The sequence below is a fragment of the Labrus mixtus genome, chromosome 14 (genome assembly GCF_963584025.1).
Source record: "Labrus mixtus chromosome 14, fLabMix1.1, whole genome shotgun sequence".
Lineage (NCBI taxonomy): Eukaryota > Metazoa > Chordata > Actinopteri > Labriformes > Labridae > Labrus > Labrus mixtus.
Genome location: NC_083625.1, coordinates 6,752,385 through 6,824,473, shown reverse-complemented (window position 1 = coordinate 6,824,473; position 72,089 = coordinate 6,752,385). Strand labels below are relative to the sequence as shown.

The window sequence follows — 72,089 nt, the reverse complement described above, 5'->3', positions numbered from 1 at the left end:
ACTAAGTCTGGGTGAAAATTGTTTCCGTTTGCATCCACACATTCAGCCCAGAGAGTGCAGTGCATGTATAAAAAGGTTACTGACTTATTATAAAAGTAGGAAGAGTGTGCTACCAAAACATTTCCACAGGAGTCAAGGAGCAACTTTAGTATTCATTTGGATTTGTGTGTCATAGATGTTGGTCCAATGTTCACTTTTATTTTTTGCCCTGAGCCTAATCTCTGGTTTAAAAGCTGCCAGGTGGTCTACAGTGACAGCTAGCTAGATGCTAACTTTAACAGTCGGCCATTTTGTTCTGCACATGTCAAGTTGTTTTTTTTTTTATCTTAAAACTACTTTCCTTACAGTCAGAAACACAGAAGCCAGCAGCAGGATGACAGAATACACCAGGCCCTTGTTATTTATCGAGACCTGCGGGTAGACAAAAAGAGAGCGGTGACTTAAAGTCTATGAAATTTAGACTTCGATAGCTTTCTCACACACATGCAAACATCAGCAAACCATTAAAAATCACACACAAAAGGGAGATTACGGAAGATAAAGTGTTAGCATACTGTGGATCCGTGGTCCACCACAAGGGTACGCAAAGCCCAGGGGAACCCTAAACCCAGCAGGATGTCAAAGATATTGCTGCCTATGGAGTTAGAAACTGCCATGTCCCCCATGCCTGAAAAGAGAGGGTAAAAAGTGAAGGAGGAATGCTGAATGCGCCTAAGCAAAGACAGAGAAGACAAAAGCCTTGAGTATAAGATTCAGAATAAAGCGCTGTACCTTGTCGAGCTACAATCAGACTTGCCATGCAGTCTGGCACGCTGGTCCCTGCAGCCAGGAAGGTTATGCCCATGATGTAGTCAGGGATGCCAAGTGTATAGCTGATAATGGTGACCTGAAACATTACACAGAAACGCAATGCATCAGGGTTAAAAAAAAAAAAAAGTCAGCTGTAGAGAGCCTTTTTAAAAAATCATTCACAACGTTCAGGAAGGGAGCATTTTAAGATTCCTTACCATCCACACCATGAGGTAGGAGAAGATGGCGATCCACAGGGTGGAGGCCGCGAAGGTGACCATGAACCAGCGGTGCCAGCGGGGCAGAATACAGTTAGGCACAGTGCAGTAGAGCAGGAGACCCAGAGGCCATGTGATCACCCACCTCACACGCGCACAGCAGCTTCCTGTGTGGAGTACAGATTTGATCAGGGCATCAACTCTTGTTGTATGCAGACGATGCATTTTTATAAATGACAGATCCCCAAAAAGTAATAACAAGAACGGTAACAGTAGGGAGGAGGAGTATCACAGGTTAATTCTACTCGCTGGTTCTTCCTCACCTGGTATACGCACTGGACTGAAAATACCATCTTCATCATCATCCTCTTTCTCTGCCTGGCTTTCCCCAACCCCAGGTTTGTCTCCTGACTCTGCGTCTCCCATCCCGTGTCCTCTGCCTCCGTTCTCCAGGCTGCAGGAGCCCGTCCTCTTCAGGCTGTTGCTCGTCGACCCGGCGCTGGCCTCGCCGTCCTGCTGGCTCTTTGACCTCTGGATCAACCTCTGTCTCTGTGGAAAGGAGGAAAGAGAGAGAGAGAAGTATTTCCAATATGGTGACGACAATGAGACATGTTAAGTCTGCGGTGTGTGATCTGTCATTTACCTCACTGATGAGCACGCGTCCTGCCATGGAGAGTCTGGTGCGGGGGGAGAAGTGAGGGGTGATCATGATGCGCAGGCCGGCCTCAGAAAACGACAACTTGTGGGGGTTGAGAATGAGAAGCTCGTCTACCATGACGACCGGAGGAGGATCCTGACCATTAGCTTGGCCTTTGAAAGGTGGAACACATGGACCATTAGATTTCTTTAACATAAGGCACAATTTAAAAAAAGAGGCACATGATCAGATATAAAACAGCATAGAAGAAAAGTTTACTCTACGTTCCTCTAACCTTTGTTGATGAGCACCATGGAGGTGTTGCAGGCGGAGGCATCCTCTCCCATCTTGTCGTCTCGGTGACCCTCTGACCCGTGGCAGCACGGCCTGGAGCTCCTGAGCTGACACATCACAAACGACCTTATCCGGGAGTTGAACCTGTGCGCAAACAGATCCATTTATTCTCACATCTGTACACAGTCAGACTTCTTCTGTACACTGTGCAGACATTGAAGAACTTACTTCATGATGATAATATAGATTCCATACATGGTCATGAGAAGTAAGGCCTCCCACCTGCATAGAAAGAAACATATTGTGTTAGTCAAGTTGAAAAGTTGGTGGTTGGACCAGAAGTGAACCACGATTAAAAAATAAAAACTACAAATTAGAAGAAAATATATCAAATGAAAATAAAACTTGGGGATCATATCATATGTAATGGGAACTGTTTTTATGGCAGGATAAGCGGTAAGAAAACAGAAAAGTCAGGACATTCAATTATCCTTTAAATGTTGTATTATCTGGAGAGAGCAGCAGCAGATGTGTTTCAGCGCAAAGCCTTCATCAGTGTACAGTAGGATAATAAGTAACAAATTGTTCTTCACGTGAAATCCATCAAAACAGAGTTCATAGTGAACTTCTTATCACTTAGTTATAAACATCTTTATTCAAAGCCGCTGTGATTATGAAACAGTTTTTTTTGTTTAATCAAAGTAAATTAAGGTCTGTTATTTCACATGACACACTTCTGTAGTCGTGTTTGAATCATAACTTTGTTTAAAGGTGAGTGGGTTATATTTGAAGGTGTCATAGACTCAGACTAATTTAAATTCTAATTCAAAACATTTGAATGAAAGAGCAGTTTGATATGCGCACCATGCATTTATACTGAACAAACCACACCCACACTGTCTTGATGGAGCCATTTTTAAATGTTATAGATCGAATCAGAATATTATTATTATGAACTTTAACTTAACTTTCTGATGTATTCATGAACATGAAAGGTTAAAGAGAAAAACTCCACATGTGAGACTAAGTTTAGCTTGATGCTGCGTCCCTTTATGAAAACTTTCCTCTACAGACCTCCTAATGAAACTCAAACTCAGCACTAAGATAACAAAAAAAAAGGCAAACAGAAACACCACTGTGTACTCCTGAAACACTCCAAGTTCATCAGCAGCTGTTCCTCTGAGCCCACACTGACCTCTACTGCACATGTGAAGACTGGATCCTCACATGTTCTGAGCGTGCAGTCATTGGAGGAGAAACAAACTCTTTGTATTCAAAGGAAGGAGTGAAATACGCCTGACATTGCTTGGCACACGATGATTCAATTAATAGACTCCCATATATCACCCAGGGATCCTCCTGCTAAAGCTGACATTAAGAACATGAATAAATCCACGCTTTCATTAAACGCACCGACACATACAACAATGGAGAGTCTTTTTTTTTTTACATTCAGGAGAGACAGCTGAGAAGCTACAGTAAGAGGGTGTTGAGAGCACTAAATGAGCCTGTTGCTACACTAAACACAAAAATAAACACACATGTCCACATCAACAGAGGCCCTAAGCCCCCCTGCATTCATTACATTTGCTGTGTTTAACTGTGATAACGAGTCATTTTCTCTAGTTTCTCAAGATCAGGACTTATTTATCTTGTATTCTCAGGATTGCAAAAGCACAAAACAAAAACAGGAATTGGCTGAATTTAACTCTTTAGTGTGGGCAATGGCAGCATGGTGGTCTGGCCTATCACATTATCCCACCTATGACAAGCCTTTTAATTTGTAGATCACCAGAAATCTACCACACCATCACAGAATAATATGATAAATGAGTCCAGAGATCATGAGAGAAACAAGTGGGGATCTCAAGGAGAAAGAAATAAATATACTTTTGGAGTAAACAAAACGTTTGGATGCATGTCTACTTAGGGCTTTTGTACAAATCAGTCCAAATGCCTCAAAGCACTGAATAATACATGTGGCTGCTACTAATGACCGGGACCTCCTCCAAACAAATGAAACACATCTAAATGTACCATGTTCCCTGTCACCTTGACTGACTGAAATTAGAATGAGGAATCAATCTCTTGATCGCGATGAGAGTAATGTTGAACTTGATGACTGCTACATGTTTAGGGTCGTAAAAGCAGGAATCTGCAGATGTGTGTCAGTATGAACACTAAATCAAATCTGCAGGGTTTCGATCTAAGATGAGCAAGGAGAAGTCGAAATGAAATGTTGTTTATGGGAATAATTAACCTATTAACTTAAATGTTGTACAGAAGCCCTAAGCAGACATGCATCCATACATTTTATTTACTCCTTTTTTTCCTGTGATAACGAGTCATTCTTGTTGTGTTGATTTCAGTGTGTTTTTCTCATCATTTCCCATTAGAATGGATTCCTTTTCTCACTATCTCGAGATAACAAAGCTTGTTTTCTGGAGATCTAGGCCAGAGATTATAGGCCAGGCCCAACATGCTGACGTTGCCTACACTTTGAGGTAAATTCAGCAGGATATGAAATAAAAAAAGTTGAGATCTACGGAAAACAACCAGAAATGTAAATAACAGAAAACAATAAAGCTTACATTATTGACTCAATTTTATTTTTTGCTTTTTTTAAACGTCTTTGTACTCACCAGACAACTATGGCATCATAGATAACCTAGAAAGAAACAAAGCAGATTCTTTAACAATGTAGGAGCCTTTAAAATCTTAATTGGGCTGATTATTTGGGTGAAAAGCATGCCATCTCACCATGATGAGAGCCAACACAGAGAGGATGTAGTAGGAGGAGTCTCTGAAAAGGGACCACCATGTCAGAACCACCGTCTGCAGAGAAAAGTTACAGGTGTCAGGGTTCAATTATCGAACAGAAACGGCTGCATGGGCGTGTTTCTTTAAGTTTCTCCTACCTGTCCAGCAAAGATCCCACTCAGGCCGATGATGACCAGGATGTTAAAGACAGCTGAGCCCACGATGGTACCAACTCCGACGTCCCCTTTAGTGATGAAGACACCTGAGGGAGAGGTGTAGAGGAAGTCAAGTTTGTGCGTTTAGAATCTGGCTTTGTTTTTGTTGTTTAAATGGGACTCAGTCTGTGGAGTGGGAGTCATTTCCTGTCTGTGTCTGTGGGCTCCTTTTTTATTTACTTTTCACATGCAAACTCAGAGAGAAACTCACATCAACTAGACCTGGATTTGGAGGCTCTAATCTCCAAGAAAATGCCTCAAATTCAGGAAATCCCTTCAAAGATTTAAAGTTACACTCTGCTGACATCTCCTGGTTGATTGTGGTACTGCAGACACTGAGAGAACTAGTTCAAATTCCAAATAAAGGTCGGAAAAAAAGTGAATCATTTGTTTTGGGCATGCTTCGCCAAAACTTCCACAACTGTCGCTTGGCCCTGATTGGCTCAGGCACTAACCAATGAGAGAGGTGAAAAGCTCTGGAGCAGAGCTTCCTGCAGCCATAAATGTCGCCCCGGCCACATCTTCACTGAGCTGCAGGTTCTGAAAAGGAAATCACAAAACCACCAGATTAAATTGATACTAAACCAATGATCTCTTCCACTGCTCTGAGTTCTGGTTGCTGCTGTTCCCTCACCTCAGATATTTTCTCGAGGGAGGGGACAAAGTAGTCGTCACAAACGATGGCCAGAGCGTAGAACATGTAGATGGCCTGGAGAGAACAAAGAAGAAGAAGAAGAAACACACATAAGAAAAACAGAAACACCCTGAATACATCAAATAAATGTTCCTTTAAACATATTTGGCTTCAGCTAAAAATAGTCATATCTCAGTGTGGTGAGTCGATGAAGTGTTTTCAGGTGATTGAGTGTGAAATACCCACGCATAGTACATGCAGTAACACTGCTCCCTTCTTTCTCTGCTCCTTGGTGAAAATGTCCTCTGGAAACTCGTGGATGGCTGCAGAGAAGATCGACAGAATGAAAAGCATGTCCCCAACCAAAACATACATTTTATATTATTTTCTATCAAACAGAGTAAAATTCTGCCAGCTGCAAGATCACATTTGCAAATGAGGCGTAAAAAAACAACAGCAAGAATTCAGGGAATAAGTTACATAAACTACATTTGTTCATCTTGATTATGAGTTCTGATGTTCAGTCTTGTTATTAGCATCTATTTACATCCATTCACTTCAAATTGATCATAAAGATACACAGAAAAAACACAATGGTTCAAACTTAGTGTAACCATGAGTGACTTTATTGGTGTCAGTAAACCCACAACATCATCATGGAGACACACTGGTTGTGTTGCAGTGAAGACTGAGACAGGAAGTGAAACTTGCAGCTGCTTCCTTCCTCGAGTTCAGAGATTTAAAAAAAAAACCAGATAATGCCGGCTCGGCCTCTCTGTATTCCCCTGCCGTTAGAACACAGAGCGTGGAGGAGACTGGGGTACATTGCCAATTTACAACTCTGAGCCCAGCCAATTCAAACTACAGGGGAGGGCGGAGCTATTAATAGCTCTTGTGCTGTGTGAGACAACAGTGGGTTGACATGCAGACAATGAGTACAGTCGTCGGCGTGCACGCTGCACCACGGCTGACTGCTATCTGAACACCAGGGTGCATGAATCAAGAGACGGTCTCATGTGAGCGGGGACGGGTGATAAAATCCTTGACTCTGAGGTGTTAGAGAGGAAGAAGAGACGGTCTCATGTGAGCGGGGACGGGAGGTAAAATCCTTGACTCTGAGGTGTTAGAGAGGAAGAAGAGAAGGTCACATGCGCCTGAGGAGGAGAAGAGCATTATTTGGCTATGTTCAGCTAGAAAATGTAAATGTTTGTCTCGTGTTTGTTTACACATTTGTGTCCATGCCAGAGAGCAGCACATGGTTTCGGATTGCCTTTCTGGATGTCTCGATGTGCTGCTTATTGTGCAACACTTTCAAGGCCTACATGTGAGTTTGTGAGACTTCTTTTCTCCTTTCAAACTCAGGAAAAGTCTTTTGTTTTGCTTATTTGATTCATATTCAATTTTCATCTGTTAGAGTAAATAATAAACAATTTACACATCAACTACACATCCCAAAAGATTCAGATGATTCATCAAGACGGAAAGAAAAAAAAAAACATGCATATTTCCACTCAAATACAACATGTTTACGATTTAAAAAATTCCACATCCACCATAAACAACTCATTTAGCATTCCTCTGTAATGAGTCAACTCGTTCTTTTTGGCCCACCAACTAAAACTTTACCATCAAAGACATCGTGTAGTTTCAACTGTAATTTCCTCGAGGCATTTCTATCCATCTGTTCACATTGCAATGACGGGAAAAAAGGATACACGACACAAAAAAGTATTTTTTTTTCAAACAGGGAAAAAAAAGGGAGTAAGAAAACAAAAAGATGTTCTTATTATTTTAATAGAAATGTAGTAAATTAAATATATGTAGGCATTAAAACTTTCTGTCCTCTTATCCCACAATAGATGCACCCTGAATGTGAAGATGGATGCTTTGAGGAGTTGCTCTGGTGAAGGCTGTTGCTATGGCGACCCTCTCCCTGGGGGCTTGCCTTTTTTTTTTTTTTCCATGGGTGGCAGAAGAAATCTGAAGGCAGGGGCGATTACATGAACAGTGAGAAAGGGGGGAGGTGAATATGTGTTTCCCATGGTTCATGAAAGATTAAAAAAAAAAAACAGACAGCAGCTCTGGACCTCAATGTCTAAAAATATTTATTTTTCCTTGCAAACCCTCAGGAGAGGTCTGAGAGAGTGAGGGGGGTTGGGGGGGGGGGTGACACAGAGACACACAGAGACAGAGGACGGGTTATCTGAAGGCTGCTGGACAGTAGGGATGACCAATTAATCTCAACTTGACTGTTATCTGAATTTATCACCATATATAAGAAACATGTTTTATGTTAACTCAAGCATGTCAACATGTGTACATTTACTTATGAGATGAAGGCCTTGACATAAAGGCTAAACTTGCATGCGATCTTGAGGAAGCCAGTTTGATCTAAGATAACTAATCAGCTTCCCTCAGATTAATAAACCAGTTTATTGGTAATTCAAAGTTTTGGGATTCATTTTGGATTCAGGAGAAACATGTTCCAAACACAGGTATTGTGTGAATCATTAAGATACATCAGAAATAAAAAAGTACAGCTTTTATACACCATTTAATTCTCCTTATAAACACTTCAGATCTTTATTTACAATATTGAACACTTTTATCACACATATATGTTCAGGCCTACTGGACAGATCTGTGATTTGCCAAACACCCTTATGTTGTCATTTCCTAACACAAGACCAGAAACTGAAACGCCCTCGTCAAAGATGATATAACATCTGCGACCACCTGAGTCCTCGTGGATTAGAGCCAGACGTGCCATCACCTTAGCAGAATGAGTAGTTCTGTGATCAGAGGTCGAGCAGAGAGGTCAGGACAGACGTGTGGTGACCCTGACAATAAAAGTGTCTGTATACTTAAAACCACCCTGTTCTGTCTTTTTACTGATAATATTAAAATAAACTCCTCCACAATAAAGCTGACGCTGACACTCACATGTGTGGAGTCTCTGATATATCTGGTGTCATAGATTATAAACTAAACTTTCACATTAAGGGGAGGACATGAGTCATCATTGCTTAAGGAGGCTGTGTGTTTAAATTCAAAACATAAATTATAAAGTTTAAGCACATGTCCTTTGGATTTCTGTATGTCAGTGTTTCCAAATAAAAATGATACATATAAAATGATTCACTCATCTTGTATTATTCTTTTACACGAGAAGTACTCCACAACATCACAAAGATCCATGTAATATATTTTGATTTTCTCATTAAATCCGGAGCACTTCTTTGATTAAAGAAGCTAAAGAAGCTTATCACTTATCGTGGTCATTATCTTCAGATATTGAAATCTTCCTTTATCCATCTAAACAACTTTTGAACTGGACATGATGTTGAAGATGTGAGGATGTGACGACTGATAGAGCGGTGGTGATTGAATCGATACCTTACAGTCCCAAATGTTTGATTCTGAGTGCCCATGTTTGTTTAGAGAGCGAATACGATAAATCTACAAATTAAAACGTCTAAAAATCTCCAACGTGTTCAGAACACTGGATCGCTGACCTCTATACAGACGATATGAACGAGAGAAGAGAGACTCCTTTCTCAGACTGACTAAACTGAGTCTGCTGAAAAAATACTAAACAGTTCTATCACTTTAAATATATAAAAAAAAAGATTGGACAGAGGGACAGTCCCCGGCTTGAAAAAATAAGCAGTTACAACGTGGAAAACTTGCTCATCATGTTTATGCTGAGCCGTTTGTTTAAATGTTGATTTTAGTTCAAATGATAAATAAATGGTCTGTCAGTCACACGGCTGTATCAGAAATCAGGACGCATTTGTTTTCCTTGTTTTCCTCGTGCATCATGAATTTACTTATCTTTTTTAATATCTTACACTTATTAATGGTTCTCCTTTGTTACATACTAATTGACTGATAATAAATAATAGATGTATAATCAGTGTAGAGGAAAATAATTGTGTGTGTGTGTGTGTGGTGGGGGGACTTACTCAAGAGATGGAAAAAAAAAAAAAAAAAGGACAACACTTGAACTCCACACTACTACAAAAGCCAGGAGGTTGATGTTAAAATAAGACACTGTTTGCCAAGAGGCCGGGTGTAACTCTTCCCTAATGCCTCTGCCTGTAGCCTCAACACACAGACTGTCCGCTGTATAAAACTTTATTAGCCTTTAGTTGAGTCCACGCCAACCTTTAAGGCAATGATAAAACACTTTTCCCTATTCAAACTGGAGCGAGGCTTTAAACAGTAACTGGTTTATGTTGGTCTTATTTTGATCATGTAGTAAAGAATGATAGCAGAAAGTAGTAAATGCAGTTTTTATTTTAAATCTGGAGCTGCACAGTTTAGATGTCAGATGTCAGATCTTTCATAAGTAAGTTTATTTGATCAGAGTCCAGATCAATAAATCCTGCTCAGCAGAAACTCTTTCAGAGAGCGTTAGAAGTGAAGTCTGCACTTAGGTACATGTTCTGATACGAGGGGCTGAGCTCTCGGAGAGTCGATCTGCTGGGGGGGTTCAGTGTGGCTGAATGAAGGGGCTAGTGGGCGGTGCAGAAAAATAGTATCGATCTGACAGTCAGTGGGGTTTCCTGGAGTCAAGCTGAGGTATCGACTGGAACGCTGAGGAAAGTCAAACTAACTAAACCATCATTGGGAGGGTCGAGCAAACACACACAAAAAACACACACACACACACACACACACACACGCATACATACACACTAATGCACACAGACCTCTGCAACAAGCGTGCATTTTTCATGAGGAATCAAAAAATAAATATTTCATCCAGGTGTGTAATGTAAATTCAATTATGCATTTGTTCTTTGATTTGCTTTCCTTTGACGCAGTTTGAATGCACGTGTGATGAAACAGCAGCAGGGCCTCAAACCGCTCGCCTATCAATAACAACACTACACATCGTGTCTTCACACACAACACAAGAAAAAAAACGCTGGACGTGTCGCTTCATCTGTCTTAAGAGTGTCCGTCGTCATGTCCATGAGCCCAGTGAGGGAGGAGGATTATAAATACAGACTCTTAACCTCTGACTTTTACCCCTTTTATGTGGAGTGAGCAATAGCCAACTTTACTCTGCTTCAAATTTTCCAAAACATGACTTGATGTTTTCTTTGCGCGACATCGACAATCTTGACCGGCCTGACAGAAGTCCCAAGACCGCACGAAGAAAGTTTCTGTCACAGAACCTGCCAGCTCCTCTTTCTTGATGCTTTCCCATAAATACCACAAAAATGGTTGCTGTGGAAAAATACTATTCTCAGCTGACCGTCCCGCCTGCCAAAATAAACAACATAACAAGCCCGGACGGCGACACACAGTATGAGCCTTTTACCTCATTTACATCACTTTGATTCATTTGCCCACCGCCATCACCACCCCGCCCCCCTCTTTTCTCTCCCCTCGGTCTATTTTTAGGCCTTCGTTTGCACTTTTAATGCTTGAAAGACAGAATTGACTGGGTTTCAAAATTTAGCATTCAGTTGCCTAGCAACAGCAGTCCCCGGAGGCAGGTCACACCGTCTCCATCTTGTTATGCAGTGTAGGGATGAAAAGAGGCAAAAGAGAGCCTGGGGCTGGATGTTACTGTGCAATCCTCAAGATAATATCCCACGGGGTCCGGGCCCGGCTCTTTAATCACACTACCGATTATGTAATCACTCTCAGGCAGCCTGCTGAGGGAGAGGGCGTCTCACCAGGTCAAGACTCACTGCTGGGTCTTACACTACCTGTCCAGTCTTTTTTTTCCCCCTACTACTCGTCTGGGGCCAATTACCGCAGTGAAGTATCCTGCCTGAGGTACGCTGGCGCCTTTGTCAGCTATAATGAGGGAGATCTGTTCGCAGAGGAACTCAATAAAAGGTTAAGTGTGTTATCAGGTAGGAAAACACAAACAGCTGTGTAGAGCACATGTAGCACTGCCAGAGAGAGAGAGAGAGAGAGAGACACAGAGTCTCATCCCAATTTTGTTAGGAAAACATTTCTAATGTAATATCACAGGAGAGGATGTGTTGACAGCTGGGTTGTTGTAACATATTCATTTATTGAAGGGCCAGATTTGTTGTTCCTGAAGTAGAACAAATGATTTATTTCTAATTGTACTGAGCTTTGAAGTTATTTTGAACTCGTGAAAGTTGCTTAAAGCCTGGTTCACACTGTGCGATTTATCCCCGATTGTAGAAAAGTCGGGGTGGCACGTCAGCTCCCACTGTACGACTGAATCGTTTACGACTGTGCGCTCGGTTGCGTCCTGCCGCTGGTCTCCATGGCTACATTCCGCCCCTTGTCTCTATGTGATTATATTGTAGTCACACACAACTTCTGCCGGACCCTTTTCATGACGTAATCGTCAAGATTTTAAATTCTAAATGTCAAACATGTTTGAAATAAATCGCGGCGTCCCCCGACGATCGCCGGGCTGATCGGGGACGTTAAGATTGGATCCTTGAGTCGGGAGAGACCCTGCGATTGTCGGGAAGGAAGAATCGGAGCTCAAATCGGCCCGATTATCCTGCAGTGTGAGCCAGGCTTAAGCCTATCAAAGAAGCAAACCCTGGTGGGCTGAGAAATGAAGCCAAAGCAAGCCGGTGACCACTTGAGTCGGACTCCGACAGCGAGTCAATTGCCATTAGACATCATTGTAAACAGGACAACTTAACAGCAGGTTTCAACATGTTTTCAGCCTGTTGTAAATGTTTTCTTTCGGTAATTTTGCAGTGAATTATTTCCGTACAGGGCGTTACATGATTTGTAATGATTTGGGGGCGGCAGTAGATCAGTCTGTAGGGACTTGGGTTGGGAACCAGAGGGTCACCGGCTCGAGTCCCAGCGCGGACCAAATATGGAAGTTGGTCTGGTAGCTGGAGAGGTGCCAGATCACCTCCTGAGCACTGCCGAGGTGCCCTTGAGCAAGGCACCGAACCCCCTCCCCACCACCAGCTCAGGAGCGCCCACTGTGGGCAGCTCCGTCACTCTGACATCTCTCCATTAGTGCGTGTCCACAGGATCCTGTTTGTGTGCATGTGTGTATATACTTCAGCCTGTGTGTGTGTTGCATGACTACAAAGTGTGAAAACTGAGATCAATAAAGGTTAATCTTCTTCTTCTTCTTCTTCTTCTTCTAAAGGTCTACCATTTAAAAGATATCTACGATTGAAAGTTCTCTCTAATAAAAGGTCTAATTTTAGAGACAAGTTGGACCTGCTAGCTGTCTGCTAGGTGTCATTGAACCTAGCCTTTATGATGTGTTTGACGTGTTGGGTGAACAATGGAGTTTTTTTTTAATGCAAATATGGGAGAATTATTGTAGCTTTCTATTCAGTTTATAAATTAACAGACCATCCAAGACGTTTGTACTTTAACCTCTTCTGTGCGTGAAATTAGTAGTGATGAAAGATACAACAGAAAACTCAAAGTACTTGGTCTATTTCGATTCTCTGATTTATTTCAATCAGTCAATGAAAGTCTGGAATGTTCTTAGCTTACCAAAGACTGGCTGTTTTGAGTTACTTTTTTTTCCTGAAGTGAGCCAGGGCAAAATAAATATCATTGTAAAAAAACAAAAATTCCAAATCGGTCAGTCCCTAATTTTTTCATGTACATGCTAAATCTGTATCCTGCTTCATTCAAACAGTCAGTTAAATCATTTGCTGCAGATCTTTGCTGTCCAAATAAAAAGAAGACTTTTCCGGCAGCATGCTGTTAATCACTTCACGTCTGACACCTCCTCCTACTAAGGCATTACAAGATGACATTAGATACATAATAAGTCTGCTTTCTCACGGTTTTGCCATCAGTATTAATTTCAGTCTGTTTCATAATGTCTAAAAAAAAAGAAGCTCCTCACAGAAGCTTTCCCTGCTGTGGCTAATGGAATATGTTTAAAAAGGCTTTCTTTTGTTTGCCAGTGTCATCTATTTCCACACGCACACATCCTTGAAAGATTTGAATAATTCATGATGTGTGTATATTATTAGTAGGCAGTACACCTCAGGTGGTATTTAGGAGTGTGGTTCTAATAGGCTATTTGCATGATTTATTATTCGCATAAGTGTATTTTCATACAATTCTGTGACATTACGCTTTAAGTTTTGTACTCAGACCTCAACAATAGCCATGTAGTTAGCATACTACACAGCCAATCACAGACAGCGTGACATTAACGCAGCACAAGAGTAAATGCAAATGACGTGAAGATGAAGCTCTTTACTCTGTCAGCTAGTCAAAGGATTCTTCATTGAGCAGCCTTGTTATTTCATACTGTGCTCTGTGTTATTCTCCCCACACAACAATAAAGAGATTTTTCCTCCCTGGTCTGAATTTTTTATAATAAAACTGTCAGCAGTGATGAATGCGGCTCATGTCAGCCATGCAGCTAATCAGGCCGAGAACCAGAGGAGCAGAGCGATGATTACGGCTTCTAGATTGTGCTCCATGTATTCGGTAACAATCACAAAGAGGAGTTTGAATCTTTTCAAACTAATCAAGGAGCGACCAGGAATCAGGACTCAAATTGATCGAATCAACTCTAAATCTCAGTGCAGCAGTGCACCTCTCATACATCCAGAAGATTGACACTGACTACTACACAACTTACACACTCTCCGTCCACATGACCTTTCAGTTCACCTGCAGGGGAGAGGCTGAAAACTGTACACAGTGCCACAGTGAAATAAAAAATAGATATTCTTCATCCAGGAAATGTCAGCTATTATAAAACACATTGATACTGAATCGTATTATATACAGTGATAAAGATGATATCCCTAACATTTAACTTTAAGGGTTATTTTGGACCACTGATTCTCAACTGTTCTGACCCACTTTTGAGCTGTGGAGCCGTTTGCAGTGGGTCGTGAATGTGTGCCTGGAGAAAAAAGTATTTTACGCACTTTTTATCATGTCTTTTTTTTTTTAAGTTTCTTGCTTCCGTCATGTGTTTTGTCTTGTCTTTAAACTTGTCTTTAAATAAATCTGAGTAGTTATATCAGATATCAGAGATTGGGATGCAATTTCTCATGGCGGAGTTGTTGGTGGATCCTGAGATTAGACGAGTTGAGAACCTCTGCTTTAGTGTGGGAGAATCTACCTGTTTGATTCAAGGACTGTAAAAAAAAAAAAAGACGGATGATATGAAAACTCCCCATAAATGAAGCTAAAGCATGTGGAGCTCCCACTTCTCACTGGCTGCAGTATTTGTCATTAGCTCCGCCTCCTCCACGTGAACAGATTGTACATGGCATGGGTTCCGACTCAATTCAATAAACATATACATTTACGTTTATACATTTTTTTTCAATCATGGTTGCTGTCTTCAAGAAGTTTAGTTTTAATTAGATGTTTGAGGTGTAAAATGCAAAGATTGACAGCTCTGTCGACCAATCTGTCTCCTGTGGTGAAAGAAAATATAACGAACACTAACACAAGTTATTGAACCTTCAATAACCGAGAACGTCTGCGAAAAAAACCAACAAAAGTATCTGCTCTCCTGTTCTGCCGACATGAGGAAGTCGTATTTTTTGTTTAGAGGGAGGGGCAGGACGCCAGTCGATCCCTACTGCGCAGACTCTGTCTCCATAATGACATCGTCAGCATGTCAGCGCCATATGCTGTCGGCTTCACTTTTGTTTAAAGAAAGGAGGTGGTGACACATTGTCCATCTTTATATATCGTCAATGGTTTGGTCAAAAAAAAAAAGAACAAGAAAAAGGCATCCATCCAGGTAAAGACGATTGACTCACCTGCTCTGGGCTGATCCAGGCTCTGGTTTTCTGACGTCTCCTGCATCAGCCTGCGAGTCCATCGCAGCGTCCCATCGTTCACGCCTGGCTGAAACCCAGAAGACTTCGCCTCTGTACCAAAACAACATCAGAGTCAGTTTAATGCAGAACCAGTCCAGTTAGATACACTCATGGCATCTCAACAATATCTACAGAGTTGAAAGTAAATGTCAGAATTGCTGACATTTAGCTGAAGTGAATCCCCAAATACTTAAATTATTCAAACATCAAAATGTCAAACATGACCTAGAACCAGTTTCTAAACAGCCAGACTTTGCTCCTCTCCTTTGTCTAATAAAAGTAAACTGGACTTCTTCTGGTTGTACATTGTCAGACGAAAACACAACATTTGAAGACATGGCATTGGTATGTTTACCAGCTTTCACTGAAGAATAAATTAGTGTTAAGAAAATATACCAAAATATATTAAAGGCTTTATATGCGATTTTTTGATCCAGCAGATGTCGCCCTTGAGCACCAGCATGAAACCAAAACAACTCGTGGTGCATTGTTGTGTTAGCATGCTAATGCTAGCGATCTTTATTATGCTCGTATCTTCACACTGCATGTCAATTTACCTGAAATGAGCGTGATCTAGAAACACAGTTAAGCAGTGAGTACAGTATGTTATTCTTCTTTTCTCTAGTCCCTCAATTAAACAACTTTTATTCGCGAGGGGAGGAGTCAGCCGTCGTCCCGGCGATTTAAACAAACTGAAGATGACTCGGAAAACTCTGAAAACATCACAGACAGTGGGACTCGGGTGTTACACCCATTGTAGACAGTCATGACTCACAGAGTCATTTTCAGAGGATATACTTGATTTATATTATATTTAAGTGTGAAAAATCGCATATTAAGCCTTAAAGTACTGAACTATTCATCACTGCCAAGGTTGTGTTTAAAAAAGCTGTGATGGTTCAACCAATAGTGTTGAATCCTTTATAAATAACACAAAGTAAAAGGATGAACTGGTGATTTTAATGTCCTTTATGATCGTTGCTTCATAAAGAACTCAAATCATGGCTGTACTTTGGTGTCAAATGACTTTTTGTTGATCAGAGAATCTATTTCAGCCTGGACGAGTCTGCAAAGGAAAATAAACAGTCTCAGAAAACAAAAAAAAAGAGACCTACTTACTAAGATACCCCACATCTCAATGTGATAGTCTGGGTTTCATATTACAAACTATTCACTTGTCCTAAGAAAATCTTCCTCCCATTGTTGCCACATTTTTCACATGCAGTAATTGTCTCCAGAGTTATTCTTGACCCAGCAGACTGAGGCTTCATGTTTCTGGCACGGGGAGATAGCAGCTTGTTCTGTAATGCTTGTCCATGCTGCCGTCAGCTGTCCTGAGCCATCAGCACACACATCTTTATGGTGTTTATTTCGGCTCGGGATTTCATTCCTTGATAGCTAATCTCTCCGCGGGTATCAGTTTTTACAGCTTTACTACAGAAGCAGCCGAGGAAAAGTCCCCACAGATAGATCTGTCTCATCATCTCTGTGACAGAAGAAAGAAAAATACAGATAAACTCCCAAACCACCCACAGAGATTGTTGCACTAAGTGCGGGGAAGATAGTGAGGCGGTTATTACGCTTTGTACTTCACACCGTCCTTTTATTTGAGAGGCAGCTTGGTGTCTGATGCATTTGGTGATTGTCAGGCGCTGTAGTGTCCCTTTGTACATTACAGCTCAATGAGCTCATTTCACAAGGGCAGCAGTTCGTGGCTGAGAGGAGACGTGAAGGCTTTCATGTCGAGGCATCAAGAGGAGCTCCACTCATTGGAAATTCAAAGAGGATTCAGAAGAGACAGTTCTTTCACACCTTCGACTGGGAGATGGCTCCTGAATGCAAACAAAATCAGGTCGCATTTGAAAAGGGAAGCAAAAACTATGTTCTGCTTAAATTGTATTATTTTAAGATTCATAGTTCACGAACACAATTTTTTTTTCCACCTCTTTAAAAATTTAAAGACTGAATGGTAAATCTGTATAAACTGACTAACCATAAGCTTTGGCTTCATATATAAGAACATGATTGTAGTTAAGAGTTCCTACACCAAGACCAGAGAGTGTCAAGACCCAGACGAAACCAAGGCTTTAAGGTTCTGAGCTCTATACCGCATTTGATATGAAAGATTCACGTCTAGGTTACAAACATTTAAAATTGTAGACGAGCCACGTTACATTGCATGAGCAATTTAGTGATTTCTGAAAAGTCTTGCTGCTGACCAGTCTCAAAATAAAATCCTGAGTCCTCTGCATCTGGATCAGGTAAAAGCAAATAGAGACAAGACCAAGACTATTAAAAAAAAAAAAAAAAAAAAAAAAGGGCTCATTGGTGTCTGACGAGGAAGTATGAGGCTCAACGATGGCGATTGCCATATTTGAAATGCTGACTCTAACTGACTTCAAGCTGAGTGAAAAGCAGCCAAAGAGGTGGAGTTGAGGCAGGCCGAATGAATGCCTTAGTTGCTAAAACACATCCATCTATTTCATCATCCAGCAAGAATATTCCAAACAACAGGAACAAAGATGACAGTTTGAGATCAGTAACAAGATTTAGATAAAGTGACGTCTAGTCTCCTGGCAAACCTACAACACTCCCTCCTGTCAGTCAAATCAGCCACGCCCCTTATTATGCCTAATTATGATTACCTATGAGCCTCGTTATAATAAAAACAGACCTTTTTCTTTTAATTATCCCCTGTAGTTTTAGCCAATTATGAAATGTGCCATGGAGAAAAAAACTGTTTTTTGTACCGGTCTGGCGGGCGTTGGGAGTCCTAAGCCCCCTGCAGTAACAGATGTGATGTCACTCAGGCTTCATCATTAAGTCTATGAATCAGACTTTATTCCTGCTTTTAAAAATGAGTATTTTAAAATGGGCTCTAATGGGGATTCTTCAGCTTTTGGAGTTAGCCTCTAGTGAACACTTGAGGAACTGCTGTTTCATGCACTTGTTCATTGGCTTCATTTCGTAACACCAGAAGTCACAGCTTGGACAAAACATAAAAAGACTGCTTCAATAACAAAGAGGTGATCAAGTCTTTATTCAATCGATGACTTCATATCTTCCAGTGTGTCTGGTTCAGGGGCAGCTTACACTCAACAGTGTTTCCAAAAGACAGTGTTCAGCTGAGAGCCTGAACAAAAGTCACCGTCAGTGAGCCTGGTTGTCTCTTTTTCTTCAATGTCAGACTTCATGACAGTGTATAAGGCAAGATGGTTTAGCTCTACTAGAATGTGTTTTATTAAACAGAAAGATCACAACCACACAGATTCTCCATGCACTGAGTACGACTTTCTTCACCCGCACCTTTGACGAGAAGTTACGTATAACTTTGGTGATTCATTGTCTTTAAACTAACTTTATTGTTCCACTGATTGTTCCACCAGATAAGAGCGTCTGCTACAGGCCCTGAATGTAAATATAGAGGAAATAGGTTACAGAAGGATCAGTGACGACAGCTGACGAAACATGAGATGTAGTGTTTGTATGAAAATATTTTAATCCTGCTGCCACATTCCTCAACATAAACAAACTGGCCCATTGCATAAAGGAGTGTGCATACCAGTATGTCGTTATTCATCTCTCCACACATCAGAATTATATAATTATATAACATAAACTTTGGAAGCCCTCCATGCTGACGATTTGTGCGTCAGATTCTTGGGATGTTTAGTCATCATTTTTTAAGCCAGAAGGAAAACAAAATCCCATTAAAAAATGGGCAACACATGGTGTGAAAAATCACTAAACGTCCTCACTTCTCCCACCATCACAGACCCAATCTGTATTTCTAAAGGCCGGGAGGAAAAGAATTGTCAAAAGTCCAAACCCTCAAACTATCATCTGTTCCATTCAGCAAAGTCAAACCACAGTTGCCTCCGTCACAGCAGAAACAAGACATTTGATCCCGTCAATCAAATATCGACTGGACAGACCGGCTTCCTGCGCTCTTACCCCAAACAGATTCACCGCCACACAGCGAGACTGCAGTCAGTGGTAGTAAATATCGTTGAATGAAATCCTCTTTCTTTGGTGTTTATTAAGGCGAGCACAGCTGCACCTGAAACCTGAGTCTTTTATTTCGTATGTCAGAAACCTTCTGAGCTAAATTTCAATTCACATAACTAATGTGATCTTAAATGGTGTCGAGGAATCTAAAAGCTCAGATCAGGATACTGTAAATCAGACATCAGAGTTTCCCCCCCCCCGATACAAATGAAATACAATTCAATATTGACTGAAGTTTGATTATGGTTGTTCTGATGATTTAAGTAATAAAAGGAGGACACACAATTCATCTTCATCACTCGCTCCTGACCCTTCCTTAAGCCTTATTCAGACTGCCATTTCAAGGTGGGATATTTACGTCACTGTGACGTTTCCTCTTCAGTCTGGATGTCGCAGAGGAGAAGAAGTGATCCCCCCTGTGTACCGTCTTCAGAGGTAGTAACAAAAGGTGTTACAGAGGAAAGACGGTATCATCGGAGCCACAGGGGAAGCACTGTGTGTTTGTGCACGGCGGGCTGTGTGTGTATGTGGAGCTCCCTTCATTTCCTCTTTTTGGAATACCTTCTATAGCTCAAATAAATTAACAAAACATCGATCAAACACTGAAACGTTTACTTTAAAAACACTATTTATGCAACTAACATGTGACTTGGGGCGGCAGTAGCTCAGTCTGTAGAGACTTGGGTTGGGAATTGGAGGGTCGCCGGTTCAGGTCCCGGCACGGACCAAGTCTGGAAATTGGTCTGGTAGCTGGAGAGGTGCCAGATCACCTCCTGAGCACTGCCGAGGTGCCCTTGAGCAAGGCACCGAACCCCAAAACTGCTCTGGAGCGCTTGCTTTGGGCAGCCCCCCCTCACTCAGAGACCTCTCCATAGGATCCTGTGTGTGTATTTCAGCCTATGTTTGTGTAGCATGTTCATTAGACAGGGTGTAAAAAAAACAGATTAATAAATTATTGTTTTTTCATTTGTGCAATATTGCTTCCAGCTCATTCATGTCTTTGGTTGGTTCCCCACTCGAATGCGTCAAAGAAAGCTAGCCTGTTCAATTTCCACAAAAAAGTGACTTCAAAGCTTCTATAAGCATTTTTATTCAAATAAAAAGACCAGACTACTTGTTTGGGAAAAGGTTAATTTGGTGACAACTTTGTCACTCACATGCTAGTTTTCCTTCAGGTTATCCAGCCTACAACTTCAGAGTCACGCACTCAACACTCTCACAGCCTTGTTTCTTGTCATAACAGGTGATAGCTGCAGTGGAACAAAGGTCTGATAACCTGACTGTATGCAGCCTTACCAAAGGGAAAAAAAAGAGAGGGAAACTAAGTAAACGACTAGCTAGCTAATGTAGCAGTGCATTAGAAGCTAACTAAGGGAAGGTAATGTGTACCTGTAGGTCGATTTAGTGAATAGAGACAAACATTTCCCTTAAATAAAATCAAACTGAGTTAAGAGAGGGGGAATAACAGTTGTGCTAACATTGCTCTGCGCTTGTTGAATATGTAAATAGGCCTACCCAACACAAATGCTATATATTTGAAAAACATAACGCCATCTCATTTCCTCTGTCTCAGACCCCCCAAAAGGTGTTATAGCTGGTCCAGCATCTGCTACACGATTTTTGAAAAGGCCATTTATCCAAAATTGGATACAAAACACACAAACTTCCCAATCTTTTATCAGTAAACTTCAGGGAAATCAGCGAGCTGTTTAGACATACACTACAGGGATTTTCTCGTCTGTCAGCTTTTATCAACACTGCTGTTTTCACGTGCTTGAAAAAATACAAAGAGCAGCTATCTCTGATGAATTCTTGGCTTTGACGTCCCCAATCAGAAAAAGGAAACATCGGTCAGGTTTCGACAACATTAATATGCTTAATTCATTAACTGTGCTATCAGTTTCGCTGTCATGTTGGTCGTCTGAGTTTCTCATACTTCTTATTGTCTACAGTTATATTTGTTGCCTCTGCGTAGTTTTCTTCTTAGAAATTGTTGTTTTTATAACTTTTGCTAATTTTCCAATACCCAATCCAATGATTTTTTGTTTTGTTTTTACAAACACAACTATTTGGATCGCCGACTGAGCGTTGGATCCACACATCCATAAAAGGTTCTCCAAGCAGTGGTTTCAGAATGGTACGGTATGTTTTATTTACCAAGTGTTTTGACAGTAACCTGCCGGTTACAAACAGCAGACCACATGCTTTGCCTTGTGCTTTTATGTGATTCAGTCCGAGCTGGCCTTTCAAATATCCTCTTTTGGTCGATTGCACACTCATATTTTAAAGGTGAAGTATAAATATTAATGAAAGGGCTCGTTCTCCAGGACACTCTGCAATGAGTACGAGGATAAAACCCTCAATCAAACCCACTCCAGAAAGAACAATGTTCACATATCATTAAAACACACATGCATGGAGTGCAGAGAAAGACATAATTGGCGCTGAGGCCGCTGATGAGTGTGTGACAATGTGTGACCAATCTTACAAAGCTGATGACAGAATAAAGAGCTGGAGGGAGGGATTGGATGTCAGGTGAACTACTGCTGCTGATATAAGAGGCATTTAACGTCATACAAAATAATAACCTTATTCTGGTCTTTGATGGATACTGGTGCAGGTGAATTTGAAAGAAAGAAGAGGCGAGTTTGTGCACATGAAGTGCAATTATGTAATGAATTCTTTGAAGTTCACACCACATGACCTTTTATGGATGCATTGTATTCAAAGTGTCAATTTAAAAAAAAAAAGTGTAATCTACTCTGAGGGCTGATTCAATTCAAGGGAAAACCTAGCGCCAGGCTGTCAATTCAACACGTCCCAAAAATGAATCTTTATCCTTCCCATTGAAGAGTATTTCTGGTGAAATACCCGTCGAATTCCTGTTAAATCTGGACTAACCTGTAACTGAACTTATTCCCAGCCAGTGATTGGATTTATACTTGCCAAGGTTTGAATGTGTCTGCTTTATGTAATCAACAACCTGTCACCTCCCTGCAGTGTGAGCACGAGGACAGAAGCTGGGAAATGGTGAGCAGAACAATGAACTGGATTAAAATATTTAGAATCAGAGCGTCAGCTGTCATACAGGCAAACAGAACTATGTGGTAAAGATTTTGCCTGATACATTATTTAAACATTATTTTTACTCGACATGTGCATTCTTTCCCACCTGATGTTAAATGTCATTTCAGGCAAACACATTTGTATGGATAAAGTCAAAACCTTTCTGTTGTAATATTTGAACCCTTCTTCACGATATCTATATTTAGATCAAGTGATCAGAGGGGAGGTATGTCAGATCTTTGCTCAAAATGAAGAAAAAAATAACATTACACGCCCAATAAACATGGTTATGCAACATTTACTAACACCATATGTTGCTTTTTTTTTTCAATGAGTTTTATATACAATTTTTAGAAAATGTCAATACCAGTTAAATCTATCAAAAACGTTTTATTCTAACTCAGGAAATCAAACGTAGCATCTCAATTTTAAGAATTGCTCTAGATTTCTGTTTTTCATGTTTCTTCTGTGTGTATGTGGGATACCTTCATTAACCTACATTGCAGCAGTGATTTATAAGCTGTTGTGTATTGTAGGCTACTACTAAGTTTTCACAAATATATTTGGAATTCAGTTGCCAACACCTATTTCATATTGCCCATAGGTATATAACTGTTGTGCATGCACGCTTGCACACGGACGCGCTATATTAAGGTCTCACCTGGTGCTTGGATGACCTGAGTGAGCCAAATGACAGCGAGCAGCCCGACTCCACAGCAGCAGAACCGCTGGAAGGGCCGCCGGTTCCTCGCTGCTGCTCTCATTCCTCAGCCGGCCGCATTTCCATCTGTTGCTCTCTTCTTGACACTTGTTTCACACTTCTCTCTCTCTCTCTCTCTCTCTCTCTGCTAGCAGCTCCGAACAGACCAAACAAGCGACTTCACTTCCAAGTTGTGTCAAAAAAAGAAAAGAAATCCCCGCAAAGACCAGCCCGGTTTTCCCCCCACACTCCGGAATCAGCGCAGACGCTGAGCTGCTTCACTCCGACAACCCTCGGGGTCGCACATAGCAAGAGTACGCGTAAATAAAGCTCTCTGCGTTGTGCACAGCCTGAAAGGTCGACAGCAGATCCCACAGTGAGCTACAGCAACAGGAGGCGACATGCTCTGTGCTCCGTGTGTGCCTCCACTCTCTCTTTAGCTCTCTCTGCTCACTCTCTTGCGCTCTCTAGTTTGGCCACCAGGCGGCGACAAACTCAACAGTCCGGGTTAGAGAAAATAGCAAGGTGTGACAGCTCCTGCTTCTTTGACTTGTGAACCCTGGCTTAGATGTTTAACAAGCAAAGTGCAGAGGATGAAATTTCCGTGGTGCCAATTTCTCATCCCGGAGATTCTGCTAATTAAGTGAGAACTTAAGCACCCTCAAGCTCTCAAACTACACACTGTGGTAACACAGACCAATCTCTTAAAAGTTTCCAGGCTCAAAGATAACACAGATGACATAACTATGACGTCATCATGGTCATGTTTCACAAAGCTCCTCCAAACTGTTTTTGCATTGAAAGAGCAGCTAATTCTATAACAAGTGAACTCAATGAGTAATCACAAATCTTTCTTTCAACATTTCGTTGAAGCCTTGCATTTAGTGTTTTAACCTCTCTCTTTTTTTGAGAAATAAAATGCAACTTTGTCCTAGTTGTGCTTTTTTTCTCAAAATGGATTAAATATAGGTACTTTCCAACAACATACATGTCCGGGCTAATACAGTCTGAAGTAAATTATCTTTTTGATGTTGGAGGTCTTTCGTCTAAATGTTCTCGCTTGATGTACCGGGATGAAAGACCCAAACCATCCTCCCCGATGTCTTCACTGTAGGGTCTTGTGGTCTGATTCATACAGTTTCCATTCCAGTTCTTGATTAAAAAATACAGCTGAGAAGACACTCAGTACAGGATCCTGACCATACTGTACAAAAAAAAAAAAAACGGAGGACCATGACAGCTCCCAAAAAGTGAAGCCAAAACATATTACTTGTCCTACTGACTGGCCGCAGTATAGGTCATAAGCTCCGCCTCCTCCAATGTTAACAGATGGGACATGGGTCAAAACATAAAATCTACTGTAAATACATCTCAAATACATTTTTCTCAAACATTTTGTTTCTGTCATGAATGTTACTCCTTGTCATGCTGATGTATGTCAGAGTATTCACATTTTCCAAAGTTTAGTTTTAACAAGCGAGTTGTGTGATAAGGGTTAGGGATACGAACACTAAAACAAGAGTCAATCAACTTTTCATAACAGTAAATAGTCCTGCTGTGGATTGTTCTGTCCTAAAGGATCTGCTGCACTGTATCTGGCTCCAAAGGCAACCCAGTCTCGTGTCAAAATGTGTAATACCTACATTGGTCCACAGTGCAAAACGTAGTAGCTTCACAATGAGGGCTCTAAAATTGTGACATGTCTATGGTTCCTTTTGCCTATTCTTTTGTATAGGCATACCTCAGGTCACGGGACTGCCCAGTTTTCCCCTGGCGAAAAAAAAACATGGCGGACATCCCTTCTATTTCTGGGGGAAAATGCAATATTTTAAGATAGTTTGAGGCTTAAAGGTCCCATATTATGATTTTTCTGGTTTTATATGCTCTTTAGTGTGTTTTCCAAGTGTCCTGTGCATGTTTAGGCACATCTATGTGCAAAAATTCAAAGTCCGGGAAACGCGGCTTCTCCTACGTCCTCCTGTTAGCTGTAGCATTAGCAGCATGTAACGCTCGGTTCTAGCCCCCCTCCATAAAAATTTGTCAGTGTGGCGTCATTGTCAGTGTGAGATCACTGATCTAAGCCCGTTGGCTCGTTGTGGCAAGCCCTGCAGCTCATATTGAAATTTCCGAGACGCGTGCTGAGCAACTGACCAATAACGACAGAGCGGATCGGCAGACCAATCAGAGCAGACTTGGCCCACGTGGGGTCTAACAGTGTGGGCTCAACAGAGTGCAGCTGACGGACTCAGAGCGTAGCGCAAGGAGGAGCAGTACATGAAAACAGACACTTTTTTCGGACTTTATCTATTGTGAACGTACAAAAGTAGGAACATAGATTAAATATACGAACCCCAAAAAGGGCATAATGTGGGCTCTTTAAGTGTCGTTTTGATAACCTTTCTGGTGACAAATGTACATTGTATCTTCATAATCTTCGTTTGGTTTATGTTTATGATCTTTAGTTTGTTCGTTTCTACGAAGATTCTTTCAGGTCTCGCTAGAAAAACGTTGGACTGTTACGTTTTCTACTGTTGCTATGGTGGTAGCTATGGACGCTATCAACAACGAACCGTAAGGAAGTGGACGTTCGGTTCACGGCTCTTAAAACAGGTTACATCAGACCCTAGACATCAAACTAAGCTCCTATGCAATAAATAATGATTTCTGTTACATTTTTATGGATGTCTTTCATTACAACCAAATTTAATAAAACGATTGGAACAGATCGATGCATATTAGCAACATTATAAACTATAAAGACAATACTGTACAGTTTGTGTGATTTATATGATTTCATAATTTTATTTAACAAAATAAATCTGACGGATTAGATTAATACCAGAAAATGCAACCAATAAAGTAAACGGCCGGCGATAAGACCTACAAACGGGCGCATGACACTGACATCAAATAATGACGTATTGATAATCGTCACTTGTGAGCGACCTCTTTATTAGATCTTTCAGGGGGTATTTACTGATGTTTTTAAGGTTGGTTGCAAAAACACATCTTAAATCTGTGTTAACCAAAGATCCCATTCCCATTGAGATTGGGAACTGTCACCAAAACAAAAATCTACTTCCTAAGTCTCTTCTAAGAGATTTTGTGAGCCCACAAGTCACTTGGCAATTTGCCAAACCTTTCATAATTGAAACACTTTTATCAAAACATCAAAAAAGGGTGTTAAAAAGTGTGAAAATGTTCCAAAAGTCAGAGGGTCATTCTCCACTATATTCTGTATGCTTTGTGAACAAGACGGATGTTAAAAAAATAATTTTAAAGGTGCTTAAAAGAGCTAATTTGACCATTTGAGGCCTAGCAGAGACATGAAGCCTTTTGACCTGTTCAACCCGCTTGCTCTTTGGCTCTCATAACAAGCACATGGGATGTTTCAAAGATATGAAAGACATTAAACTGAATATTAAAACAATGACTGATGACAAATTAGATTAACTCTTCTATAAGGAAAGAAGGACAGCCTTAAGTGCTTAGCCATAATTCTAAACCAAGCACTTAAGGCTGTCCTCCAAGCCTACAGTTCCCCAGATTTTATGATGATATACTTACACCAAAATAAACAAACAAACAAAGAAAAAAAAAAAACATTTTATGTACTGGGCTTTGAAAGCGCTGCAAGACCCCTTGCCTATGAAATGAGAATGTTTAAGTTTTTGGCTTAGAGCTGAACGACATACATCGTTGGAAAGGTCTCATCCTGGAGAGTAACATATGTGAAGATGAGGTTTCAACATGACCCCTGTTTTGAAATAATGCCCTTTGAACCTTGACCCAAGGGCATATTTGAAGGCTTATACCTCAGCAACAAAAGGAGCTACAGACATGGGAATAACTGTTTTAGAGAGGTCTTGGAACAAAGTATCATGTGAGGGTAGTCTGATGTAACCCGTTTTAAGAGCCGCGAACCAAACGTCCACTTCCTTCCAGTTCGTTGTTGATAGCGTCCATAGCAACCACCATAGCAACAGTAGAAAACATACCATTCCAACGTTTTTTCTGTCGAGACCTGAAAGACTGAATAAACGATATCATTCGCAGTGGATTGTGGGATGGGTAGTTCCTTGACTCCGGATGAAAATTATGTACACAGTCTTGAACCTATACCTTTGTTTCCGTTTTTAAGGCCGTTTTGTTGCCGAATTGAATGTACTATAGTCACGAGTGTTGGGGTAGCTTGTTGTCTTGGTTCCAGGCGCCAATCTCTTGACATAAGGATTTTGTGAAAAATCAATGGAGGATTTGAATGGGAAAATTTAATTCCGGAACCAGAGCCGCCGAAAAAAGAGTCGCGAACCGAACGTCCACTTCCTTCCGGTTCGTTGTTGATAGCGTCCATAGCAACCACCATAGCAACAGTAGAAAACGTAACATCCCAACGTTTCTCTATCGAGACCTGAAAGAATCTTCATAGAAACGAACAAACTAGAGATCATAAACCTAAACCGAACAAAGATTATGAAGATACAATGTACATTTGTCACCAGAAAGGTTATCAAAACGACACTTAAGCCTCAAACTATCTTAAAATATTTCATTTTCCACCGAAAATAGAAGGGATGTCCGCCATGTTTTTTTTTTTTCGCCAGGGGAAAACTGGGCAGTCACGTGACCTGAGGTATGCCTATACAAAAGAATAGGCAAAAGGAAACGTAGGCATGTCACAATTTTAGAGCCTTGTTGAGGCTCCAGGAGATTTGAATGTTTCTATGATTATTTCATTTGTGGCCTTTGTGCAGGTGTTGTCTTTCTTGTGTCACTCCCTGCAGCCTGCACACAGCAGGAGAACATTTTGAAGCTTCCCTCCTCCTGTGAGCTCCCACTCACAGAACATGTCCTTTCCTGACACTTTATTTAAAACACAGTGTTACTATTAGAAACATAAACAAGTGTACAGTCTGCCAGCAGGCCGAGATGGTTTGTTTCCAGCACATGTTAACTTAACTCAACACACATACTCTATATGTATTATTAGAAACCTTGTTTTCATTTTAGTACGTGTTTAGAAAAAGAGGATAGGAAGCCATATACAAAGAGACAATGTGTTAAACGGGGAATTTTCCCCAGTTATAGTAACCCTACAGCTGTTTTCTCTGTGTATTTTTCCTCTTCCTGATGGATGAGCTCATTCTGTGCAGGAATTACAGCCAAGAGACCCTCTAAAAGTGAGGGAACTGCTCTTCTGTCTGTTTAGGGAAACACAGACTACTTGTCACATGGAGACCTTCCAGAAACAGGGTGAAGATTATGAAACACTCTTCACTGCCATCTGCTAATAATCCACGCACTCCCCCCCCCCGTTCTCCAGAAAGTACAAAAGTACACACAATCTTTGGAGTAAAAGTGCATGTTACTGTACAGTTGAAGAAGTCTGGATAATGTCTTCTACTAAAAATAAAGACCTCTGTAACATTTTGCAGTCTCTCCTCTTGTAACTCGTTCTTATCTGTGAGTTCTGCATTAGGAAGTTTTAGCAAAGTGCTTTTTTTGTGCAACTCAAGCTGATCCTTATTTGATCCTCGTCTGTTTCCATAATAACAAATCAATATCTTGTCATGAAATACTATAAGCAGTTTACTCATCAACCAATGCTTCACTTGCATCTATAGCTTTTCATTTGTTCATTATTTGTTCCTAATCAAACCCTTCACATTTTGTGTCTCTAAATGTTGAGAGCTATATAAGACCTTGAAGGTGGGAACTCTTCAGATAACAACAGTAAGCCTGCAGTGTCCTGATTCGTCTCATTCTTTAATGTTTAACTACACGGTTTACGACATGCGGGCCCGACTACGTGATGAATATATCATTAACTCGCTCGGCTTGTTCTTTATGGCGTACATGACTTATTAACTGGCTGCAAGCTTTGCAAAAAAAAAAAGTTGCTATTTCCATAGAAACATGTCGACTATGTGTTTTAGTTTGTTGCTTACAGTAAATGTATTCAACAGAACTTGAATACGTTTTGTTTGTCTTTGTTCAAGTTAAGCTTTTGAATGAGACAAACTGAGATTTCAGCTGATGATAGCTGATACTGAGGGACCTCTAGAGTATAATATCTGAATGTTTGTATCAGTAGATGTTTTATATTGATCAATCACATGAAATCTGACTTTTTACAGGAAAACAGCAGTGACACTGGAGATACACTCACACTTGGCCTCATCCACGTGTTGTGTATAGAGCAACATTGGCCTGGCCATGTAAACGCAATATACAACTCAGAAGTCTAAACACACACACACACACACACATACACCAGCACTCGGCCTCTGTATTTACAGAACACGGATGAGTCAAACCGGTGTTGAGCCCTTAAGCTGTGTGTGACACATTGCCGCTAGTGAAGCGTCCGTCCTGCACTACAACCCCAAATAAAGACATAGGCTGCTGATTGTTGTCATCAGTCCTGCTCCTGGTGTCAGGGCTGGGAAGATGAAGCCTTTTTTTTTCTGTGTCTCTGTTTAGGAAAGCCTGGGAGAGAATGGAGTCCTGGAACATGTTTGTATTATGTTGTCGTGCTGTATTATGATCAGTGAACAAGCTTTTAAAAAGAGTATTTGTCTTACATCACACTGCATCAATCCAGGGAGATGGGGATCCAATCAGAATATCATTTTAAAAACTTTTTTTATTCCACACTTAATCTGTAAAAGAGTGTATGCAACAGGCTGGCTCTTATATGTTGAGTCTGAATCTTAGTGAAAAATGTGTAACGTCTTTTGTGTTTCTCTGACATGATAAAAGTGTTTTTTTAGGTCTATTTTTTTACTTTTATGTCTTCATTAAGATTAAGATTTACTTTATTGATCCCCACAAGGGGAGATTTCTGTTTTTACATGCAACACACACATAGGCTGAAATATACACATGCACAAACAGGATCCTATGCACATGCACTAATGGAGAGGTGTCAGAGTGAGGGCGCTGCCCACAGAAGGCGCTCCTGAGCTGTAGTGATCTGGCACCTCTCCAGCTACCAGACCAACTTCTGGATTTGGTCCGCATCGGGACTTGAACTGGTGACCCTCTGTTTCCCAGCCCAAATCCCTACAGACTGAGCTACTGCCACCTTGGTTGATTGATGGCAATGGATAGAGTAAGAAATCAAGAGAGAGATTAGAGAGCGATGCAGGAAAGGAGTGGGGGGTCTGACTCGGTCCCCCACCTGCCCCCTGAAGGACTAGAACCTTGAGACATGGGGCGCGACTTAACCGCAATGCATATGGAATACATTTAGTGTTCCTCAACAATAAATATCTCATTATCTAATGAGATATTTTGACTTTGCTCTAGCGCCATCATGAGGTTGACATGTGTGGTTTAAGTACAAACGGTCATCAGTTGGATTTACACAAAAATTGGATAACATTAACACAATTTCTAACATGAATGTTTTCAGGATGCTTTTCTTTTTTAAAGATATTTTTGGGCAATTGTTGCCTTTGTTGGATCGGACAGCTGAAGAGAGACAGGAAGCGTTGGGAGGAGAGAGAGGGGATGACGTGCAGCAAAGGGTCTATAGGTTGGATTCAAACCCACGGCCGCTGCAAAGAGGACTATAGCCTCTGTACATGGGGAGCATGACATAACCACTAGGCTACCGGCGCCCCTTCAGGATGCATTTTTAATGCTTTGGGGATCTCTTATATTTGTATAAAGCAACTTAATCAGAATGAAATACAAAGTTTTTTTTGATATATCGGTCTGGCAGAGCCTTTCTGTGTGGAGTCCAGGCACTTCCTCCCACAGTCCAAAAACATACCTGTTAGGTTAGCTGATGACTCTATATTGTCCGTAGGTGTGACTTGTGGTCTGTCTTTACATGTCAGCCATGTGATTGACAGGTGAACCAGTCCAGGGTGTCCCACCGCTTCCCTCCCAATGACAGCGGGATGCTCCAGCCCCCCATAACCCTGCATGGGGATAGGCAATGGATTTAATGGATGGACATTGGTTTGTGAGCAATTTCTTGCACAATCAATGTCATTCCTGTCAGCTTTAGCTACACTCTTTGTTTAGTACAAATATAAGGAGGCTAACATTCTTAACTAGGAAACACATCCACTTTGCTTTGTTAGTTTTGTTGTCTGGACGCACTGTGTCTTTTATGAAGACATATAAAGCTTAGCATGGTGTAGGATACCATAATGATAATCATACTTGTGAGATTATGGTCTAATAACTTGAAAACATGATGAAGTTTAAAGGGAAGTGGTAGTGTTATTTAATCAGTCAGCTAGTTTTGCTTCCCCATATGGTCAATGTCAGTAAAAATGTGGTTTAACAGCTAATATCACTTTGCTCGAGTTTGTTAGGATCAGGGACGAAGCTTGTCATTGCTCTGCTTGCTCAGCTAATGTCAGTGACAAACAGGATGCTAAACTGTCTCTTTCTTGAATCTGGTCATTTGGTCTGCCGTTCAAAATACTGTCCTGGAGTACTTAAGACCGCTGCTTGAATAGTTACGGCTGACAGTGTTTAAGCTTCAATAACTCATTAGAGATTCAATCAAAGCTTTTCTTCTTTTTAAATTCCTTCAAGGGCATAACATGAATTTTCAGACTGATATAACGAGCAGTGTTAAGCTGCTAATTCATTTTAAATAAATAATTCTACATTTTTAACAGACCTACCTAGCAAAGACCATGAAACATCAGATCCAGTCGTGACGCTGTTTGATTGTGAAAAGACGAGTGTTCTTTTAATTCTGGGTTTTCATGTCAGCAGGGGGATTGATTTACACCTGAAACAGAAATACAAATCACTCAGCAGTTCTTTGACAGTAGCAGAAATGGAATAAATGCAGTCAGCTGAACTTACCTTTGATTTTTCACAAATACAAATAAAGCCTTTCCCTCTCATACTGAAAAATATAAATGTATTTTCCATAAATACATGGGATATATAGGTATCCTTTTACTAATTACAGCAGATGCCCCGTGTTTTAAGACCTAAGCAGCAATCTGAAGTTAATGTCTAAACATATTTCTCTTGACTTTATCTCCCTGACGTTTATAGTCTATTCTTTCCAGCCAACTATCTGACTTGTATGCTGTCTGTAAATGTGATATATAATCTGTTGTACATCATGTTGGACCTTCATACTGTTTCTTTCAGGGGCTGCTTTCACCTCCACCGCCTGTGTTCATCATCTCCTGAGTCCAGTCCAGAAGGTTGGATCGGTCTGCTGCATCTTCTTGACAAAATCCATCTAGCCCTCTCAACAAAGATCCTACTTACTCTTACTCACACATAAGTCCTCTCTATCTTCAACACCACTGCGTCTTGACTCAAGATACAATAGGGGAGTCGATATGCTTGCTATAGGTGGAAATCTCAAGTGCTGTTCAACTGTTAGTAAATGTATGGTATCATTTCACAGCTTCCTGCTTTTATCAGAAACTGTGCAAAAGCAATGTAGTGAAAGTCTGAAGGCCATATTTAAAGTTAAAACAACATGTTTGATAAGTAAGCTAACATAGGATTTTTTGTTCCTCTTCTATTGTAAAACTCTTTTAAACTTACATTTTAGCTTTCAGCCAATTACAAGAAAATTCTAATATTAGCTTGGAAGTGGTTGAATGCCAACAAAGGCCTAGCTGCTAGTAGACAACAGGATATTTCTTACCAACAAAGTTGGTAAACCACAGCTATAGTAAGCAACAGCTAACCTTAGTGTTAACCACTTCCTCAGATTTTTTTTAAACATTTTTTATTCTAGAATATCACTATCAAACTTTATTAGCATTTAGCAAATAACAAGCTAATGGTAATTATAGCTAGGAAGTTGTGAAATGCCAAGCTGTTAATCCAGATGGACAACAGACATATCTCAAGTTAGAACATTAAGTTGCTCTTTCTGCCATTAGCTTGGAAAGTGTTTTAATGCTAACAAAGCTGTTTGTAAAGGTGGCAAACAGGCCATGAGTCAATTTTAAGAAAATAGTTGTTGACCCATTAGCTAGCATCAGACAGCAATTTTAGATGGATGATAATTACAGTTTGATCGTGTGATTAAATGGGAATTCCAAGAAAGAAAGTGGTTAAATGCTAATGTTAGCTGCTAGTAGCTTGTTACCTATAACCTGTAACTATGCTTGTTTAAGAGTTGTTGTCAATTTGTTTCTTCGCTCAGATTCCTAATGATCTGTCAGATTTTCTATTCTCGATGACTCACAACTGATTTGACAGAAGAGTAAAACTTCATTTCCGATCCCTTCTCCCCACGATTCAGCAACAATCAGATTTCTTTTGTACTTGGATTTTCTGAGACAATTTATTCTTAAATATTTAAATACCAAAATAATCATCCCATCAGGGAAGCATACGTCATTCAACACATTCATTTCAACTTAAACTCCATTTCAATGCATCATCAGTCATTTTAAACACCCTTTACCCTTTGAGCTCACTATTAAAAACCATATATTCGTCTCTTTGCTCTTCTGAACAATCAGCGTAGCTCATTGAGCTTCAGTTATTCTTCAGACCAACAACACACGTCTTTCATTATTATTATCTGTCTTTTCTCATGATGTGTTACTCAATGACTTTTCCTCACACTGTGGACGACGGACCAGATGTTGAGATAGTCTCTTCCACATAAAAACCTCAGTAAGTGCAACCGAAGACAAAGAAATGAGGTCACTACGCTGGGTTAACATACATTACATTTTCAGGTAGGCACAAAGTCAGAGAAATAAGCCTTCACATAAAACCGTACGACCAGTTTGACCATCACTCAGTAAGGCGTACCTAATGGTGTTTAAAGACCTTATTAAATATGTAAGAGCTGTAGCTGAAATAGCTCAATACTAGAATGATAATAGCAAGATTTGCAGATAGTATTTTGTCATTTCTTGTTGTTGGGTTTTTTTTTCTACAAAGAAACAAAATGTATAACCAAGTACACCTTTCCTTTCTATCCTATTTCACATTTTTCTCTCCACACTTCCCTCCAGTTTAAACAGCTACAAGAAAATCCACATTTGCATGATTAATAAGTTACATTTTTATACATACACACATACAGAAGGGGAGCTTGGAAGTTGCTTGGCACATTCTCATGCTTGACCAACCTCCTACAATCTAGATAGCTATACAAGAGACACAGTTAAAACGGGTCCTCTCACCCCAGCGTCTCCCCTGGTCAGTCATGAGGCTTCAGCATGTACAGGAGATGAAACAGGAGCCTGAATGGCCACGATTTAAACACTTTGTCTGCATAATCATCCTGCAAAAAGGAGGGTGTACACAACCCAATGCACTAAAAGTAACATAGAACAGTTCAGCTGTACATACAGTATCTTCACATACTGATAAAGTTTAGATTCATAATTAAATCTTTATATACTGTATCTTAATATGCTGGTACCAGGTATTCACAGTGACTCTAAAAGAAAAAATTACAAGAGGAAGTTTACACAAATAAAACAAGAGTCTGAGTGACTGGCGAAAACGTTTGGCATCCCTTCTTTTTTTTTAAAATCAGAGTTTGTGGTTGAGTCAGTTCAGTTTGATTTCTCTGGGATCAGTAGAGCTGCCTGGGCTTTTTCGTTGGCACTGAGGAGAAGCAGTCAGACTCCTCTGAACACACGTTTTTTGTCAGCAGCAGTGGACCGAAAAAAAAAAGAAGAAGTGAGGTAAGGTGGTGTGGGGGGATGAGATCTGATCCACCTTCTTACATTGAGCAAGACATAACCCAGGCATGTAAAGTACAGCATGTGCCCTATCCAGTGCTCATTTCACCTTAAAAGAAAGTGCAAGAACGACACAGAAACACACAGAAACACACATCAGGTATTTTCCTTACTGCTACCACTCATAAGCCATATTGAACGAAATACTCACTGAATCATCCGCCAAACACAAAACATATTTTAAATACAATTTTTCTGTATTTCACTATTACTTCAAGGTGTTGTTTTCAGACACCTAAAGCTATGTCGCCAGCTGAAAGAGAAGCTGCCTTTTGGGGGCATTTAGTGGTTCAGGCCAGCAGGAGGAGATCTTCTACAGTATGGCTGCTACAATAGTGAGGTTAGAAGAAAACAGCTACATGGAAGGAAGCTGAAGCAGCTCTTTCCTGCCATTGTCTGTGTCTTCAGGAGAGGTATAACCCTTTTCAGTATCACTCTAATACTGTGTAATTACATACTTCCAGGAGCAACACGCATGCTCAGATTTTTTTCTTCTCTCAAGAGGGAATTCCAGTTTATGTCCTTTTTTTAAACTTATGTTTTTAAAATCTTCTCCCTTTAAACTTCAGCATTTCATAAAATACAGTACTTGTGAGAGAAGAAGAGGGCAGAGGATGATGTCCTTACGTAACAGACCTCACTCTGAGGCAACTCAGTCACCATCATTACATCTTTTGAAGTAGAAGGCCGTCTACAGGCCTCGTCATTGTCACGTTCCCTTTTTTTTTGTATTTTGTTACACAGCTCTCTCCCACATTACCGGCGCCACACTCACACACTGCGACTACACGTCTGGCAGAGAGGATAGCAACACTACTGTTCACATATATTATTGGTGATATATATTTACACTTTTGGTCATTTCAGATAAGACACCACCCAACATGCTATACAGTGTCTCTCAGTCTTAATTGCAATTTTCTTATGCAAGTGCTATTCAGCCCAGCTTGTCAAGTATTTAAGCAAGGTACAGTAAGAGATGCACACACACACAGACACGCACACACACATGCTGCGCACACATCCATCCATTGCACGAATAGAGAAGCACTCTGGCATAGCAAACCAACCCAACAGCCTCAGAGCTGCACACTGGTCAGTCTGTGAAGGTCATGGGATGTTGAAATTGTCCTTTTTTTTTTGTCTTTTTTATGAGTTGATTTGCATACTTTCTCACCAGCAGGCAGGTCCAGGATTCAGGATTGAGACTGTGATCACACACATTGAGGAGGATACGTGTGCGTTTGTCTAGATTTTGCAAATATGTAAGAGAAAAAATGAGTATACCGAACGCACAATCGTGTTGTGCGAGTTTGCATCTCTCTGCTGATTTGTGTGTTATTGTGCATGCAGCGTCGGCTCTAACAGGGCTTGTTGACGTTGCACAGCAGCTCGGTGACTTTGATGAGGCGAGCCACCGTGCTCTGAGACTCCTCCTGCAGCCGCTGGTTGTTCTGCCGGAGGCTCTGCACCTCGGCCTGCAGCACCGCCTTGTCCTCTTTCTCCTGAAAGACATCGGCACACAACAAAACAAAAGCCGTCGCTCAGATCGCTGTGGCAGGAACGGGAGGGGAGCGACAGGTACAGCGGTGGCTTTAAGGTAACTAGTGGGCACACATAAATACAGAGCTTGAAATAAAAACAACACAAACAGTGTAGAAAAGCTCACTGCAGTGGGGAAAACAGAAACAGTAATTGTCTGAAGCGACAAACTCTAAATGACAGAGGAGTCTTTGCTTTAGGGTTTTATGCTGCTGAAAAGACTGACCAAGCATCGTATCCCCTGTAATAGATACAGGGCTGCACTTAATGATTATGTCATCTTTGAAAAATCTGTTTTCACTGTTCAATGTAAATAAAAGGACATTTTCCCATTACAAAAAGCTTAAGGTGTCGTCTTTAAATTGCTTGTTCTGTCAAAACAACAATCAAAAACCTGAAGATATTAAAACGCACTGTCTACAAACACAGAAAAGTATGGAAGCCCTTATTGGACATGCATCCATACATTTCCCCGTTTTCCCCTTGAGATTAGTTCATTTTAAATGTTTTCTCGGGCGACGAGATCTTGGGGGAAACAAATGGAGTTACTAGTCAGAACATGGTTAATAAAATGGATAGATACATGTCCATCAGGGCTTCGGTAGAAAAGTAGAACTTCTTGAAATCTGAGTAGCTGGAATCAGAGAATGTTTGAATGTTGCTATTTCAATATAACATACAAATACTCAATTAACAAAATGATTCTTTATTTGATGTTTTTGCTGATCAAATAATCCATTTATAAACTAATTGCTGCACCACTAAATGTAGATGGTATCATAATTTTTGACAGTATGTAGATTTAAATGATAATGTGATTAGAAAAATATTTTAACAGATAAATTGAAAAATTAAAAAAAGTGTACTTGCAGTCCGTATGAGTGATTTAAAATAAATAGAAAAGGTTCCATTGGATCGTCATAAATAATATGTTTATATAATATGAAGAACACAGAAACACATACACCATTTACAATCAACAGTTCTAAACACAAAGTCCACTTGTCTAATGTGGAGCGACTAACTCTACTCACAAGTGGACTTTGTGTTTATTCTAACGTCCGACACATACAGTATTCTCCATTTCAAATAAACATCAATTACAAAGTGAAGTTGAGTTGAAATAGAATAAGAAAATACTAATGACAGCATTTGAAGAGTTGACATAAATACAATTTAAATATCATATTTGAATATTCAAAAAATCTACAAAGCGTCCTGTACAAATTTACAATCAAATGCTAAATAAATAAACAAGTGTTTGTTGTATTGAATGCCTGTAAGTCAGCTGTGATTGGACATGCTGAATGGACAGGGGGATTTGCACACGTAAACAACATGTTTGCATCAGAAATTACAAGTCGTCTCGCTCCAGAAAACAAAAAAACAGAAAAAAAACAAAAAAAAAACTGAAATACTTTTTTCCTACCTGCTGACTCTGCCCTGGAGCTCACTGAAAAATATATTACGGAGACAAACATTCATGAAAGTCAAAGCACCTTTTGCAGGTCATCCTGCAGCTTCTTCAGCATGGCTTCCAGCTGCGACACTTTCTCCTCTAGGTGGCCTGGAGAGTCACTGCAACAAAGATACGCAGTCACACTTTGTCAGGAAGCCATCACACAACTTCACAATTTCAGTAATCAAAGTTTAAAACAGAAAAGAATCAAATATCTGAAAACAAACCAAAGAAAGTCTTCACTGGTTTTACATTAGTCAGTTACAACCGCTCCCTTCATCTCATACAGCTTCAACTTTCCTATTTGCTGATTGGTCGTTGACTTGTGCGTCACTGTGGCAACCTCACAGCTCCGCAGAGTCCCTGCTGTCTTTAATGTAACCTGTTATTCTCACAGATCAATTTACAGTAATTGCTAACCATTCTGTTGGCATCCCATGATGCATTGCTTCTGTCCACAGATAGGGACACATGCGGTCTCCTGGTGATATAAAAAGAATAATGAGGGGCGCAGTGGTTAGCGCGCACACCCCATGTATGGAGGCTGTGGTCCTCCAAGCGGGCGGCCCAGGTTCGAATCCCACCTGTGGCTCCTTTCCCGCATGTCATTCCCCACTCTCTCGCCCGGATCCACTGTCCTACCTCTCCATTAAAGGCACAAAAAGCCCCAAAATAAATAAAAAATCAAATCAAATTCCCGGCTAGTCTTGTTCCTCTTAAATATATAAATTTAGTTAACGAACTTGATAGTTAAATATGTATTTATAGTATCTGTCTTTGCTGTCCTTGTGTTTAGCCGTTTGCTTTATTAATGTATGTGTACAATTACGTTAAATCTCATTTGAATGATTAGTCAGAGTCTTGTATCAGCACAGTTTCAGCAGGTCTGTTCATCATGAATCTTGTGTTGCCCAAGATTTCTGCCTCTTAAAAGGACGTTTTTTTTCTTGACACTGTACCTTTGCTAAATGTTGCTTAGTGCTGCGCTCATGAAGGAGCAATGTTGGGTCTTTATAATATAACAATGAGGTCTTTTATCTGCTCTCATGTAAAGTTTCTTGAGAGAACATTTGTTAAGAATTGGCGCTATACAAATAAAGATGAATTGATTGGTTGATTGTTTCCACATTGGTTTACAGCTGCTTCTTCCAAGTTATCCAAAACTGCTAAAACTCGCTGACTGTATTTAAAGTCAAAAGTAGCAAAGGTTGTGTTGACTTTTTTATACAGTCTCAGAATATAATCACACTGTCTCTCTGTCATTCAGCTATGAACAGAAGTAAAGACATTTTCAACAGATGACATAATTATTTTCCTATTGTTGTGATAATTGTTACAATAAGAACATCTTGGGGAAAAGTCCTGTTTCACACAAACACACTCCTGCACAGTGCTGTACAGTACATTGAGTGCTGCAAAAGTGCTGGAGCCTCATTGGTGAAACAGTCATCAATGCTGACCTCTACAGTACGAGTGCATGATGACATAATAGAAGTGAATAAAAACAGCAGACTTGGACTGATAACAAGCTTTACGTCGGTGTTTGCTCATTTTTTTTTCATCCACACATTTTCTTTTGATCAACAGTTTCATTTTTTTCGACGCAGCCTGGAGGAGAGGAGTATGAACAAATAAGGCAACACGGAGCTAAAGTAGATAAGAAAGTAAAACAAAGGGGAGTGGGAGTTTTACAGAAAGATGACAATGACAGTGAGTCAGACATGATGCCTGTATGTGTGTTTGAAAGCTCAGAGGTGCATCACTGAGTCAGCACGAGGAGGAGGAGGAGGAGAGAAGGCATTACACTGAAACAAAACAGCCATATGTAGCCGATAAAGTATGAAGACTCAAGAGAGGATTAAAGAGCAGAGCGGAGCAAAGGGATGTGTGCAATAGTCAAGACTAAAGAAAACCAAGAAAAAAACGACAGTCTTTGCTTCACACTACCGTAAAGCAACCCACCTGTCTTTTGAGTCTTTTAGCTTGCCGTCTGTCTGGTCAGCTCCGCCTTGGTCTCCAGCTTTACGGTCTTTGGATGAGAAATGATCCACATTAGTGTCAATATTAACACACAAATAGAAGAACAGGTGATGGAGATGAAGTCTGGAGGTGTTTAGAGTCACTTGTGTGGAAAAAAAAAATCCCTCCGTCTTTTCTTTAATAAACGCTATATGTGCAAAAGTATGCTGACACCTGAAGATTACACATCGAATAATGTCTTAATATCTCATTTCCTGCTCTGAAGGCCTGCAGTCTTCTTCTTTCATAACTATGCACAAGATTGCAGAAACAAGCAGTGCACAGATGTATATTCAGTCACAAGAGTATAGGTGATAAATCGACATCATCTCAAAGGTGTTTAGTCTGGTTAAAAGTCTGTGCAAAACTCAGAAAAAATCCTTATGGGTTGCACTTTTTTCATATGGGAAAAGTAAACTTGAAACGCGTACAGTAAGGTTATTTTCCAATTTTATCTGAAAATATCATAAAATCTGAAACAAGGGACCCAAACCATGAAAATCAGCCTCAAACAAAAAGTATAGAGACAGCGGTGTCAACAGACTTTTGTTCATGTTTTGTTAAAGCAATACATCCCTTTTCCGCTCCATTAGAGGGAAAACATTACTTTATAAGATAATCGTTTGTACAGTAAATGAGGTGTGAACATATAAATAGTCCCTCACCCTCTCGTGACAGCGCCTCCAGGATGCTGCGGCAGGCCGTGGCCAGGTCAGCTATGGACTGCCACTCCTCCTCCGTCGTATCCGTCGTCTCTGAGAGAACTGAGAGAAAGGGAGAGGTTGAGGTGGAGCTCAAGCGTTCTTGTCTAAAAGCATTCAAATATCACGGAGCAGCTGTGTCCACAATAACAAAGAGCCACCACCGGGGGGCGCTGCTGTGTTACAGCTGATCAAACTCGGGGCCAGAGGGTTAGGAGGACAAGTTGTGTTTACTGTCACATTCAGACAGTTTTCACTGAATTATGAATCTGACTTTGTAAGAAATGTTAACACTCACTACGCTGGAATCTAAGGCAGCACGACTCTGAAATACGGTAGGTGGAAAACAAATTGTTAGACGATGAGTTAACAGAGATTGGGTTAAATCTTGCATGAATGTCTAATCAAAACATTTAACAAATGACATTAAGGATGCATCAACTGTTCCTTTTTAAGATCTTTTAATGTTCAGATTCCCATCTTTGAGTTTAATAAATTGAAGTGCTTTCCATGACCCTGACACTTCCTTTGAAAGAACATGATTTCAAACAATCAGACGTATTAGATGTCGCCCCCACAAACAAAAATCAGAAGAATCTAATGAGAGGATGAGCAGTGCGCTCTTCTGGAGCTTAAACGATGAGTCTCATAGTCTCAGCGGAGGCCGAGCAGATGGTGTAAGAGGGGCTCCTTGATTTGGGGCTGCCTAAAACTCCACCCCTCCCACCACCCATCTGTCCCCCTTTTATCCCGGGCATGGCAGGGGGTGGCAGCAGAGCAGGGGTGATATTAGATTAGTGGGAAAGGGGGCAGCAGAGATAAAAGAGGAGGGACAAAGGGGATGCAGAGGGGAGCAGAGGGAGGATAATGAAGAGAGGGGCTTTAAGGGCAGAGAAAATCTGGGGGAAAAAAAAGGAATTTGAGGCTTAAATCACGCAGAGATGATTTGCAAACATGTGTAATTGTTCCATTTTGGCTTCATTTAAGAGTTCGTGTCAGTGGCTGTGTGACAGAGGGGAGCTTTGTTTTGTGTAATCAGGGTCAGAAAACCTCCTTGTTCTCTTTTTTGTTTCACACGCAGCTACCATGCCCTTTGTTTAGGGATTATAAATATTTTAATTACATTGATTTCATTGTAAAAAAAAAAAAAAAAGAAACAGCAGGAAAGGGGAAGTTCTTACTCTTGGTGATGGAGTTATGAAGACTCAGGGCTCGTGAGTTCCTTTCAGCTCGGTCCACACACGACAACCGGGAGGAAGAGTCACTCGCAGAAGCTCTGTCATCGCCAAAGTCGGCCGACATGAACTGCAGACACAGAGGAGAAACGACAGCGTCAAGAGAGGAGAACGGCGTGCTGAGGAGAAACCAATCAGATGCTCTCTGCGTCTCAGTCCATCACCTGTTCGTCCTCCAGGGGAGTTTTGGGTTTGACGGCCAGGATCAGATCAGGCGTGGCGTCTCTCAGCTCGCCCACATTCTCGTAAGTGTGTCGGTCGCCCTTCGGCCCCACGTTGTCGTACACGTGCCTGTCAGAAGTGCAAAAAAAACCCCAAAAAAAACACACAACCTAAATCTGCTGTTGATGCTTTGTGACATTTATTTTTATTTTTTTCAATCTAGAGGTCAAAAACAGAAAGCGGCAGAAAAGTAATCTCTCCAGGAACGGCTTGGATTTAGGCCTGATTGATGTTTGTAATTCTGCGCTCACAAAATGATCCGTCAGAAATATCATATCTGATGCAGTTTCACTTCAATTATTCAGTTCTGTGTCCTGTGACAATAAAAAGCAGTCAAATTCATTTTTTTGGAGAGCTGCAGAGTTTAATATCATCCTCATGAATATTTTCTTCATGCACAATTTCCTCCTCAAGCTGATGCCTTTTTTTTTTTTTGCCTTTTAGTTCTGGAGGTGAAACTAACCAGTGAGCCTGAAACACACACATGTCCTGCTGCTCACATGTTTCTCACTTATTGGAGAAAGTTACTTTGGGAAGTGCCTCCTTACTCAACAGAAAATAAAAGTGAACAGATAGAAATGCTTTATCCTCTCTCACTTACTGTAGTCTTGTCATTTAACTTTGTTGTACTACTGAAGAGTTGAAGATCTGCCATCCACTGAGAGAGGTGTCAAAGGTTTCAAATGAAAAGAATGAACACCGAAGGGATTTCCTTTTTGTAATATTGAAGATTTTAATTATAGAACTTAGGCATTAAGTGAGCACACTTCGGTGACGCTCTCTCCCTCTTGTCCTCTCTCTCTCTGTGACTCGTCCTATGCAGGAAAAGTGACGCACTGACTCAGAGATTAAATTGTGATGAGTCAGCTTCAGCTCGAGGATATTTTCAGCCATGTTGGATGATTTAGGAGCTCTTTTACCTGATGCTCTCCCAACGTGCAGCACTTACTAGAATAATTACAACACATTGCAAAGCTTTGTTTCTTTTTATTTACTCTATGTTTATCTTTGCTTTTCCATTGAAGAACCAGTGAAACAAGAAAATTCTAAAGTACATGAACAGTTTTGTCAGCCATTGGTTTCTAAAAAGGTGTTCTTGAAAAACTCTTGGAAATTGCTTTTTTCTACAGAAATAAAGTTATTTTTCTGTTCTGTAGGAAGTGGGTTGTGGAGTCTGTCTTTTATGACACGTGGACTCTGGTGAAGGTATCTGAAAGGCATGCACCTGCCACAACCCTTACACGTCTCCACTCCATCTACCATTCTGTGTTAAGATTTATGTCAGGTGTAGGCTGGGTGGTCCTCTCTCACAGAGGCGTGATATGCATTGGAATATTTATTATTTATAAAGCTCTCGTAGGAAAATGACCATCATACTTAACAGAACTCATACATTCCTCAAACCAATCACCACTGAATGTTCGTCGAGTCAGATCAGAACTAGGAAATTCGGCTTTTTCTTATTCTGCACCTGACTCTCAGAAAAAAGATACAACATCTCCTTTAGCGCGGTGAACTTTCACCTTTTGGTCATTTTAGAAACCTAATTTTAAACCTCCCAACCTCTGGATTGAAAGGTTTCCATCCATCCATCCATTATCTACATCGCTCTTCCCGTTCAGGGTTGCAGGGGGCTGGAGCGGATTTCAACTGCCATTGGGCGAAAAGCGGGGCGCACCCAGTCAATCACAGGACTGACATACAGACAATCAGCCACATTCACATTCACACCTAACAGTTAACCTAACGAGCGTGTCTTTGGACTGTAGGAGGAAGATGGAGTACCCGGAGAGAACCCACACATGCATAGGGAGAACCTGCAAACTCCACACAGAGAGGCCTTGTCCCACAGGGATTCGAACCAGAAACCTCCTCGCTGTGAGACCAGCGCTAACCACCGCACCACTGCACCACCGTGCAGCCCCAAACAGAAGTTTCCTTCTCGCTTAATTATTTGAATAAATGTGAGACTTTTTCTTACACTCTTGTTTTGACTTGATTGTCTCAGCTTCTTAGAAATGACCCAGTTTGTTCATTTTAGTGGTCAGGTATTCATCTGACTTTTGGATCTTTTTATGATTTGTTGTCTGTCTTTTAATTGATACTGTCATGACTCAATGTCATTGCCCCTCAATGATCTCTCCAGTATTAATTAAGGTTGAAACGAATGAATGAATGAATGAATGGAGCCCAACAATGGCTGTTTACCATATTGGAAAACGTGGATTCCATGTATAACTTACGGCTTATTGAGAAACTGGCAAAAAAGTGGAGGCGATGCGGGCCAATTGAATATCTTGGTGGCTGAAACGGGCCCATCTGGCTTTAGCTTGTTTACTCAGAACAATGAAAACAACCCAAAAGACGGAAAGCGTTTAAGTTCCCCTTTTCATGCCCAATCATGCAAAACTTCGAACTTGTCCAGTTTGGGACAAAAAAATAAATGTGCTGTAGAGATTTATTTCATCATTTTTAATTTGGACTCTAATGGGGATTTTTTTTTCTTTGACACTCAAGGAACCCCCTTTTTTTTTTTTTGCACTTCCGCCTTAGCTTCATCTTTCAACACCAGATATTGTTGCTTGATCAACACTCACCCATCACCTGTATCCCCGTAAGACGTCCTCTCCAGTGAACAGCTGCGTGTGAGCTGCGGGCCGCCATCCTCCTCGCTCTGATTGGCTGGTTGGTCCTGCAGGGAAGTGGCCCGTAACAAAGGTAAGCTGGGCGGTATGAGGAGCGAGCTGTGACTCCTCTCACTTTGCCCTTTATCACACAGTTGCCCTTCGCCCTCCTCGGCCTCCATCTCCATTATATCCACTTCATCGACCCCGCCAGCCTTCAGCTTGTCCTCCACTTTCACCTCTTCCTGTTCCTCCTCCTCTTCCTCCTCCTCCTCCTCCTCCTCTTCTTCTTCTTCCCTTTCATCCAGCACCCAGGCCTCTCCGGACTGATCCTCACCGGGTTTACACTCGGCGTCTTTAATGGCTTTCTGGTAGAGCTCAGAGAAACTTCTGCAGATCATAAAAAAAAACAACATACAAAGTCGGAAGAATTTAATCACCATCTCTTTTCTTATTAAACTGTTGAGTCATGAATTAATGTAGACGCCAAAAACAAAGATTGGATAGAAACAAAAAGAGCTATATTTGTCTGCGCTTCATTTCATATTCCTTTGAAATCACAGTCTCCATTTTCCATGAAGACGTCTTTGTGACAATTTGCGCTTTGTTGTCACGGAACAAGCATTTCAGAAGTGAGTATAAATAAAGCAGGGGGAGTTCTCTGAGGATGATTCTGCTGCCAGCTTTGAAATGCATCTTTAAGGTTAAGAGCTGAAGAAGTGAACAGCTTTATTTGTTTGTTTTTAAATATACTTGTTTACTTTAACTTCTCTGTTTGTGCCGTCGGTCTGACTTCGGCTGGGTGGAGAGCGTGCCCGGACGATGTGTGTCAGTGGGATTAAAGATCATTAGGGGGATTGATTGGTTGGGAGTCAGTTGTAGTGACACAGACAGCAAGCCTGCTGAACACCGCAGAGCGAGCCGTGACACCTCTCAGCCGTCTTGTCCCACTAACCCGCTCCTCCTTATTCCCTGTCAACCTCTCCGTCAGCCCCTCTGTGGGACTTCTCTTCCCTTTCTGCAGCACGCTGTATACCCGTGAGCCCCTTCTCCAGTCTTACTTTGAGTCTGCTGACCCAAACGTGCCCTTGTTAGCGCTCCCCCCCCCCCCCCCCCTCCTCCTCCTCCTCCTCCTCCGCGTCACCCACCTGCGGGGCTTCCCGTTCTCGTCCGGTGGGATGACAGTGATGTGGATCTTGTGCGCGGTGCGGAGCAGCCTGGTCCTCTCCTCTGAGCTCAGGTGAACCAACGAGTGTCCACAGAGCCGCACCACGCGAGCCCAGAGCTGCAAACCTCCGCTCTCGGCGTAGCAGAACCTCTGCAGGTCCGTCACGAAGCCCTCCTCGTTCATGAGGAAACCCGGCTGCCCGACCCCGTCGCGCAGGGGGGTGACCTCAAAAGCCTCGCAACCCCGGGTCACCAGCTGCAGGGGAGAAGAAGAATTTTTTTTTTTTTTATTGCTGTAACGTGCAGGCTTGCAAAATGTACTAGTGTCAATTTGTGATCTTGATTCCAATATGTAGCACTTTGGGCTACGTGTATGAAAGGAGATATATCGAATCAGGCATGAGCAACCTTTAGGGGGCCTGCAAAGAAGCACGATTGCAAGATCCCGAGAAACTAATTTGAACTGTGTTTAAATCACCTGCTTCATTTGTTGTACAGCTAATGAGTCCATACACAGAAGGTTATATACACTGTTTTCACATAAATAGAGAACACTTCTGTTTGTATTACGAGCACCAGGGTTAAGACAAAAGATCAATGGGGTGACATATTGTGCTCCGTGCTTATGTGATACAATAATCCCTTGTGCTAAATATTAATATTTAAATTGCCGAAAAATACATATAGCGTAGGTAGGAAGTCCAAAGTTCTGTTTTTAATAAACTCCCATTAAAAATCTTGTAAAAGCATCATAGATATGTTTTAAGGAAAATGAGAGATTAAGTGATTTCACTGGATTTAATTAACCAACTTGAAATAAATACAGTCTTAAAAATAGGTTTTAGACATGTTGAGTTTAACTGATCAACATTTTGGTTTCTGATGAAACTTCTCAAACTGGCACCACTTCCAAAATGTATATTGTGATAAATATAAATATGTTGATCAATGTAGAAAACGTCGTGGTCATCATATGTTTCGCATCCCACCCATTAACTTCACATCACAATCACCCACCTCTAGTCTCTGCACCACCTCTTTGATGTCCTCCGCCTGGCTCTCCATCGCACTGATTGACACCGACTCCCCTCGCTCGTAGTAGATATCCAAACACGGCCCGCCGTCTTTCGCCTCCGTCACCGCCTTCCACCCGATGACATCTCGACAGGAGCAGTTAAACACCACCCTGCGAGTGCACCTCTCTATGAGCACCACTGACTCGGCGGACACCCCCAGCAGACAGGGCAGCTTGTGCTCCCCCACCTCGCAATCCTCACCCCCGCTGTTGACCATCACGGCCCACACCAGCGCCCCGGCACTGTGCAGCTCGGCCCCCTTGGCGCCCTTCAGCTTGTCTTTGCGCTTCCCTCCCAGAGAGAGCAGGGGGAATTTGGTGGAGGAGTCGATGGGCGTGGTGGTGACGTAGTTTTCCGCCAGGTCCTTCAGGTACTCCTGCCGTGTGCGCGTGGCCATGGAGCGAAACTTCTCCGACTTCTCCGCAGCGTTTTCAGCGTTCACCGCCTTCGCCAGGAGAAAGTCTCTCAAGGCGGGCGAGCGAGGAAAGCGGGCGCCCTTAGGGAACAGCGGACCAAACAACGGCATGTCTTTAGAGCGAGTCACAGCCACCCTGAGAGAGAGGAAGAGCGAGAGAGAAGAGTGACAAAGTAAGAGAGACAATACAGCAGAGACTATTTATTTCCTGTTGTGTAATACTCTCTAGAACAACAAACATTGACACTGAAGATTCTGCAGTGATGTAAACTCTTGGCTCTCTATGAACAAGTTCTGTGTATTTAAAGAAAGGATCTTTCATAATATTTTTGAGATCATTAATATCTTAAAAATGGTGATGATTAATGATTAATCGTCTAACAAAAAGTGTCAGGTCTCTTTTGGAGCATGGGAAAAGATTTGTACATTTTGAACTGAGGGCAACAGATTGGGTGATCACAGACCTGTAGTAGGTGTTTTCGGTACAGGGCTCGTGAACCTGTATGATGATGAAGACGTGTTGGAAGTGGGAGCGGATCGACTTTGGCGTGAAGGGCAGGGCGCCGGGCTCCTGGAACACGATTGTCACGATGTCGTTGCCGATGTGTCGCTTCCTCAGCAACTGACAGAGCAAAGAAGAGACATGTTTGTGTACATCAATAACATTATCATGAACAATAATCAATATTCAAAGAGCTGCGGTCAAAGCTGTCATTTAAAATAAAGGCTGTCCCTTTTTTTAAAAAAAAGCAGCGTTGATGTCATGGAACTAAAGCTGATAAAGTGCTAAAATAACCAGATTGAACTTAAAAAAAAGCTTAAACTGCTGCTGCTTGGATCAGAACTCAATCTTCAAAAATGACTGTACACAGTCTTGAAAAAATGTTAACAATTTTTTTTTATTACATAAAACGGAGGATTTCCTGAAGAGAAAAATGTTGGCGAAGAAAAACGGAGCTGAAACTGGATCACAGAAGCACTAAGACACGATAAAACTGAATTATTCAACTGAAACTAACACATTTTGAGCTGTCGCCACCGAGAAGCAAACTCAGGTCTTTAACTCGGCTACGTGTATTTTAAGCCTACCCTTAAATCTGTTTCAACAGTTTCATGTCTAATGCGTACAATAAGTGAATGCCGTCGTGGTGGGAGTGAACACTGGGGGGGGCAGGATTTTTATGTCATGCTTGTTGCGACGCACAGAAGCTTCTTCTAAAGCATGTATCAAAGCCCGTCTGTACCAACAGAGACAGCTGATGCAGGTTGTACCAAGACTGATACATTTCTATTGGATTAAAGTGGAAACATTAGAGAAAGTTATCCTTCTGTGTGCACTTTAGATTTTGCAGCAGAAATTCTCCTTCAACACAAATGAAAAACACCTTTGGGTTCATTTTACCTGCTGAGTGTTGTTGGCTGTGTAGGGCAGCATCGTGGACACATGGAACATTATCTCGTAGTCCTGGTAGCGCGTGTAGAGCGAGTGCGTCCCGGTGGAGTCCGCTGCATCAGGAAAAAGACACACGCATAAGTACGCGCACACGTCGCACAAAGAGATTAAGCAAAATTCGTCAGCGTCTCTGAATGACAGAATGAACTCAGGCTGCCAGAGTCGGGGTGAAATGTGTCCTATTTACTGTCTCTGCTGCTCACTGAAGAGAAAACAGCTCGCAGATAATCAGCAGTGACTATGCTCTTTTACAGGCATTACTCAGATTACATGAGGCGAGATAGCAGCTATCTCAGGCTTTCAGTGGCGCACTGATGCCCTTCGGATAATGGCGACAAGGTGAGATCCAGCCAATAGATCGGAGGCATGGTGTGTGTTTTCAGCTCACTCTTGTTGTCCAGCTGAGCTCGGTATTTCTCCCAGCCCTTCAGGCGCACCCGCTCCCCGAGCAGATCCAGAAACTCCTCGAACGCCGGCCCCGAGCTCTCGTTATTGTACATGTCCTCCTCTGAGCTTTGCCCGGCCCGGCAGTACATCACGCCAACCTTTCGCTGGAAATTCAGCTGCAATAGAAGACGGAGTTTATTATTCATTCATAGCATCCTCTGGAGGTTACAGTGAGGATTTTGAGATGTAACTTTACAGCTAGATGTGTTTTTTTTTGAGACAGCAAGCATTAAACTATGAGCTCTGTTAAATTATTTCATCTTTTTAAGCCAGAGTTCAGATTCTTAAATGATTCAAAACCAGAGTTTATGTTGATCTTTTTTTTGATCTTTTACTTTTGAAAACTTGAAGGTTTTAATGCCTATAAGGTTTTAAAGATGATCTATTTTATTCCTTTTAAGTGAGGCAGATTAAGCCCTGAGAACACATGTTGTTAGTTTGAACATTTTGAATTATTAACTTAAATAAAGATGGACAAATGAATCATTGATATGCAAAAAAAAAAAAAAAAAAAAAAACGCTCTAAGATTTAAAACAATTTCAGATAAAAGGAACCAAAAGAAAACACAGACCACAGAACATGTCTTGCATTAAAACAGCGCCGTAGAAAACAGTTCAAAAGTGAAATCCAGACCAACATAAGGGACATCTTGGGACTTTTTACTGTGCAAAAAGTCTTACTCATTAAAGTGTAGCATCATACAAAAAATAAGCTGCTCAAATAGGTCGTAAACGGGAGAAATGGTTGCAGATGTAGAGGATAATATAGATCACTGTTTAAACAGTATAAAGTAACTCCCCTGTCCTTGAAGCCAAATGCAGAAGTGCAAAAACTCTAGTTCCTCGAGTGTCAGCTTGAGGTTGGCTCCAAAAGACCCGGACGTCCCATTCAAACCCAACATTTAAATCTCCATTTTGACGGTAGAAATGTACATGTTTACAGTCTGGTACTAACAAAGATTTTGCTATTATTGGTCAGTGTCTTTATTGGGACACACTATACAGGGGGGGGGGTGACCTTTATTTACTCACCAATTTTTATTTTATGAACGATACGTGTTATGCATAATTAGGAGCATGACGTCCTCAACAAGCTGCCGCATTGTAGCGGTTTGTCAGGAGGCTTAAGCCCCGCCTCCTCTCCAGCTCTTTGCCTGTCATTCGGTTGACCGAAAGTTTACATGAGTCCGTATATCCAATATGGAGACCGCTGTGGATAAGCTTTCCAAAAGCCCTTCAGAAACCAATGGGTGTCACTCAGGCTACTTGAATAATATTTACTATGGGCTCCACCTCTTTGTCGGCTTTTGTATTAGCCAGTAGTTAGATGGAGTCATCTTTTCCAACATGGCAGTCTTTAGTGTCAGCAGATGTTTTCTTACTCACCCCCTGTTCGTCGAGCTTCAGCAGGGTGTCTCGGACCTTAGGGGAGTTTGAAGCTAAGCGCAGGCAGTGCAGGTTCAGCTCAGGCATGATGAACTCGAGCAGCCTCTTCGGAGACAAGCCTCGGGGGGTCGTGTGTCGAGCGGCAGAAGGCACTGACTCCTCCAGGATGGAACCTCGCAGTGTCTTCATCTGAGGAGACAAGTCACAGTCACCACATCCAGCCGTGTCCATTTTTTTTTACTCCCACTGAACGAGAGGAGAGCTTTAAGAAAGAGAGAACAGAGCTGGTTTACCTCGGTGGTGCGAAAGATGATTCTGTAGTTGTACTGAGCGCCGCTGGATCCTTCCTTCTCCTCGCGACGGAAACTGATTGCAACTGGCCCGAGGCGATCATCCATACCGAAGAAATTCTGGTGTTCTGTGATAACGACAGAGTCACATGAACACAACTGTGAAGAACATTAATGAAAGTGTTGCACGAGGACATAAAAATGTGGCCCACTTAGAATTCAAATATGGTGCAGATAAGGCACTGTATGAAACAAATTAGCGGGGGCTTGAATCCTATATTTAACTTTCAAAATATAGAGTATACAAGCCAAAATAAAAAAGATGTCATAATTAATGTTTTAAAAGCTTTTAAATGATTAGCCAAGGGATATACTGCCTGTATTGTTAAGAAATCATGTTGTTAGTGTTTGTGGGTCTGTTATTTGTAATGGTAATTAATTAAAATCTGCACTATCCTTATTCAAGAATTTTCTATAAAATAAAACAAATAATAAAAAAAACAGAAAGCCCGAGTACAGCAGGACTGTTGAGCCTTTAGTCTGGAATCACCACACCAAATTCACAAACGTCATTTATTCTGTAAACTTCAGATGGGAGTTATGAACTGTCCCAGAGCAAAATACTTCTGGATGCTACAACCAATCAGAGCAACAAAATGTTGGACATGGCTTTATGATGCTAGGCTGGGTACATAGTTCAGACATCCATTTTTTGAAAGGCTTCAAATTCAATGTTGTACACTATTGGCATGACAGGACTGAACAACATCTACCATCCAGTGTGTTGAACACTGACAACATATGAGAATCAGGACGTTCCACATCATCAGCAATCTTGGTTATAAGAAACACCGATATGAAACTTAAACTCACTCAATAGAGAATGATCGCAGAGATTTGCCAGGCTAGTTTTCCTCAACGTATGACAGAAGGGGAATACTCAAAAGGTAGATCTGTGATGTCTATTTATACAGAAAAACCAAGAGGCAAACTGTAAATGAAAACACACCCAGGCTGGAAGTTAAAAGAAACATACTTCCTCATTCCTTACTGTGAAGAAAAAAAAGCTCACTTATATTTTTTTTAAAGCTGAACAGACCTTTTCTTTTTTTTTTTAAGCTCATTTTTTGACCTTTTCCTTCATTTGTTGGGACATATGAAGGAGTTAGACTATATGGGGACGAGAGAGCAGTAATGACATGCACCAAAGGGCTCCTGAGGGTCGTACCCAGTGTGGTGAGGATGAGACCTTTTGTACATCAGATGTGAACTCTGACCACTGTGCTTAACCGCCGCCACACGCGGGACAGACTTGATTTTAATCTCTGTGATGATGATTCCAACACTGACACGGAATAAACAAAGTCAACCAGAGCTAAAGACTCCTCGTGCTTCACGTACCTTTCATGTAGAAATATTTGCGATAGTAATGGGCTCCCAGGTCTGCGTGCTCTATGAAGTAGTTGCTCTTGCCCTGCTGTTGGATATGACTCTCTCTGGGCTCCTCCAGGACTGACACCGCATCGTTGGGGGTCCGCAGACTTGACCTCTCCTGGGATCTACTCAGACCCACCTGCTCCTCTCCTCCAGTCTCATTGCGGAAGTGCGGGCAACTAAGCAGGAGCTCGTTATCGTTGCCGTCGCCTTCGTCCAGCAGCAGCGACTGCTCGGGGTCGTCTGCGTTCCCCCCGTTGCCTCCCCCGCCCTGTGCGGGCGAAGACGGGGTGGCCTGGGAGAGGGGCCTCAGCTGGGAGGCAGCAGAAGCCCCGGATGTGATGTTCTTTTTCCGTCCGATGCTGTCCCGGTTCGTGGCCGCCTCTGTGAGGTCAAACAGGATGCTCTGAACGTCGTAGTGGGCAAAGTTCCTCACCCAGGCTCCGCCCCCGATGTTATCATACGGGCCTGGTTGGGGGATCTGAGGGGGCACGGGTTTGCTCTTCTTACCCAGGCCTTCAGGCTTCGGTGGCTTTGCAGGTTTTGGGGAGTCCCCTGTGGAAAGAGACAACCCCCTAAAGAACCCGTCAGGCTCTGGAGGATTTCCCTGCAGTCCTAAAAGCAGGAAAGGGTCTTTGAAACGGAGTTGGTTTGGACTCAGGGGCCCCTGGTCTGCAGAGATTCCCTCCAGCAGTTGAGTCTGTCTCTCCAGTGAGGACAAACTGCCGTATTCCCTGTGCAGACCCGAGTCCCCCTGAGCCCCCACACCCGCTTTCTCGCCAACCACCCGCGCTGCTTTGCCCCCGGCCTTTCCGGAGGAGTCCAAGTCCCCTAAAGTTACATCGCTGTTGCTTCTCTGCATGATGTGGCCCCGGCCCACGGATCGAAGGGTAAGCCCTACACGGCTCGGAGTGAGGCTGTCTCCGTCGGCTCCATCGGCCTCCCTCCTGGGCGGCCACTCCACCACGCTGGCTTCGCGTTTGTGATCAAAGTTAACCGTAGCAATAGGCGGCCGCATGTTCTGACGGCGAAACTTGCGGATGAAGAGATCATCTGACTGCATGGTGCCCTGAGAAAAACTGACTCCACTCTCTACAGCGTTTTTTCTCCAGAGCTTCCTGTAACTCCCAGTTAAATCTGTGTCCTGGTCTCTGCGGCGCTGGTGTGAATCAGGAGTGCTGTGCAAGAAGATGAAAAACACAGCCGAGCGGTAGCAGCAAATACAGAACTCATTCACACCACTTAAGACGCCTGAACTTTCTCAACCCTTCGGCGCTCCCATAGACGTCTGCGTGAGGCGCTGAACAAGTCAACAAGTCCTTAACGAGTGACAAGATTTGAGAGAATACGTATCATAGTTTTGCTGCAGGTGTACGCGTGTGTGTTTTGGTGGTATTCCAGTCGTGGGGTGCTCCTTCCTGCAGGGTAAGGACGCGAGGGTCATCACTGGAGCCGGACTTTGTGTCCTCTGTGTAAGAGAGGCTCTGTCTTTATAAACCCTCCTAACATGGCATCTATTCGTCTGCACTCTTCAGTGCCTGCTGCTTCCCTTTTGCTCTGGTCCACTGGCCACCTGCAGAAAAAAAAAAAAAAAAAAAAGAGAAGAAAAGTATTTGTTTAACACTATCTTTCACATTATTCAACCACATTGCCATTTTCCTCATCGACAGCTTTATATCCAACCCCATAACAGCTTGACGGTGAGTGCACAGAATCACTTTGTGGCAAAAAAAAAAAAAAAAAAAAGGCTTCGATAAACACAAGCTCGAAATGCCAAAGAATGAAGCGGTGAGCAGGTGTGACGTGTGTTTTGTTGTTGAGTAATGCCTTGTGCCTCTGCTTCTCTGTTTTCTTTCATTATTACTCTTTCCTTTACACACTTTCCGTTCCATAGTTTCCCGAAATAGTATCATAGCGGACCAAAGGCTCGCCACGTCCAGCCTGCACACGCTCACAATAGACAGCATTAACACAGGGGAGGGGGGGCCTTCCTGGCTCACTGAGTGTGTGCCAACATGCAAGAGAAATAAGTGTAACAATCTCTCACCCTCACACACACGTTCACACACAAACACACACACACATACAGTTTTTTGTTTCTTTACTCCTGCACCAATATTCAAAAAGAATACATAAATAGCAGCAACAGAATCATAAATAACTACAGATAAATTATTTCCGATCAGCTGTGGAGACGGTTTCAGTTTAACCTTGTCGAAGGAGGTTTAGAGTTACTAATAGAAATGCAAAATTGTTCCGTAGAGTAGAAATGTGTGCTTCCCTTTTTTAGACGAAAGTCAGTGTTGAAAGTTTTGCAAGCAACTTACCAACAAAAATGTTTCTGTTTCACGTAAAGATCAGCCAGTTTCTGTCCCCCATTTGTTGCCAAAGCCCGGTCAAACTGACGTCAATCAACCCGAGCTGAAACCTCCGTCGCTCTCAATAAGGTACAAGGCTTCTTCCTGTCTAGCTTTTTTCTCATGCATCTCGTCTCTCGCGCTTGCAGCCTACAGAGCAGGTGCAGCGGTGCAGAGCTGCTACCAGAAGAGCTCCACGCACACACACACACACACACACACACACACACACACAGGACTCAACGTAAAAATGCTAAACAGTAAAGTGAGGAAGTCACAAAAACTCATTGTTTCCCTTCCTTGTCCTCACACTTTGTCTCGCAATATATCAGCGAGACGTTTGTCTGTGACAGGACTTTAAAAGGTCTGTTTAAATATACACGATGAGTAAATGTTTTCACCATCAGAGGTCATCGGAAAAGTTTCAAGCCTGTTGTCAAGTTATGTTCATGTGGATTGAGGTTTTCATCTGCAGCTAAATCATCTAGAAAACATTGGGTGACATTTGAGTCGGCCACTGTTAGCAGGAAGTGTTGCTCACAGCCGTGAAGCCGGTTTCTCTCAAACCGTCGTGTTCATTCAGGGGGTGATTAGATCAAAATGGGGTTGTATTAGCCTTGGTAGCATGAAAATGCTAAATGGGCTTGAGTAAAGCACTTTTACACCGCAGGTCACTTCTACCCATTCACACAGTGATGGCAGAGGCTGCACTGTAAAGAGGCCATCACCCCATTCACACACATTCAAACGCCGCTAATGGAGCAGCCGGAGCAACTTGGTGTTAAGTGTCTTGCCTGAGGACACATCGGACATGTGGATGGCGATCGAGCCACTGGCCATCCGGTTGAGTGACAACCAACTCTACCACTGAGCCACAGCCACCCTATAAGCTGTAATAGTTGAATGGTGTGTGGGACAGCATTTCATAACTTATAACACTGGCTTCAGTTTCCTGTTTTCTCATTATTATCAATTATATCAGTGCTGGAAAACAGTTTCCAGCAGCAGACACTCAAGCAGAGTGCAGACGATTGGATGAAGTGTGTGAAGACAGAGCCTCTCGTACACCAGCTTTTGCAGTGGAGCACTAAAAGATTTATAGCTTCACTGTTTTTAACCATTTACGTCAACAATATCATTAGGGGTGGGAATAGCAGGCTAACTCTCTGTAGTATTCAATACAATACAATGCAATGCGTGACCAAGGATAACGTTAATCCCACGATACGGCGATTCTGATACATTGCAATCATATGATACATCACGATATCTGATTAACGGGAAAAATACAAAATGCCCCTAAAAAGGTAAAGTTAGAGATTCATATATTTATTCACCGCACTTTAGTGTCCGAGTCACCTCTTGTCATTTTTTTATTCTTTAACTTCTTTACACCGATATCAGAAAATATCCAGCTGTCTTGTTCATCTTCTTTTATCCCACTGTCTTCTTCTTCTTCTTCTTTGGCACATTAACTTCTGATCACATGACCCTCCTACACGTAGAAATCACCCAACACAAGGAGTCATGAAGGAGTGTCACAGTGAGCTAAGTTGGCTTGGATATCTGTTTAGAGCTTTGTGTTATCTCCTTAATTAAAAGTCTGATTTTTGGCACCAGCTATTCAGTAATTGTGATAATTTGATCACACTAAGCACATCCCCATTTAGTATTGCTTGCTAATACTAAAGCTAATGGTTAATGCTTGTTAAACTTTAAATTATGTGGCTTTATTGACTCCTTTCTATACTGTTTATAATGTTAATTTTGCTTTGATGTCTTAAATGTATGTATGTAGTTTACCTCAGGGAGTGCCATCGCATTTTTGCTGCATTGTTGTCTTGCATGTCAGTTAAATGACAATATCACTTCCTATTCCCGTGCACACATAAACACTGGTTCACATAGAGCGGCCTCTGTGTACTGTTTGAGTGATGGCACAGCTGCTGACATTAATACCCTGCTCATGCATGTGGGAGCCTTCAAATGATCATTATGCATGTGGGCACAAATGATGTTTGCATATCTGCAATCATCTGCATTGCTTAACAATGTCTTGATAAGTGTAAGCAATCAGTTTTCTCCGCTGTCTCGGAGTGGGAGTGCAGATTTTTGGCAGCAGGTTCCTTTTTCGGGAAAAAACCACAGATTGCCATCGTGTTGTTCCAACAATAAAACTGAACCACCAGGATCTGCCAGAAACACTCCTGCTCTCCACCAACACACAGCGCGGGCTGAACTTGGACACTTATCACTCACCACCTTGAACAAATCACATATTCCTGAGCTTCTGAAGACCCCCAACTCATGAATCAATCCTTGTTTCCATAGCAACTGGTCTGGTGCCACCCTCTCGCGGTGTAAGATCTAGTCCACCAGGGCTTTACTCTAGCGCTGTTTACTCTGCAACGTTTCCCCTTGTCCATGAACTCGCCCACTGCTGAATATGTTTGAAGTGACCTTAGTCCTCAAGACGAAAAACTGACTAAAACAATCCTCCTCTCACGGTTTAGGCCGCTAGCTAACACCAGATGATGATTGTTGACTAACTAATCACAAATAGGTCCGATGAATTTTGTATGACAAATATTACATTAAATTAGACCTACTGTATGTGGTTGCAGAAAAAAAGAGGATGTAAATATCCAATTCACTATGAAGCCAAAAATACAATTCCAACATGCTAGCCAAATGCAAAAATGGCAGGCTACAAAATATACAAATTAAAATGTAAAGTTGACCCCGTTACGTTGACATAATGTTAGCACGCTAAGCCGCTCAACTGAAACACTGAACATGGTAAACATCACTGTTTCATATCAGCATTTTAGCATTGTCATATTAAAGCATGTTAAAGTTAGTGCTGAGCTCAAAGCAAAACTGTGTCCAAAGATTTGCATTTAAGTGTAACAAGCATAGCTCTGTTAAGTGTAATGTTAAATAAATATAACACATCCTTGAAATTGTGGTGGTTTTTTATCATTTTTATGTTTTGTAGCCTCACTTCTCAGATCAAAAAGAAGCATTACACACTTAAGGATGTGAAATTAGAAAATGCAGCAGCATCATTTTATCTGCTTTTATGGATCATATCTCTTTGTATCTTGTTGCTACCTCAATGTATTTTATTTGTAATTTAAATATACTTTCATCCTTCAAATGATCATTATGCATGTGGGCACAAATGATGTTTGCATATCTGCAATCATCTGCATTGCCTAACAATGTCTTGATAAGTGTGAGCAATCAGTTTTCTCCGCTGTCTCGGAGTGGGAGTGCAGATTTGCAGATTTGAAAACCACAGATTGCCATCATGTTGTTCCAACAATAAACCATACCTTGTGTGTCTGCGTGGAAAAAATGGTTAATGCAGAACTTGTATTTCAACCCTTTTGCATGATTCACACCCACACGATCCATGTACAGTAATGTTTCAGTCTCCGTCATTAGAGTGTACTTAAGTTCAATTACATCTGTTCACCCCTGTGTGAGGGAAATGAAGTTATTCTCCTTAAATCAGATATGATACACAAACAAGAAATGGTACCTGGTGAGTTTAACCTCTATTATTGTCTTGTGTCACTTGTGCCTTTGTATTTGTATTTTATTTGTAATTTGTCTTTCTCTGTTACCTGCCTAGGGACAACAGATGGAAACTAGCACTTCTGCTATAATCTGGCATTTTTACAGCTGTAATTGTCACAGCTGTTCATTAATATGCACTGTCCCTAACAAATAAATAAATAAATGAATAAAAGAAGTCCTTTTCTTACCATCAGTGATATATCTTCAATCAATCCTCATGAGTCAGGCGTTTTTTTTAATAACATAAACCAACACGATGTTAGGAGTGACCTTTCTCTCTGTCTGTGTCATGGCTATAGAGAAGTGTGTCATGCACCTTACGGAGAAGTACAAAGGGAAGAGGAACTGAAGTCGTCACTATTCCCTCAGGCTCAACTTATTTGGGAACTTATTGTATTCTAAGTGTATTTCCTGCTGTAAGCATTAGCCTGACAATTTAAATGTAACGTTGCATCCTCCACACACAAAGGCAGAGAAGCTTTGTCATATAAACAAGTGTACCGCTTGATAAAAACAAATGCTTCCCCAGAAACAACACATAAATGATTAATAACTGGCTTGATGTTTTCCCAGAATATTTCTGACCGAAGACTCCTATGAGCTCTATCAGTCAGGATAAAACTCAACCCATAATATGATCATAAAAGGATGATTTTGTAATGTGGCGGCTGACTGAGTGGCAATAAAAAAAGAAGTTAAGGATATTAGAAAGGCTTCAGACAAACAGCACTGGGAAGCTTTTTTTTTCTTTCTTTTCTTCAAAAGCTTTGCAGAGACCTGATTGTACTCTGATCGTAAACACGGCTTTAGCTCTGAAGATGCTTTATCTCACTGTTTCCAGATGAATATCATAACCACTCATTCTGAAAATGTATGGTGGAGATGTGTCGTCAATCTTTATAAACATTTAATGGACCGCACATAACATTTCATGGAAATCATCTATGACCTCTGATGCCCCCTGAGCCACAGCTCCACTGACTCATGAACAGACACTTGGACCTTGCACTGAGCTGGTTAACAGAAACAACTTGAAGACTTTACATTTAATGATTTTGAAACAAATTTGATCAGCATGACCGTTTGCAGGGGTTTAATATCTATGATGTTGTTGTTTGCAGTCAACTCACTGATATTTCCAGATGTGCTCTGTGTCCTATCTGACTGAAGCTGATTCATCACATAACTCAAAACATAACATGCATTTAAATGGTCGGACTGATGAGTAAAAATAGCAGAATTCTCAATAAGTTGCAGACGGTGTTGTAAACTGAAGTTGTAATAGATGATTTACTGGAAGATGCGGTGTGTTCTTTGTTTCCTCTGCTCTAGAATACGTACTGCGGAGATGACCTAGACTTACCGCTCATGCTCTCCAGGATTTTTTTTATTTTATTTGGAGCAAATAATCATCGAGAACACTCGGCTGATGCTGCCCTCCCCAGATCCCCTCGTGGAAGCAGCACTGGTCTCCCTCCCCGAGAACGTCAATAATGCATGTAGGCAGCAGTGTATAATCCCGCATCTGAGAGCTTAAAACTCTGTTAGCAGCCAGTGGACAGTAATGATTTCAGTATTGTGCTCACATGCTGAGGATAAACTAGACTTTATTTTAGCGCTGAAAAATCAATCTCTTTGTGTGCTGAGCTCCTGTGTCAATCAGAAAGGATGACAGCGTCAGGTCAGCCTTAAATCCGTTCAGCAAAAAGGGAAATGTGAAATTAGACACTGCAGCAGCATTATTTATCTGCTTCAAGGATTATATGTCTTTGTGTCTCGTTATCAGGAAGGATTTTATTTTCTATTTGCACCAGTGCAGCTCAAGGTAGACGTTTGTTACAAGTGACAACAATAAATGTGTTTCATTTCCATGTAAAATCCAGGACAAGGTTAATGGGCCTCTGGTGAGTGCTGAAAGGACACAAAGTGAAGTCAGAGGACGGAGGTATCAAACAAACAGCGTTTTTGGGGAAGTCGTGGTTACTTGACTTTTTTTTTTTTTCTGGTGTGCTGCTCATGCAAGTCTGCGTCCTGTGAAACAGGAAGAGATGACTGACCTCTGAACCCTGAGAGGATAAGTGTCGTCACCGTTTGTACTCTACACTTCCAAGCCTACAGCAGACACCGCGGCGTAAAGTAGCTGCCACTGAGGTGGACTGTAACACAGCTCATGTGTTTTTAACATACATGAGGTTTCAGTCATTTAAAGTATTTATTTATCCTGACATACTGTAGTGAGACTGAGAGTAGGCCTGCTTTCTCTTTAAGTGGCCGTGCGGACATTGGATTAACAGTTTAGCAGCAAGTAGATGTGAGGAGCAACTAAATCGCCGAGCTTTCTGCACCCTTATCCTCTACTACGTCGCATCAAGGTGCATTGACTTTTTAGCAAATTCATGTGATGCTTGCTGATTTTTCTGTAAGAGGGAAGTTCTGAAATACACTGTACGCCACGACGCAGTTAGGAAAGCAGTCTTTCAAATCTGCAGAGTGTTTAGACACGCGACAATAAAATGCTGCAACATGCTTTTAAAACAGCGAGAAGCATCTCTTTGGAAAGTCTTTTAAACTTCCAGCATTACAGTCTGGAGGTCAGCTGCTGCAGTATAGTGTCACTCTCTCTCTCTCTCTGTATAGTTAAAAGCCATCCTGCCAATTCTTAACCACAAACTCTAAATCAACTCCCGAGCAGTGATTGATTTGGGGAAATTTAAAGCCAGACTCAGTCTCACTCCTCATTGATCCAGTTACATCCGAGATCAGGTTGCCTCCCTGTTCTGCAGCAGAACATGTGACACTGACACTGTGGTGCTTTTAAGAAAACTAAATGTGTATTAATGTGTCTGGATCTGATTCCAAAAAATGAGTTCATTTAAATGCCCAACACTTAACTCTCAGTATCCTCAATCTTTCCCTGCCGGTGCGGCCCACTTTCAGCACACTGCGGACAGTGAATTGGGCCGAGTCCAGGGGCTGCTTAGTGGATGGTACTGCAGCACTCCCTCTCTCTCTCTCTCTCTCTCTCGCTCTCTCACCCTCTCTTCTTTGTAAAGTGTTTTATCTCTCTTTTTCATTGGAACAGTTTGCACACGTCAGTCCGAGGTATTGGTCCCCAAAGACAACATACAGTAAGCCTGCATCCCCCAGCACCTGGTTCTCAATGTATCAAATAAGATAACTGTCAAGGTGGAAGGAAAAAGAGCGGTTTTCTGAATAACCTCGATAAGATATCCAATATTATGGGTATTATTTTTGCAGCAGCAGGACCTGCGCTCCTTCTAAGCTTCAGTTTGATCCAGTGGTTGATAATCATTCTTTCCCTGCTGTGCACGCAGGTCTCCCCATATTCAGGCTTTAAATATCACACATGAATCCCTACCAAACTGAAATTGGGAGTCACTTTTTTTGAATTTAGCTCTACTGATGTTTTCACAGCACTTTAAGGTGATGCTGACGGATAACAGAAGGGCAATTACATCATCATGTGCTTATTTTCTTGTAAGTGTCGAACGAAGCATCCGAACCTCGCAAATGAGAAACCTGTCTTATCTATTTTTCTCTTGCCTATTTCATTACAGCACATGCATGCTAATTGGATGATGAAGAGTTGTCTTAAGATCATGTTTTTTTCCCAACCAAACATGTCAGAAAAGAGTGTGATATAGATCTTCATTTCTATCTATCTCAAAGAAGAAGAGGATGAAAAACATTTTAAATGGTGGAAATGTTGAACGCTTCATTCCAGAAATGGAAACGAGCAGTAATAAGAGGCAGTAAAATGCAGCCTTTGTGTGCATCAGCTCAGCTCTATAGCTCTGTTGTTATGTCATGTATGTGGAGGTCAAGCCTCTCTCCCGGCTCTGCAGAAGGATTAGGCTTCATCTCCACACAATCAAACACCTTTAATTTCAAGGACAGCTGCTCTCTTCAAAATGTGTCCTTCAAAAAAAAAAAAAAAAAAAAAATGAAAATAAGTCTTCAGTCTGATGAATTATTAATAAGGCCGGGCGAAAAGGGGGCGAGGGTTACTGCGGTGTTAATTATTCATTGGTCTGTTGCTCCCTTGTCCACTCTCGGACCGTCGAGGATGCACAAGCAGACGAACCAGAGCTGATTTGTTATGATTTATATCTGAGTCTGTCTGACTTCTTTGTCTTGTAGTTTGGTTGAGGTCACCTGTCGCACGACTTCAGCGGCATCTGCTCTGGTTCCAGGTCGTTTTTTTTTTTGGCAGAGCAAATGTCAAAGAGTACAAGCTGCCAATCTGTAAAAGTCTAAATGTTAAACTAATCAGTGCATGCAGACATTGTTTTTACTGCTCATGATTGACTTTGTTGGAAGCAGTGAACCGCCCCCTTGTGCGAATGCAAAGAGGAAGCACGCTCAGAAAAGCTCCTTCTATAGTATTGTCCATATTAAAACCTGACTTCCTCTTGTAATAAATAGCACGGCCTTAAACTGATGCACTCTTAAACATAAGCAGCATTGTTTCCAACAGAATCTACGTGCTGCTCCGCTTCAGTAAAAATAAAGTACCTACACTTCTTTTTGGCTATTGTTTGACATGTTATTCACTGTGACATCGACACTGTGTGCCAGCAGAGCACCGCCACTTCCTGTGTGTGTTAAAATACACCTTGTGGCTGACTGTGTGTGTGTGTGTATGTGTGTGTGTGTGTTTGTGACGGGCAGAGAGACTCAAGGCCTGAATGTGCTTGTGGTTGTGTGGTTGTGTGTCTTTGCTGACTCTATAAAAGCCTCATAGATGTGACAGGAAGAGCAGCTGTCCCTCTGTGACTGCCCTGTGTGTGTGTGTGTGTGTGTGTGTGCGCGCGACAGGGAAAGGAACTGACCCTCAGCCTTATGACTGCGTCTATTATGTTGAGATACAGTTCACATTTACTCCGCTGACATTGGTGTGTAAGCCAATCTGGAGGTTTGGGGAAAAAGATACTGACTAATATTGCTTTCAGATCTGTTACTCGCTCTACCTTTTTCTACTTTTAAAGGAAGCGTCTCTGACCTCCTCCTCGTCCCCACTGTCCGCTGTAATGTAGCTGAGTGCCCATGAAATGGCTGCAGCCCTTGAAGTACCCACACTCGTCCCCATTTGTCAGCTGAGAATCACTTTTTATGGGAGTAAATCTCCAGAAGCCGTTTGCAGTAACTCCAAATAAGCGTTGCTTATGACTTGAGGGCGACGCAGTGGGGAAAGGCTGCACTGTTTGAGCCTGTGTCCATTATGGTGATGGTGGAAACAAATTGCTATCGTTATCGAAGAAATGGACTCCAGTCTCTTGTTGACTTTCAAAGCACAAGAACCGTCTCCTTTCAGATCATCAATCTGTAGGGTGGCTTTCTTTGCCCCACTTCTGTGTTTTTTTTTCTTTTCGTTAAACTGTTCTAATTATTCCTCATTTCCACCCTCAAGTACAATCGTTTAAAAATGCTGCAATGATTCGGTTTAAACACTGGTCTTGATGTGTTTTTAATATTTTATAGTCCTGCTGTTTTTTTTTTTAATTGGTCCCAGTGTTTCTTTGTGTTGTTTTAATGGTTTTAAGTTCTTGCTTGTTCAGCACTTTGGTCAACTTTTGTTTAGAACTGTGCTTTAAAAAATACCTTAGCATTATATAATGAAACATAAATATAACAATATATAACTAAGAGTAGCTTGACATCAGGCGTTGTGCAAAAAAACTTCATCCATACAAGGTATTTGATGGATATAGTGGCCGATCATTTTTCCCTCGATATTATTCAGAGCACACAAATCATTACAAACACATCCACATTTAAATGTTCAAACACAAGGCTAAGAGAGCAAGCACAAGCAGCTGTGGTCAAACAAGTAGCCGAATAGACTGCGTGAAGAGAGGGAGACGGTGTTATTAAGAATGAAGTGGAATACCAAAGAACAAATAATACACCCGAATTTTCCTTTTTTTTTTTTTTTTGGGGACTGTCTGCTCGTTATATATTTACTAATATGATGACAAAAAGGTGCTGTGTGCTCACTGACTTCTTTTGTTCCAGCTCTTTGTGCAGGTTGGTGTGACGTCAGAAAGTACACCGTGTTGCTTTCCATTTTTGGATTGGTTTTGAAAATGATATACTGATGCGTTGATGCATATTGTGACAATCCCACTTAACAGTACCGATGCGTTAGGGTGAAAAAACTAAGTTGGAGATGATATGATATGTTGGATCCATCGCAGCTAGTACATAGTAAAGTCTTAAACTTGCAGAAAAACATGCATGTGAAGCTTGAAGGTTTTGAGTCAGATCTACAAATAGCATGTTAACACAATATCCTATGAAACGACTATCTCTGGCACAATCTGGCCAGCACTTGCTGCACTAGCACGCTCGCTCGCCTGGTGGCCTTGTGTCATTTACACCAGCGGCTCTGTGACTTCTGACCTACATAACAACGAGCAGATCACGCACCAGTATGCTAACCGTGGTGATGCAGAAAGCGGCTGATGCACTCTTGTCTCTGCGTGCGTCGGCTGTCGTCTTCAGGTGGAGCTGGTGTGGTACACTTGTGAATGAATACACTCAGTGCGTCACTGCCTGGCTGAAATGCACGGTGTGAATTTACTATACCTACTAATGCTCGCATGAAATGATTCACCGAGACATTACAGGCAGAACATCCTCATTTGTGGAGTTTATCAGCGTGTGCCTGAAGCCAACTTCATCATTTCCGGACTTCACTTTTCTTCACTCAGGTGTTAGCTTGGCACGTAACCCCTGTGACGGCAGGGCTCATATTTGTGTCACAGTAATGAACATGATGAAGATTTAGAGGAGGTGTGATGGAACTTCATCTAAAGAAAACATGAGACATCCACCTCCCCTGCCTAAGGTCACATCTCTCTCAGTGACTCTCTGTGTGCGGTTGCTGCTCGGTGCTGTGAGAGTATACAGACAAAGTAGCTGCTGAAAGTATCTGCTCAAACCCTGCTCTGCTCTCTCGCTTCTCTATTTTTTGGTCCCTCACATTTAAAAACGAAACATTTGAGGTCGCAACTTCCTCCTCGTATTTCTGACAGAACAAAGACGCTCTTCAGTGGAAATAAGAACGTCGATAATCTCTAATATTTGAGCACATTCACGAGGGTAGTTTTTGACACAGCTTCTCAGTGTGGGATGTTTTCTGCCTTTTTGATCTCTATCCGCCGTGCGTGGCGATGGGAGTGACGTGGCCTGAGCGAGAATGGTCTCTCCTGGTCTGCTTTCAGTGGCTCTAAATACCCTCGAGTGCACTTCTCCTGTAATAGCAGCGTGAACAATGAGAAGGAGCCACTGCTCCGCTTAATGGTTTAATGTATGTATGACATAACTGAGTGGGACAAAAAGCTCATATGGGCTTCATTGTGTGATCCTTGATTTATCTCAAACATGTGTATTAAATAAAACAGACAGGAACGTCAGGCGGACGCTGACATTAATATGTCTCAAGGAGGCTGCAGCTTCCACATATTCTGACTATCACATCAGTGTTTTGTTAGGAAGCCCCGATCAGTGTCTTATCATCTTGCTTTCACTCCGCCAAACAAAATATAAATGACAAAAACCAAATCCATTTCTTGAAAATGAGTCTTAAATATCATGCATCAATAGTGATTATGTTTTTTTGCGCTCACAAGTACCTATGTCTTTGTTCATCATCCTTGACTCCACTTTCCAATGGATGATGGGTTTTGCAAAAGGATATTAATGACCATCATTCCTTTGTGTCATATTAAACATCTAACAGGATTGTTTTGTGCAGACACAGAGTTTTAAAATCATTCAGGGGACGCTTTGATGGCTGAAATCTTTTTTAAAAAAAAAGACTTTAACAAAGAGGAGATGTAATTCCTGATATAATCAAAATCTAACAGATTACTCTGCGTTCTTATTTGCTTCAAATGTGTACCGTTTCTGAAGCTCTGACTGAGTCATTCTCCCTTTCCTCATTGGTGCGTCCGACTGGACAGAATCGGCCTCAGATAAAACCAGCGAGGCCTGATCTTCTGTTAAGACCAGAAGCTGACGGGGGGGGGGGGGACAGGTGACAACACATAGCACTCGCTAAGAGGATCCACCCAGAGGCTTTACTCTGCCAGCATCATGCCATCCGGCTCCGCCTGTCCAACTGCCTCCCTCGCTGAGCCCCCCCACGGGGAGCCTGCCGGGGTGTAGCCATGCAAAATGGCTCCAAATGAGAGAGGAAGGCTACAATGCTGAGTCAGACCAGAACTAAATCTGCCTGGTAACCCTCCAACATGTCTGTCTTCATCTCAGTGACGGAGAGTAGAAACAGAACATTTTGCTCGTGAATGTGCTTGATTCAGAACTTTTGGTTCAAAGTAAAGGTGCCTTTAGAAAAAACCGTATATGGGGCCTTTCACTTCCTCATTTTGTTCAGTGTAGACTACAGAATTTCACTGTTGGAAGATGTTTGTTCAAGCTGAATCGTTCTGAGAGAAGCAGGATAAATGACGTGATCCAAAGTTAAAATGTTGCAGACAAACCGCAACAGGAGACATCAGCTTGATCTGATGTCCCCGACAGGGACTGAATAACTGTGCGCTGCTGCTAACAAACTGTCACCAAACTTCATCCTCCATCCTTCATGCTCACAGAGGGGCAAACAGCAAAAAAAAAAAAAAACATCACCGTTTCTAGATCTTTCCATCTCACGACAACGACAGTGGTTCATGACGTCGGGGGAGGGGGGGGTTACAGTCGGCATCAACAAAGAGAGAGGGAGCATTAAGGATTATTTTAATGGCATTACCTCCCTGCCAGACAATAAGATCCGAACATGTAACACACACACACATGTACGCAGGCAGGCTCTCCTGGTGCTTGTTCGGTGGAGGAAATAAAAGTAGGCCGATCGATTCAAGAGTCTCCTCTGACTCCGCTCCCCTCCTACTCAACCTGGAATAGTACGAGTCCCACACAGGCCTCTCAAAGGAAAACACACCCCTGGGTTGTGTATTTTTGCACTATGAACAATAAAACCCGGGCAGGTTGGCTATTTTTATGGTCCTTTGGACATTTCTGATTTTATCTATGCGCTTGGACAACAACAAAAAGGGTCTAGTTTCACATTTTAAACACGTCAAATAACCGAGGCGACTCCTTTTCGACTGCTGCTGCTGAACTGAAGAACAGACTGACACCCAGCTGACCAACTGTGCATTTTAAAACTACACATTCTCTGTCGTTTTTGCATTTGATTAAAAAGCACCAAAGCTTCTTATTGTTTAGTTCCAATGGTGTCGACACAGGGATTCGACACTGTTAAGACTTTTACTAGTTCTCAAAGTGAAAAAAAAAAAATCTAGTATTATGACCTCAGTCTCAACAGAAGCTTCACCAGGACTTAAGTCTGAAGTGTATCAAATGTGTCACAAACAGATCGGACTCACAAATGTTCCAGATATCACAGTTTCCAAACCATTGGCAATAACAGATTTTTTACAATTTGAATCCCTAATAAAGTTTGCAATAATACAACAATAACTGTGATGCACAGCACCAGCTATAACAGGATTTACGAGTGTTATCTCTGGATGTGTATTGGACAAAGAAATGACAATAAATCATACGTAATCATGTTTTATATACAGCATCTATATATCAACTCGATCTAGCTTAAGTCCTGCACGATATGAGAAAAAGAAGTGCAATAAATAAGAGTGTTATTAGCTCATTATAACTCACAGTGTCTTTGTCTTTCTGTTGTATTCATGTTTTAAGTGACACCTGAACTCACAACATGTTTCTAATGAATACACAATTAATCCACCAGGCAGTTTTTGTTTACACCACTCAAGTGACAACAATTCATCTGAAGGTAACAGAAGCTAGCTAGAGCTTCCTCTGACTGCATCAACATTTTAATCCAATCTATCTGTCTGTGTGTGTGTGTGTGTGTGTGTGTGTGTGTGTGTGTCTGTCTGTGTTAAATACATCTGAAGAGCAGACCAGTGTGTAAGATTCAGAAAGTCTCTATCAGACTATCATGAAAACACGACTGTCCTGTCTGTTCACGATTTTAAACATCTGTTTAATACTGATAAAAACGAATACAAAAGAACGCATTCAGCTAATCGAAAAAGCAACAATTGGTCAAACACAACAAACCATTCACACACACGTCTACTTGCACTCTGTTGATTTATGATGTAAGCAGTCAGGAAAATGATCAAAAGTAAGAATACTGTAATAAAAATTAATAACGTCGCGGCTGAAATCTGAACTCTTATCTCTAGTCAACACTAAAGATGAAACTCTGAACACTGAAACCACACACACACACACACACACACACACACACACACACACACACACACACGCATGTGATTGTCAAACATGGGGAATAATGGAAAGCAATTGGTGCTAATAGTTTAACTACTTCACACGTAGAGTGCATTTCTTTCAGCTTCACTTGTGTAAAAACATGTTTTAAGTAGAGAGGGCAAAAATAAATCTATCATTCATTTTCTTTTAAACAAGGAAGCAAAGTATGGACTCAAGGAGAACAATGGCTTAAGTTATTCTGGTAATGGTTGGCTTGTACATCAAATAAGATTCTCTATCGGTCAAGGCCGACTGTAGTGTTAGCTCTGGCTGAGAATTTGACTATATTTGATACACACTGTTAATGCAGAACAAGGTTGGAGGTAGAACTACAGTCTACAGCAGCTGGGTTGGATGAATGGGCTGCATGCTGTTAGCACAGTTATGTCAGTTCACCTCATGCAGACCATAACTGTAAGGTACAGGGGGAACAGTGCTGGAGTTGAAACACATTGCACTTTAGGATTGTGCATTCAAAGTTGACCCTGATGAAAAACATCCCACCCTCCTGCCAGCCTCACCAGGAACACAAACACATCAGCACAAAGCCACCGGGTCACGTTCAGCCCCGCTCACATCCTTCCTTCCATCGCATCGGCTCCAACTGCATTTATATTGTTTAAAATGCTAATGTCAAACCACAGCGAGCACCGCACCGCACGAGGAGCCGCGCGGCTCAATGTAAATTAAATGGCCCGTCCTTTGAGTGCACTGGCTTATGTAAGCCGCTGCTGCTTGCTTGCTCCCCCCCCACCACCACCACCCCCCACCCCCCCAACCCCCCCTAGCAGCTCTCCTTCCCTGCCTTTCTTTCCCTTCAGCAGCCTATCCATCCCATCCCCTGAAACCCTTAATGTCTCGTAAACACACATCAGCCTCGTCCTAAATTAGAGGGTGCAGGAGGCGAGTGAGGAGGGTGCAGTTTGGGGGGTTTGGGGGGGGGGGGGGGGGGGTTCTGACTCCCCGCATCCCTCATTTTCTCTGCCACCTTGAAAACAACACCCCAATTCCGGTGGTGCTTCTCCATTCCATCATTGTTTGTGCTCTTCATCACATGCAGCAGTGTAACAATGCTGCTCATCAACACACACACACACTGATTCCCCTTTTTCTGATCTTGTAAAAAACAACGAGCAGAGAAAGGCATCTCGTACAATAAATCCGGCTCCTTCTTTTTTGTTCCTGCAATCTTCTGTCTCTCTTTCATTCTCTCAATATCCCTCCATGCCTATCCTCCCTCCCCCCCCCCGCTCCTCCTCCCCCCACCTTGCCCTCATCTCTCTGAGTCCTGCAGCCACGAGCGCTCCAACACAGGCACGGGCACAGGCAAGGTTTTTTTAGCAGCCGCCTCTTCTGGGCAATGTCAAAACACTGCGTTTTGAGACGATCTCCGCCTGCCTAGGGTTGGAGAAGTGCAAGCACAATGAAAGGAGACACAGGAAAGATGATGGGGGGGTTAGTGTCGGGAGAGGGAGGAGGAGGAGGAGGAGGAGAGGGAGGAGGGGAGGTGGTGGTGGTGGTGGGGAGGCCGGGGATAAAAATGCGACAAAGGTTGTCAGCTGGATTCAAACCTAAAATGTTGTGTGTAAATGAGACGTTCAGGGCCCCTTCGTTAAGTGTGTGCAATCATTTTTCACGGGCTGACATCAACAAAAATGGGTAAAGGAGAGTATAGGACGGCGATATGATAATGAAAAAGCCATTATTTCATCTCCTCTGCTGCTCACACACATTGTCTCTGACTGGCTTGAGATCGCCTGTACGGAGGTATGTGGCGTTCGCGGTGTGCACATCCATCTATCTGAATTCATTACCATCAGAAAGAGGGCACAGGAAGGCTGGAATGTGAATTCCCCCCCGTTAGCCCTGAACACAGTGAAAGAAAAGGCTTACCTCCACATTTCAGCTCCGCTCGACCCTGCCTTGTTTCATCCTGTTTCTCTCTGCCGACTCCCTCCCCTGCTCTCCCCATGACAGCATTTTTCTGCTATCTATCTCCACGGCGAGGCTCGTTCTCCTCCTCCTCTTGCTTCAGTTCCTCCTCCTGTCTGGTGATCTCTCTCTCTCTCTCTCTCTCTCTCTCTTCCTCTCTCTTCCTCTCTCCGAAAATAAAATTCAGAGAACACGCACACGAATAAAGCACACTTCCTCGATCTCTGTGGCGTCTGAGCCGGCTCTTCTTATTCTGCTGTTAAAGTCAAGAGGCAGGTTGATTTGTGCCGTCCTCCTCCCTCTTTCTCTTGCTGATTCTATTCCATTCACATCAGACTAAAGCCAACCCCCCTCTTTCTCCTCCTCTCTCTCTCTCTCTCTCTCTCTCTCGCACACACACAGCTCTACCCAGCCTATCTCTCTCCCCCCCCGCCCTCCTTACCCCCCTCATCTCCTTGTCAGAGCGAGGTTGAGGCAGCGACGGGCAGCAGCGGCCAAAGGGGGGGGGGGGAGAGCTCTGTGTGTCTTTTCCATTGAACGGCAAAATGCTTCAGCTGCAGGACTGTGAATCTTCAAATTTGTGCTGAATCAAGCATCCTAAAGATCCTCCAATAATAACGTGACAAACACGTTTGAAATGAGGCAGATTAGATGCTGATGCAATGCTGTATCAAGATAGTCAAACCCCCCTCACACACACACACACACACACACACACACACACACCATATCTGCATCGTTTCTCTCGCTGATATATTCAGAGAAGGAAGGAGGCACTCGTGTAATCAAACAGTCTTCATTTAAAGTCTCCTTCTAGTGACATTTCTGCACGGGTGAGATAAAGGCTTCAGGAGCAGACTCAGGGGCAAAGGTGAAAATGTCACAGTGTGTGTGTGTGTGTGTGTGTGTGTGTGTGTGTGTGTGTGTGTGTGTGTGTTTGACAGTCTGTTTATTTGTAGAGACCTCTGTGTACTCCCCAAACGTAGCCTGGGTGGGTTGAGACCATAACAAACAATCAGCCTGCTTCTGAAACAATGAGTGCAACAACAAAGCTGCTTAGTTTTTGTCACCGCTCCATCTTAACAACAAACATACCTGTGAGGGTTTTGGGTTTTTTTTTTTTCCAGAGAATATCATTGATGTTCAGAGGAGTTGTGCGTCTCAACCTGCTGCTGCTGCTGCTGCTGCTGCTGCTGCAGGAGCAGAGCAAAGTGTCCAGCACCATCCCCCTAATTACTGTATGGAGTCTCGTCCCGGCCGTACCATATGGCTGTGTGAGTTAGCAGGTCAGTGGCTCTCCTCTGGTCTGAGGGTTGGGTGGGGGCAGGGGAGGAGAAGCAGCCTGCGTTGCTGGTGTGTGTGTCTTTAGGAGATAAGGAGAATAAAAACAGAGGCACCGGTTGATACAGAGCTTTCTCAAAAACAAGTCATCGCCTGTGCTTGTTCCATAGTGGTCAGGTAGAGTTCAGCTTCTTTAAATCAGAAGAATGGTGGAAACTTTTTTTTATTCATGACAGATTAGCTGGAAAGTTTGAGATTTAAAAT

At 42.0% G+C, this 72,089-nt stretch overlaps 2 protein-coding genes across 5 annotated transcripts in view; both read right to left on the bottom strand.

Moving 5' to 3' along the window:
* LOC132987794 (sodium/potassium/calcium exchanger 3) overlaps positions 1-23,562 on the bottom strand; it is a 27,310-nt gene extending 3,748 nt beyond the window's left edge. Inside the window, exons 1-16 of one of the 2 annotated variants that reach the window (XM_061054703.1) lie at positions 23,080-23,560; positions 15,285-15,395; positions 5,794-5,870; positions 5,548-5,622; positions 5,369-5,453; positions 4,857-4,960; positions 4,699-4,773; positions 4,581-4,606; positions 2,167-2,220; positions 1,940-2,082; positions 1,651-1,817; positions 1,331-1,556; positions 1,008-1,174; positions 772-886; positions 555-667; positions 346-411 (exon numbers count right to left, since the gene is read on the bottom strand). In XM_061054703.1, the coding sequence (XP_060910686.1) occupies positions 346-411; positions 555-667; positions 772-886; positions 1,008-1,174; positions 1,331-1,556; positions 1,651-1,817; positions 1,940-2,082; positions 2,167-2,220; positions 4,581-4,606; positions 4,699-4,773; positions 4,857-4,960; positions 5,369-5,453; positions 5,548-5,622; positions 5,794-5,870; positions 15,285-15,395; positions 23,080-23,182 (1,707 nt within the window). In that variant the 5' untranslated portion in view covers positions 23,183-23,560. Of the gene's footprint in view, positions 1-345; positions 412-554; positions 668-771; positions 887-1,007; positions 1,175-1,330; positions 1,557-1,650; positions 1,818-1,939; positions 2,083-2,166; positions 2,221-4,580; positions 4,607-4,698; positions 4,774-4,856; positions 4,961-5,368; positions 5,454-5,547; positions 5,623-5,793; positions 5,871-15,284; positions 15,396-23,079 lie in introns of both variants that reach the window. The other variant, XR_009675753.1, reaches the window with a different exon arrangement.
* A 9,831-nt stretch (positions 23,563-33,393) lies between these two features.
* On the bottom strand, positions 33,394-70,872 carry zmp:0000001168 (signal-induced proliferation-associated 1-like protein 2). 3 transcript variants are annotated; one of them, XM_061054699.1, is made up of 16 exons: positions 70,506-70,872; positions 52,273-53,878; positions 50,875-50,999; positions 50,582-50,770; positions 49,137-49,311; positions 48,698-48,801; positions 47,760-47,917; positions 46,822-47,431; positions 45,786-46,060; positions 44,611-45,027; positions 41,956-42,082; positions 41,738-41,861; positions 40,521-40,619; positions 39,799-39,865; positions 37,877-37,955; positions 33,394-36,340 (listed from the first exon to the last, which is right to left on the bottom strand). In XM_061054699.1, exons 2-16 carry the CDS (start codon positions 53,366-53,368, stop codon positions 36,197-36,199), a joined length of 3,789 nt encoding a protein of 1,262 aa, XP_060910682.1. In that variant the 5' UTR covers positions 53,369-53,878; positions 70,506-70,872; the 3' UTR covers positions 33,394-36,196. The 3 variants fall into 3 exon arrangements, with proteins under 3 accessions (XP_060910682.1, XP_060910683.1, XP_060910684.1); XM_061054700.1 differs by lacking the exon at positions 70,506-70,872 and adding an exon at positions 54,633-54,842; XM_061054701.1 differs by having other exon boundaries at positions 36,304-36,439.
* Positions 70,873-72,089: the final 1,217 nt, after the last annotated feature.

What these genes read in the sequence shown, in the direction of transcription:
- zmp:0000001168 (XM_061054699.1), bottom strand. Translation starts at nt 53,368, where the DNA reads ATGCAGTCAGATGATCTCTTCATCCGCAAGTTTCGCCGTCAGAACATG. An exon ending in CAAATATTTCTACATGAAAG is followed by an intron (nt 51,000 to 52,272) that starts GTACGTGAAGCA and finishes TCGTTATCACAG; the next exon opens with AACACCAGAATTTCTTCGGT. An exon ending in GAGAACGGGAAGCCCCGCAG is followed by an intron (nt 45,028 to 45,785) that starts GTGGGTGACGCG and finishes TATGATCTGCAG; the next exon opens with AAGTTTCTCTGAGCTCTACC.